Consider the following 72,089-nt stretch of genomic DNA (forward strand, 5'->3'; position numbering starts at 1 on the left):
GATTTCCTAACACTGTGATCCAGGAGAGATGATCCAATCGGGACATTGCAATGTGACCAAGAGCCACGGGACCAAATTGCATGTGAGAAGAAAAGGGAAGATTATCTGGACAGTTTTGATAGACGACCACTTTATAGCCTTGAGAGAGGTCATTTGTCTACTTGTGCTGGGAAAGTATTTGAGATTTGCATCCTTATTACTTTTCTTTTTTTACTGCATCAGCAGCAGACTGATTTATGGCTGCAGCTGACATCCACAAAACACTTTTTCTTGAATGAAAACGGATTGCGGTGGCCTCACCTTGGCAGACAAGAAAGCGTTAAGATGTGGATTGAAGGAGAGGACCGGGTGGTCTGCAACCCGTTTGAGGAACTTATCCAGCGCTTTCATGCGCGTTTCCACAAACTCTTCCGAAAAACGATCCACCACGCCCTTCATCACAAACTTCTCTGGCAAAGGCTGGAAGAGGAGGAGAGGAAGGATAAATGATGCTTTTATATGTCAGCCAGGAGAACGCTGTGGATGAGGTCACCTACGGGGATGAGGTGGGTGGGCTGGCTGTCCTCCAGCTTCATCCTCAGCCAGTCGAAGTCTTGATACCGTCGCCGCACGCAATAATCGGGCAGGTCAAATTCCATCCGTGTCGTCTTGAGGGAAAATACACATGTTGCACCATTAGCCACTTAAAATACACATGTTGCACCATTAGCCACTTAAAATACACATGTTGCACCATTAGCCACTTAAAATACACATGTTGCACCATTAGCCACTTAAAATACACATGTTGCACCATTAGCCACTTAAAATACACATGTTGAACCATTAGCCACTTAAAATACACATGTTGCACCATTAGCCACTTAAAATACACATGTTGCACCATTAGCCACTTAAAATACACATGTTGCACCATTAGCCACTTAAAATACACATGTTGCACCATTAGCCACTTGCTGTTAAAATACACATGTTCTTGCATTCAGCACACCTTACAACAGTGGTAATAAAAGATGCAACCTATGCTTAAAAGAGAAACTGTTTATTATATACCGCCCAGACCTGTCATCCCTCAACAAGCGCAGCGAGATTGTATCAGCATGTCGTCACAGAAGGAAACACCTCCTAGGTAACACATGAGCCAATCACCACGCCCCTACGCCTGCCTGTACCTACCCGTTCTGAGCCCTATATAAACCATGGTATGTGAATGCTTCTATTAAAATCTCCTGATGATTGAGGGAACCCCTCATGAAACAGGCCTGTAGAGATGAAGTAGTCTTGTGATTTTTTCCCCACACATACATATATACAGGTATACACTACCGTTCAAAAGTTTGGGGTCACCCAAACAATTTTGTGGAATAGCCTTCATTTCTAAGAACAAGAATAGACTGTCGAGTTTCAGATGAAAGTTTTCTTTTTCTGGCCATTTTGAGCGTTTAATTGACCCCACAAATGTGATGCTCCAGAAACTCAATCTGCTCAAAGGAAGGTCAGTTTTGTAGCTTCTGTAACGAGCTAAAGTGTTTTCAGATGTGTGAACATGATTGCACAAGGGTTTTCTAATCATCAATTAGCCTTCTGAGCCAATGAGCAAACACATTGTACCATTAGAACACTGGAGTGATAGTCGCTGGAAATGGGCCTCTATACACCTATGTAGATATTGCACCAAAAACCAGACATTTGCAGCTAGAATAGTCATTTACCACATTAGCAATGTATAGAGTGTATTTCTTTCAAGTTAAGACTAGTTTAAAGTTATCTTCATTGAAAAGTACAGTGCTTTTCCTTCAAAAATAAGGACATTTACATGTGACCACAAACTTTTGAACGGTAGTGTGTGTATATATATATATATATATATATATATATATACATATACATATATATATATACAAACCCTGTTTCCATATGAGTTGGGAAATGGTGTTATATGTAAATATAAACGGAATACAATGATTTGCAAATAATTTTCAAGCCATATTCAGTTGAATATGCTACAAAGACAACATATTTGATGTTCAAACTGATAAACATTTTTTTTTGTGCAAATAATCATTAACTTTAGAATTTGATGCCAGCAACACGTGACAAAGAAGTTGGGAAAGGTGGCAATAAATACTGATAAAGTTGAGGAATGCTCATCAAACACTTATTTGGAACATCCCACAGGTGTGCAGGCTAATTGGGAACAGGTGGGTGCCATGATTGGGTATAAAAGTAGATTCCATGAAATGCTCAGTCATTCACAAACAAGGATGGGGCGAGGGTCACCACTTTGTCAACAAATGCCTGAGCAAATTGTTGAACAGTTTAAGAAAAACCTTTCTCAAGCAGCTATTGCAAGGAATTTAGGGATTTCACCATCTACGCTCCGTAATATCATCAAAGGGTTCAGAGAATGTGGAGAAATCACTGCACGTAAGCAGCTAAGCCCGTGACCTTCCATCCCTCAGGCTGTACTGCATCAACAAGCGACATCAGTGTGTAAAGGATATCACCACATGGGCTCAGGAACACTTCAGAAACCCACTGTCAGTAACTACAGTTGGTCGCTACATCTGTAAGTGCAAGTTAAAACTCTCCTATGCAAGGCGAAAACCGTTTATCAACAACACCCAGAAACGCCGTCGGCTTCGCTGGGCCTGAGCTCATCTAAGAAGGACTGATACAAAGTGGAAAAGTGTTCTGTGGTCTGACGAGTCCACATTTCAAATTGTTTTTGGAAACTGTGGACGTCGTGTCCTCCGGACCAAAGAGGAAAAGAACCATCCGGATTGTTCTAGGCGCAAAGTGTAAAAGGCAGCATGTGTGATGGTATGGGGGTGTATTAGTGGCCAAGACATGGGTAACTTACACATCTGTGAAGGCACCATTAATGCTGAAAGGTACATACAGCTTTTGGAGCAACATATGTTTGCCATCCAAAAAGTTTATGAGTTTGAACATCAAATATGTTGTCTTTGTAGTGCATTCAATTGAATATGGGTTGAAAATGATTTGCAAATCATTGTATTCCGTTTATATTTACATCTAACACAATTTCCCAACTCATATGGAAACGGGGTTTGTGTATTTGTGTATATATATATATATATATATATATATATATATATATATATATATATATATCAACTATAGTACATTATTAACCAGGGTGTGTTCACATCCTGTATAGTACATTATTAACCAGGGTGTGTTTACATCAACTATAGTACATTATTAACCAGGGTGTGTTCACATCCTATATCAACTATAGCACATTATTAACCTGGGTGTGTTCACATCCTATATCAACTATAGTACATTATTAACTTGGGTGTGTTCACATCCTATATCAACTATAGTACATTATTAACTTGGGTGTGTTCACATCCTATATAGTACATTATTAACCTGGGTGTGTTTACATCATATATAGTACATTATTAACCTGGGTGTGTTCACATCCTATATAGTACATTATTAACCAGGGTGTGTTCACATCTTATATAGTACATTATTAACCAGGGTGTGTTCACATCTTATATAGTACATTATTAACCAGGGTGTGTTCACATCCTATATAGTACATTATTAACCAGGGTGTGTTCACATCTTATATAGTACATTATTAACCAGGGTGTGTTCACATCCTATATAGTACATGATTAACCAGGGTGTGTTCACATCTTATATCGTACATTATTAACCAGGGTGTGTTCACATCCTATGTATATGAACTAGAGTCCACAGTGCACGTGTGCAAATAGAGCACTGTTAAAAACCCTCACTTAATGCACACTATGTCTTCATATTTGCCTGGGATGTTTGTTTAAAGCCTTTCACCCTCAACACCCTAGTCACATAGCAACGGTCGCCATGACGCCAACAGGCCTGGACCTACAGTAAAGGAGGCGAGGCGATCAAGCTGGTAAATAGAAGCTATTGAATTTACCATTGAATCATTTTTCATAGGAGGGATTGAAAGAAGAAGCTGTGCCCAAAATGGAATGAATGTGTTTCTTCAGCCGAGAGAATGACTTGAGTTTATTACCACAGGATGATGTCATCATTTGTCAATAACTGATAGTCTGCTACTGTATTTGACCTCTGGAACAGATGACTGTTCTAGAAGTATGGCTTTATTTCATGGTAGAGAGAACTAAGATATTAATTAGGGAGAAGACTTTATAGACATTGTTTCCTATAAAATATATTTTAATAATATTTTTCAAAAATAAGTAACGGTCAAGGTAACTGTTCTTTAAAACTTAATAAAAAAGACTGTTTAAAATATAATTTTGGGTGTTAAATTGTGCTCAGCATCAGCAGTGAACTCCTAATAACTGTCTAAATAGTGCCTAATAACTGAGATTAATTCAATCAATCAAAGTTGACTTATATAGCCCTAAATCACGAGTGTCTCAAAGGGCTGCACAAGCCACAACCACATCCTGGGCTCAGATCCCACATCAGGGCAAGGAAAAACTCAATGTCCCGATGGAATGACAATGAGAACCTTGGAGGGGACCGCAGATGTTCACTTTAACACACATTTTTCTCTTGGAAGAGAAAAAGGAGGCCACCATTTGGGAAAGAGATTTAGTGAAACACGCAACTATCAGGCTTGTGCAAAATTCAGATTTCGGAATTTGAATTGAAATGACTGCACACCACGGGATCATTTACAAGTGGAATTGAATTCATTGCAATTCAGAGAAATGTCTTATAGTCGTGTTACAAGAGGAATTTGTCTAACAAAGGTTTTTGTTAGACAATACTTACAAAGACTAAAATTAGACATAAAAATGTGAAATTATTTCCCATCATTTTAGGTCACAAATTCCATGACTTTTAGTTTTAGATCTACAAAATTGGCTAAAATGCAGATAGTTAGCATGCTAACTGTTACTTATCTCTTTTATAGAAGACACTTCTATTCTTAAAGGGGCTGTTTGCAACTTTCTCAGAGTTAAAACCACAAACATCTTAGTGGTTTATTGGAAAATATGTGTTTATATTTTTACAATTACAAATTATGTTGGATAAAAATAGCCTAAGGAATTTGCGTGTCACTCACTTCATACGTGCACTCACTGCACGCGTACACTCACTGCACGCGTACACTCACTTCACACATGCACTCACTGCACGCATACACTCACTGCACACTCACTGCACGTGTGCACTCACTGCACACGTACACTCACTGCACGCGTACACTCACTGCACGCGTACACTCACTGCACGCGTACACTCACTGCACGCGTACTCACTGCACGCGTACACTCACTGCACACGTACACTCACTGCACACTCACTGCATGCACACACTCACTGCACACGTACACTCACTGCACACGTACACTCACTGCACACGTACATTCACTGCACACTCACTGCATGCACACACTCACTGCACACGTACACTCACTGCACACGTACATTCACTGCACACTCACTGCATGCACACACTCACTGCACACGTACACTCACTGCACACGTACGCTCACTGCACACGTACGCTCACTGCACACGTACGCTCACTGCACACGTACGCTCACTGCACACGTACGCTCACTGCACACTCACTGCACACGTACGCTCACTGCACACGTGCGCTCACTGCACACGTACACTCACTGCACACTCACTGCACACGTACGCTCACTGCACACGTGCAGCTCACTGCACGCGTGCGCTCACTGCACGCGTGCGCTCACTGCACACATACGCTCACTGCACACGTACGCTCACTGCACACCAACATTATCAATTGGAATTTCATTGAATTTGACTTCCCTCATTTCAAATTGGAATTGCAAATCTAACTCCTGTTTGCAACCTCAATTCAATTTCCAGTGAAAACTTTGAATTTGAGAGACATTCTCAACTACTTTGGGAGTTTTGCACAAGCCTGCGGTCACTGAAATACGGGAATTCCGTTTCTTAAAGAAAAAATGAATGATTGGTAGGTTGGCCGAACATAAGCAGTTCCTAGGGCTTGACCATGTCACCAAGACGGAAGTAAACAACAGACCATTGTGGACACTCTGTAGGTGATGTAGGTCTCCATGGTAGAGACGTGCTTCTTTGGGTCGTCCACCGTGACAAACAGATCACGGGTTTCAGTGGAAACGTAGTGGTCTCGTGGGTCGGATTCCAGGTCGTCGTCCAGCTGCAGCCTGTTGAACAGTGAGGACGTAGAGGCGGGACTCGGCGTGTCCACTGGCGTGCCATTGGACAGCCCTGCCTCCTGAGAAGACAGATGTATATATCTTTAAAAAAGGCTGAGGAAGAGGAAGGGCAAACAAAGGGGTGATAGAATGATGCTGATTCAGTTGTTTGTTGCTGTGAATGAAGCTATTGTTGGCGTCCCGCTTATGTGCTCGCCTTGCACCATGCATCATGTGACCCAACATCTGCAGTCACCCTAACTGAGTGATGGCTGAGGCAAGAGAAATGGAGCAAACATTGCACTGTAATTATAGCAAAAGTGAACACAACTTAGTTTTCCCACTCAAAGACTAAAGAAATGAACGCCCCAAGTCTTTGCTTTGTAGTGTCAACACTTAAAAGGAGGCTGCGCTGGCAAATACAAAAAATATAAGAGATTATTTTGAGGTCAACCAGCATCCTGGAATTCAGATTTTACTGCATTAGTCCCACGTTTGTTTTGAAGCCAACAGAAAGTGTTGAGAATCTCTTGGTCTTCCCTCCTTTCCTCCTCCCTCGGGTTCAGAGTGTTTTTTCCCTTTTACACTGCGGCACAAACCCCTAAACTTGTAATCACAGCCCACGTAATTGCAGTGGCTTGCATCATTGTATCACAAGGAGGAACAGCCAGGCCACTCACTCACAGAAAATAACACATTGAGAGTCCAGAAATGTATTTGTTTCTTTAAAAAGAAAATCTGGCAGATGTGTTGGTGTCATTTTAGTGCTGCCTCATTGGAATTACATTTGTTGCACATTTTTTGGCCACGAGTGTTACCCAGAAGGTTAGCAACTAACTATGGCAAACCTGGTATTTGAACACATTTCCTAATTATCCAAAGAGAAAAAACATAATTGTGTGGTACCTCAACTTAAGAGTGTTTAAGATAAGAGCTGTTTCTTGGCTAATTGTTATGCTTTAAGTTGGAAGCAAACATTTGAGTTACAAGCACCCTTGCCATTAGTTGGCGTAGAAAATGCCACAGTGAACCCCGTAAGTCCGCCCAAAACAGCTGGTCTTAATTAGCATTAGCTTGCCATCTCCACTCAGGCATTAAAGGCCTACTGAAAGCCACTACTAGCGACCACGCAGTCTGATAGTTTATATATCAATGATGAAATCTTAACATTGCAACACATGCCAATACGGCCGGGTTAACTTATAAAGTGACATTTTAAATTTCCCGGGAAATATCCGGCTGAAACGTCGCGGTATGATGACGTATGCGCGTGACGTAGTCAGTTAAACGGAAGTTATGGTACCCCGTAGAATCCTATACAAAAAGCTCTGTTTTCATTTCATAATTCCACAGTATTCTGGACATCTTTTGCAATTTGTTTAATGAACAATGAAGGCTGCAAAGAAGAAAGTTGTAGGTGGGATCGGTGTATTAGCAGCGGACTACAGCAACACAACCAGGAGGACTTTGTTGGAGAGCAGACGCGCTAGCCGGCGACCTCACCTTGACTTCCTACGTCTCCGGGCCGCCAAACGCATCGGGTGAAGTCCTTCGTCCTTCCGTCGATCGCTGGAACGCAGGGGAGCACGGGTGTTGATGAGCAGATGAAGGCTGGCTGGCGTAGGTGGAGAGCTAATGTTTTTAGCATAGCTCTGTGAGGTCCGGTTGCTAAGTAGGCTTCAATGGCGTCGTTAGCACAGCATTGTTAACCTTCGCCAGCCTGGAAAGCATTAACCGTGTATTTACATGTCCACGGTTTAATAGTATTGTTGATTTTCTATCTATCCTTCCAGTCAGGGGTTTCTTTTTTTTGTTTCTATATGCAGTTAAAGCACGATGCTATCACGTTAGCTCATAGCTAAAGCGTTTCGCCGATGTATTGTCGTGGAGATAAAAGGCACTGAATGTCCATTTCGCGTTCTCGACTCTCATTTTCAAGAGGATATAGTATCCCAGGTGGTTTAAAATACAAATCCGTGATCCACAATAGAAAAAGGAGAGAGTGTGGAATCCAATGAGCCAGCTTGTACCTAAGTTACGGTCAGAGCGAAAAAAAATATGTATTTCACTGCATTCTAGTCCGTCACTCTAACGTTCCTCGTCCACGAATCTTTCATCCTCGCTCAAATTAATGGGGTAATGGTCCGAATAGCTCTAGCTGCGTTGAAAACAATAGGAAAATATGAGGGAGTGAACAACTGACAACGTCACGCTACTTCCGGTAGGGGCAAGGTTTTTTTTAATCAGAGACCAAAAGTTGCGAACTTTTTGACTTTAATTGATTTGATTTCTATACTAAATCCTTTCAGCAAAAATATGGCAATATCGCAAAATGATCAAGTATGACACATAGAATGGATCTGCTATCCCCGTTTAAATTAAAAAATTTCATTTCAGTAGGCCTTTAAAAAAAGAATAGACCTAAAAATGAGCGATCATCAATCTTCACTATGACGTCCCTTTTGTTACTTGAGTGACATTCACGGCACCCGAGGGTCTAGTGAGATGATGCTGCCAGATCATTGTTAAGAAAAAACGACCGGCAGGAAGGCGAGAAACACTTTTTATTACAACAGACTCTCGCGTCGTACCTGCTGTCAAAACCCTAAAGACCGACCGCACAGTTCATGTCTTCACAATAAAAGTACTGCTCCATCCTGCCTGCACTAACAAAATAAGAACAAGCTAGCAAGCTACAGAGTTTGCTGTGAATGTATTTCTTACGAAGTGTATAAAAACAAATATTGAAGATGGACAAAGAGGAAGCTAAAAAGCAACCACCGATAGAAAATGGATGGATATTTATTCAATTAATGAATTATTGAAAATGATGAATTGACTTAGAATCGGGATGAATAACAATCGCGATTTGGATTTGAATCGATCTTTTGTGCACTTCGAGCAAAAATTATCAATTATTGCATACTAACAAAGCACTACCACTTTTTTTGTCAAACTATCCCACACATACAAGATACACTGAGTTGTTTAAATAATAACCCTTGCTATCACATTGATATTAATAATAATAATAATGATAATAATAACCCTTGCTATCACAATGATATTAATAATAATAACAACCCTTGCTATCACAATGATATTAATAATAATAATAATAACAACCCTTGCTATCACAATGATATTAATAATAATAATAATAATAAAACCCTAGCTATCACAATGGGTGGCGTGGCGAAGTTGGTAGAGTGGCAGTGCCAGCAATCGGAGTGTTGCTGGTTACTGGGGTTCAATTCCCACCTTCTACCATCCTAGTCACGTCCGTTGTGTCCTTGGGCAAGACACTTCACCCTTGCTCCTGATGGCTGCTGGTTAGCGCCTTGCATGGCAGCTCCCGCCATCAGTGTGTGAATGTGTGTGTGAATGGGTGAATGTGGAAATAGTGCCAAAGCGCTTTGAGTACCTTGAAGGTAGAAAAGCGCTATACAAGTATAACCCATTTATTATTTATCATTTAATGATATTATTAATAATAATAATAATAATAATAACCCTTGCTATCACAATGATATTAACAATAATAATAACAACCCTTGCTATCACAATGATATTAACAATAATAATAACAACCCTTGCTATCACAATTATATTAATAATAACAACCCTTGCTATCACAATGATATTAATAATAACAACCCTTGCTATCACAATGGTATTAACAATAATAATAATAACAACCCTTGCTATCACAATTATATTAATAATAACAACCCTTGCTATCACAATGATATTTGTATTTCAAAATGGTTAAGTTTGAAATTTAGCACCAACAGGTTAGTAAACATGAATGAATGAAAGCACCATCACTGCTCTTTTCCCTCACTTCTGTCCAGCGACGTGGAGCCTACCTTGTGGCCCCCAGGGGTGACGCTGCCATGTGGCCCCGGGGACAGAGGCTCCTCGGCGGCGGACAGCGGGTGGACAATGTCTGCGAGGTGCTTCTGCCCCGAGCTGGCCAGGCCTCGCGGGGCGCCGACACTCATGGCGCGGCAGGCGGGGAGCGGAGGCCAAATTTACCGCGACTATTAGTTGTTTGTCCGCTCCTCGGCTCCTCGGCTCCTAAGCTCCGTGTGTCTTCCTGCAGCTTGGAGCCGCTATTTGCTCTGGTAGTCAGCACAGCTCTACTGCGCAGCTGCGGAAGTTAAACGCTGAGAGACCGGAAGTAAACACCGTGACTGTCTGTGACAACGAGACGCGCACAATTACTTTGAATAACGTATGTATTTTCTCCCGTTAAATGGAGTTTGTAGTATCACAATGAGTTTGATAACAGTATGTATTTTATGTTTTTGAATTTGAAGGTTTGTCATATTTGTAATCAGGCATCCGCACGGACACCTTAGTACGGCGCCCGAGAGAATCACCGCGCGAGGACACAAGAAAGCAGACACGTGGTAGGCGACACGTTGCAGGCAAATAAAGCAAAGACTTACTTTATTATCTCCAAAGACTTACTTTATTATCTCCACTTAATCTGTCTTTTCCCTCGTCGATATGACCGCTAATCCTCCAGGACCAGGTAAACTTACTCCCTGTGCGAGTATGACGGCAGCGTCTTCTTGTGCTTTGTCCTTATCAAGCCTGCCGAACTATTTCACTCTTTTGCTGTCCGTGCTCTTTAAACTCAGTACCATTTAAAGCTGACACCAAAACTCTGCTTAATTCTATGGAGATTGTACTCATGTATGTATTTATGATATTACACCAATTTGTTGGCTTCTACAACTGTTAGTTAACCATAGGACTGGTTGTACAACTGTTAGTTAACCATAGGACTGGTTGTACAACTGTTAATTAACCATAGGACTGGTTGTACCACTGTTAATTAACCATAGGACTGGTTGTACCACTGTTAATTAACCATAGGACTGGTTGTACAACTGTTAGTTAACCATAGGACTGGTTGTACAACTGTTAATTAACCATAGGACTGGTTGTACCACTGTTAATTAACCATAGGACTGGTTGTACAACTGTTAATTAACCATAGGACTGGTTGTACAACTGTTAGTTAACCATAGGACTGGTTGTACCACTGTTAATTAACCATAGGACTGGTTGTACAACTGTTAGTTAACCATAGGGCTGGTTGTACCACTGTTAGTTAACCATAGGACTGGTTGTACCACTGTTAGTTAACCATAGGACTGGTTCTACAACTGTTAGTTAACCATAGGACTGGCTCTACAACTGTTAGTTAACCATAGGGCTGGTTGTACAACAGTTAGTTAACCATAGAACTGGTTGTACCACTGTTAGTTAACCATAGGACTGGTTCTACAACTGTTAGTTAACCGTAGGGCTGGGTCCAACACATTGTTGTGACGTCAGAAATATGTTTTTGTCAGCTGTGGTCCCTATGGCTGCAGCGGTACTCAGTTGTAATACACTTTTCCACCACTTGTGGCAGTAATCACAATATCAGACAAACAGAAGAAGTCTAGAGCTAAAGTCTTGATAAGTTTCATAAGCGCACAAATTATGACTAAAGGGGTGAAAGCTGTATTTTTATTTGCACTTATATTTTGCTGACAGTATATTTTAGAAACATACATGTTATTTGGAATGTAGTTTTTTAGCACTGCATAATCAGTTTTAATGAGTTACTTCTTGTGCAGTATATTTGATTAGTATTTATTTTTGTAATCAGCCTGACCTAAGCCTTGATGGATTAGTCTACATTTTAGTTTCCTTTTTCATGACCCTAGAAAACATATTTGCCTGGGAAGCCTTATCGAAGCGATGATAAGGTCATATCTGCTTTTTAAAGGGCTGCCACACCAATAGAAGTGTGTGGACAACAAGGGAGACTATGTCAGGGAAAAAAACCCACACATGGTCAAATTGGAGCATTGTAGTCAGCCTATGAGCTTCTCAGCTCACCCTCGTACATACACAATCTGCTTATGGGTGTATTCAGAGTTGCATGTGTATTAAATACCACTGTACTAGTAATTATGTTCTTTTACTAACTGCAGTCTTCCAGAATAAGGCCCGAGTACAAATCCTGGCTGAGCTGGAGAAAGAGAGAAAACGCTTGATGCAGAATCCGTCCATGACCACTCCAGGAGCCAGGTAGCTGAGTATCACAATGTCCATTAAAGTCACACTAACCAGGTAGTTGAGTATCACAATGTCCATTAAAGTCACACTAACCAGGTAGTTGAGTATCACAATGTCCATTAAAGTCACACTAACCAGGTAGCTGAGTATCACAATGTCCATTAAAGTCACACTAACCAGGTAGTTGAGTATCACAATGTCCATTAAAGTCACACTAACCAGGTAGCTGAGTATCACAATGTCCGTTAAAGTCACACTAACCAGGTAGCTGAGTATCACAATGTCCATTAAAGTCACACTAACCAGGTAGCTGAGTATCACAATGTCCATTAAAGTCACACTAACCAGGTAGCTGAGTATCACAATGTCCATTAAAGTCACACTAACCAGGTAGTTGAGTATCACAATGTCCATTAAAGTCACACTAACCAGGTAGCTGAGTATCACAATGTCCATTAAAGTCACACTAACCAGGTAGTTGAGTATCACAATGTCCATTAAAGTCACACTAACCAGGTAGCTGAGTGTCACAATGTCCATTAACCTGTCCCTCCAGAAATATGCAATGTCGCAATTCAACCGTTCCCCGTGAATTATGCCCGCACATTTAGGCCAATCTACGTTGCGTAGCTCAGACCGATATTCCGATATTGTCCAACTCTTAATTACCGATTCCGATATCAACCGATTTATACAGTCGTGGAATTAACACATTAGTATGCCGAATTTTGTTGTGATGCCCCGCTGGATGCATTAAACAATGTAACTTTACCATGAATTAATTAACGTGGACCCCGACTTAAACAAGTTGAAAAACTTATTGGGGTGTTACCATTTAGTGGTCAATTGTACGGAATATGTACTGCACTGTGCAATCTACTAATACGAGTTTCAATCAGTCAATCAAAAACAAGGTTTTCCAAAATAAGAGAGCAACTTCAAATCAAGTTATGGAAAAAAGTGCCAACATGGCACTGCAATATTTATTATTGAAGTCACAAAGTGCATTATTTTTTTTAACATGCCTCAAAACAGCTTGGAATTTGGGACATACTCTCCCTGAGATAATCCTGATACCCACTACAACTATGGGAAATACTATACTTTGACTTTCACAAAGTGCATTATTTTTTATTTTTTTTAAACATGCCTTAAAACAGCAGCTACAAAAACAATGAATGCACACAGCTTCAGTCCAGAGTATACTAGAGCATACTTGCCAACCTTGAGACCTCCGAATTCGGGAGATGGTGGTAGCGGGGGGGGGGTGTATATTGTAGCGTCCCGGAAGAGTTAGTGCTGCAAGGGGTTGTGGGTATTTGTTCTGTTGTGTTTATGTTGTGTTACGGTGCGGATATTCTCCCGAAATGTGTTTTGTCATTCTTGTTTGGTGTGGGTTCACAGTGTGGCGCATATTTGTAACAGTGTTAAAGTTGTTTATACGACAACAATCAGTGTGGCCTGTATGGCTGTTGATCAAGTATGCCTTGCATTCACTTGTGTGTGTGTAAAAGCCGCATATATTATGTGACTGGGCCGGCACACTGTTTGTATGGACCTGACGACAGGTTGTAGAGGACGCTAAAGGCAGTGCCTTTAAGGCACACCCCCATTATTGTTGTCCGGGTGGAAATCGGGAGAAATTCGGGTGAATGGTTGCCCCGGGAGAATTTCGGGAGGGGCACTGAAATTCGGGAGTCTCCCGGGAAAATCGTGAGGGTTGGCAAGTATGCCCTACGTTCGTGTTTTACCGGATATGTACCGCTACGTACAGCGGCGTTTTAAAAAGTCATTAATTTTACTTTTTGAAACCGATACCGATAATTTCTGATATTACATTTTAAAGCATCTATCGGCCGATAATATCGGCAGGCTGATATTATCGGACATCTCTACTGTCAACAGTTCACAAATGCTCTTAACTTGCAGGCGTAAATGTGTTGGAACATAAGTGAAGGGTTAAGTTGAACAAACACTTCAAGCATACACAGAAAATGCAATGATGGCAGACAGCATACAATAAGGAAGCCATTGGTGGTGTTTGTTTTTATAATGACCGTATAATTATTATATATATATATATATATATTATATAACTATTTCAAATAAACCTCTATAAAAAAAAAAAGTAGGTCTGGGTTAGTTTTTTCCTCACTTCAAGTGACAAATGTGTGAAGAATGTACTACCAACCTGATAAGTCCGAAAGAGATTCTATCTCCTCACAGGAATGAGACAAAAATACAACCTTACCTACAGTCTGATTAATTATTACTATTATTGGTAATAATGAATGAATACATTTGACACCGCGTAGATGGACTTGAACTCTGCTTTAAGAGGAGTAAACCTCAACGCAGTATTTGTTTTCCTTTAAAACCTGTGACATTTGAGGTCACCAGGATCACTTCAACCACGGATAATCAATTCATAGGTCGATTCAATGTTGTTGGACAAAGAAAATTAGCCTCAAAACATTGCAACCTTCTTGATTTAAACATGGCAAGAGTATGTAGAACAGTCCTTAGGTCAGGAAGTTAAAAAGACCACGACTTCTTTTGTGAGGAGGTAACTCCTTTAAGGTAATTATTGACCTAATGTACACCCTCAGAAATGTCATTTAAAAGTGATTGATTGTCATTTCTCATCTAAGAGCCCCTGCTCTGTTTGTCCTCATATTCATCTTACAGCAGCCCGATTTCTCGGCCCAGCATGAAGGAGTTCCGGGACAGTGCAGAGCAGCAGCACATTGTTGTCCAGCAGAAAGCAGCCCTGCAGGTGATGCACCTTCTTTAATGACGCCATAATCCATCATCTAAGACACAGGTGAAACTAGTGTGCGCTCTTTCCTTGCAGCATGCACACGCACACTCGTCAGGCTTCTTCATCACTCAGGACTCCTCATTCGGTAACCTCATCCTCCCTGTGATTCCACGCCTGGACCCTGAGTCGTGACGCACACTCCCAGGTTTCTTATCATGTGACCACATACAACATACCAAGACTGTACACCAGTCTTCCATGCCATCACTACCAAACATAGGGCTCATTATTTTCTACACATTGAATTGTTTGGAATGCTGTCTAGGTAATAAAATTCTAATATTCAATTTGATGTTTTTTTCCATCAGTATATCTTAAAGCGTACTGTTTATTTCGGAGCCTTTTGAAGAACTCACAGGACACTACATTAGGTCCCCTACTCACAGCTAATACAAAACGAGCTCTGTAATAATGTTTGGGTAATTATTACTTATCAGTGTTGTTAAGTTTGTAATGATACGTTTTTGGATAAAACCGATACGCCTGATGGTATTTCTTCTATACCAGAGAAAATAATCTTGCATCAAAGAATGCACTGCTCCTTTTGGCCATAAGATGCCAGCAGTTGGCGTTCAGGTTGTCCTGAACTACAGTAGAACCTGCTTCAGGCCTGACTGTGCTCAATTAATTTTCGAGGAGAAGGAATGATTCAACATAAATGGAATATTTTCATAGCTGGTACATAAGTCTTCTAAATATGTTTGATACCATTATGAGAGCCCTCTCTTTCCACCCAATATAGTGATGTCACCCAATCAGTGGACCTGATACTGATGTCTTTGCTCTCATCTCGTGTCCAATTATGCTGCAATATTAATACTTACAGTTCATTTAGCCATTTTCATGCTTTAAAAATGGTAATGTAGGCCAAAAATACATAGATTATGCTTTTTAAAAGTGTGATAGGAGTAAAGTCGCAAACTTGGTTGTGCATTGTAGCAACTGTACTTTCTTCCTAAATGATTGGCAACACTAAATGGTCCCTAGTGTGGGAATGTTGTCTGTCTGTGTCGATGAGGTGGCCATTTGTCCAGGGTGTACTCTGCCTTCTTCCCGGATGCAGCTGGGATAGGCTCCAGCGACCCCAAAAGGGACAAGCGGTAGAAAATGGATGGATGGATAAAAAAAAAGAGGGTTTACAATCACAATTGGTGGTCAACTTTTTTTTAAATGATTAAGTACAAAACCCAAAAGCAGTGAAGTTGTCATGTTGTGTAAATGGTAAATAAAAACAGAATACAATGATTTGCAAATCCTTTTCAACTTATATTTTTTGCAAATAATCATGAAGTTAGAATTTAATGGCAGCAACACATTGCAAAAAAGGCACTTTTACCACTGTTACATGGTCTTTCCTTTTAACAACACTCAGTAAAGGCTTGGAAAGTGAGGAGACACATTTTTGTATTTTAACACGTGGCTTGGCATTGTCTTGCTGAAATAAGCAGGGGCGTCCATGGTAACGTTGCTTGGGTGGCAACATATGTTGCTCCAAAAGCTGTATGTACCTTTCAGCATTAATGGTGCCTTCACAGATGTGTAAGTTACCCATGTCTTGGGCACTAATACACCCCCATACCATCACACATGCTGCCTTTTACACTTTTGAGATGTAAATTCTAAAAGAACCAAAATGGAAAACTGAGCTTTGTCAACGAGATAGATTCATGTATTGTCATGGTAAATAAACACACCGTTGGATTTAAAGCACAAAGTGAAACTCATGGAATATACAACAACTAAAAAGATCAATAATGTTCCATTCATACTTCTCATGCATGCAAGCCAATAGTGCCTAAAGATGTACTGTGATGATAAAAGAAGCTTTTTCTGTATTTAAAATGTATGGGAATGGCCTCCTGTTTTTAAGGACTTGATGTAGTTTGGTGATGGTTTGAGAATAACAACTATGTCTTGTACAACCAGGGCTGCCTTATTGTGAAGAAACATCATTTTACTCAACACAACAACAATGAAAAAATATCAATTAAAACAATAATTGTATTTATGAAAACATCTCCTTAGTGATGTGTAACAGAACCCAGTCCACTTCAAGAACTGTACTGATGATCTGGGAGATCCCCTGTGCTTTTAGCTCAGTAGTCAGCAGGCATCTCACACCGGTGACATGGCTTTGTGCCCCGCCCACAGCAGTATGAAGAAAACAGAGGAGTTGACTATCGCTCTGTGATTGACAGCTATGAACACCAATCCTTGCATTCCCTCTGATGGGATGAGGGCCTCAAGGGCTTCAGCCCAGGTAAGTCTCTGCATTAAGGCAATGTAACGTGTCTTATATGTCTACTACAAACCTGTATGTATTCTGTCTTATATGTCTACTAGAACCCTGTATGTAACCTGTCTTATATGTCTACTACAACCCTGTATGTATCCTGTCTTATGTCTACTACAACCCTGTATGTAACCTGTTATATGTCTACTACAACCCTGTATGTAACCTGTCTTATGTCTACTACAACCCTGTATGTTACCTGTCTTATGTCTACTACAACCCTGTATGTTACCTGTCTTATATGTCTACTACAACCCTGTATGTAACCTGTCTTATATGTCTACTACAACCCTGTATGTAACCTGTCTTATATGTCTACTACAACCCTGTATGTAACCTGTCTTATATGTCTACTACAACCTTGTATGTAACCTGTCTTATGTCTACTACAACCCTGTATGTTACCTGTCTTATGTCTACTACAACCCTGTATGTTACCTGTCTTATATGTCTACTACAACCCTGTATGTAACCTGTCTTATATGTCTACTACAACCCTGTATGTAACCTGTCTTATGTCTACTACAACCCTGTATGTTACCTGTCTTATGTCTACTACAACCCTGTATGTAACCTGTCTTATATGTCTACTACAACCCTGTATGTAACCTGTCTTATGTCTACTACAACCCTGTATGTAACCTGTCTTATGTCTACTACAACCCTGTATGTTACCTGTCTTATGTCTACTACAACCCTGTATGTTACCTGTCTTATATGTCTACTACAACCCTGTATGTAACCTGTCTTATATGTCTACTACAACCCTGTATGTAACCTGTCTTATATGTCTACTACAACCCTGTATGTAACCTGTCTTATATGTCTACTACAACCCTGTATGTAACCTGTCTTATATGTCTACTACAACCTTGTATGTAACCTGTCTTATATGTCTACTACAACCTTGTATGTAACCTGTCTTATGTCTACTACAACCCTGTATGTTACCTGTCTTATGTCTACTACAACCCTGTATGTTACCTGTCTTATGTCTACTACAACTCTGTATGTTACCTGTCTTATATGTCTACTACAACCCTGTATGTAACCTGTCTTATATGTCTACTACAACCCTGTATGTAACCTGTCTTATATGTCTACTACAACCCTGTATGTAACCTGTCTTATGTCTACTACAACCCTGTATGTTACCTGTCTTATATGTCTACTACAACACACCCATGTTTTTTTTTTCAAAGATATATTTTGAAGCTAGGTGTACATTGGTTGCTGCACATAATGTAAATATTGATATTGTATGTTTCAATGTGCAGGGGGTATACCCACTGCTAAATGACTCTTTAAAAGGCCACTTTAAAACATGTTATTCATTGATTTATTTGCCTGCTTTTAAAGAATGCATGTTGACATGCTGAATTGTTTTGTTTTGAAAACATAATGTATGTGAATGTGAGAAAGACATTACAACTGTCCGCCAAACTATTCACTAGGTTTTAGTACATTTGATATAAATCCTGAAATTTCACCCGAAAGCTGAACATCCTGAACGTTTTGTGAGTTGTATTAATGAAAGAAACGTTGATAAAAGTTCTTCAAAACCATACTCCTCCAAGCAATGTGTGCATTGTTGGAGGTCATTGCTCCATGTGACCACTAGATGGCAGTATTGTGGGAGGTCATTGCTCCATGTGACCACTAGATGGCAGCATTGTTGCAGGTCATTGCTCCATGTGACCACTAGATGGCAGCATTTTGGGAGGTCATTGCTCCATGTGACCACTAGATGGCAGCATTGTTGCAGGTCATTGCTCCATGTGACCACTAGATGGCAGCATTGTGGGAGGTCATTAGATGGCAGCATTGTGGGAGGTCATTGCTCCATGTGACCACTAGATGGCAGCATTGTTGGGGGTCATTAGATGGCAGCATTGTTGGAGGTCATTGCTCCATGTGACCACTAGATGGCAGCATTGTTGGGGGTCATTAGATGGCAGCATTGTTGGAGGTCATTAGATGGCAGCATTGTGGGAGGTCATTGCTCCATGTGACCACTAGATGACAGCATTGTGGGAGGTCATTAGATGGCAGCATTGTGGGAGGTCATTGCTCCATGTGACCACTAGATGACAGCATTGTGGGAGGTCATTAAATGGCAGCATTGTGGGAGGTCATTGCTCCATGTGACCACTAGATGACAGCATTGTCGGAGGTCATTAGATGGCAGCATTGTTGGAGGTCATTGCTCCATGTGACCACTAGATGGCAGCATTGTGGGAGGTCATTAGATGGCAGCATTGTTGGAGGTCATTGCTCCATGTGACCACTAGATGGCACCATTGTGGGAGGTCATTAGATGGCAGCATTGTTGGAGGTCATTGCTCCATGTGACCACTAGATGACAGCATTGTCGGAGGTCATTAGATGGCAGCATTGTTGGAGGTCATTGCTCCATGTGACCACTAGATGGCAGCATTGTGGGAGGTCATTAGATGGCAGCATTGTTGGAGGTCATTGCTCCATGTGACCACTAGATGGCACCATTGTGGGAGGTCATTAGATGGCAGCATTGTTGGAGGTCATTGCTCCATGTGACCACTAGATGACAGCATTGTCGGAGGTCATTAGATGGCAGCATTGTTGGAGGTCATTGCTCCATGTGACCACTAGATGGCAGCATTGTGGGAGGTCATTAGATGGCAGCATTGTTGGAGGTCATTGCTCCATGTGACCACTAGATGGCACCATTGTGGGAGGTCATTAGATGGCAGCATTGTTGGAGGTCATTGCTCCATGTGACCACTAGATGACAGCATTGTCGGAGGTCATTAGATGGCAGCATTGTTGGAGGTCATTGCTCCATGTGACCACTAGATGGCAGCATTGTGGGAGGTCATTAGATGGCAGCATTGTTGGAGGTCATTGCTCCATGTGACCACCAGATGGCACCATTGTGGGAGGTCATTAGATGGCAGCATTGTTGGAGGTCATTGCTCCATGTGACCACTAGATGGCAGCATTGTGGGAGGTCATTAGATGGCAGCATTGTTGGAGGTCATTGCTCCATGTGACCACTAGATGGCAGCATTGTGGGAGGTCATTAGATGGCAGCATTGTGGGAGGTCATTAGATGGCAGCATTGTGGGAGGTCATTGCTCCATGTGACCACTAGATGGCAGCATTGGTCCCCACACTGCCTCTCGCTCTATTTTCACTCTCTCTCTCTCTCTGCTCTCTATTTCCCGGCAGGAAGCAGTCTTCTATTGGAGAGTCCTGCTGGAGTATGAGAGCATCTCAGCACACCTGAACAGGAGGAACGGAGGCGAGGAGCCGGTCGCAGGTGAGCAAACTCACGTGGGCTATTTGGAGAAGTTCCCCAGGTAAAATTGTGTTACAGTAGGAAGGAAGGAATTGGATGTTAATGTGACGTAGAATCCAACATATTGTTTAGGAGGACCTTCCTACAGGTGTGACATTGGCTCTACATGTTCAGCAATGCACACATTTGACAGTAAAAGTCACTATTTTCTCCACAATTTGAGTTCATTAAGGTATCATTTGCATCTCAATAAATTAGAATATGGTGCAAATGTTTTCTGATTTCAGTCATTTCTAAGCGAGTGATGAAAAATACATCTCCATTAGAGCTGTTGACAATATTTCTATTGTTATAAGATAGTGGATTTTGATTTGAATGATGCAGCATATTCATTACAATGATGAAGAAATACAGTCTTGAATATTTGACAGTGTGTGTAGTGATGAAAAAATACAGTCTTGTATATTTGACAGTGTGTGTAGTGATGAAAAAATACAGTCTTGTATATTTGACAGTGTGTGTAGTGATGAAGAAATACATTCTTGTATATTTGACAGTGTGTGTAGTGATGAAGAAAAGTCCCACTTTGAAATGAACTGTGGAAATAACGTATGTGGGCTCTGTACCGAGGATGTCGTTGTGGCTTGTACAGCCCTTTGAGACACTTGTGATTTAGGGCTATATAAATAAACATTGATTGATTGATTGAATGAGATAACTACAGCAGTTGTAATGTGTTTTGAATGACAGGAGGGTTCACTCTCTTTATTTCAAAAAACGTGCCCAGGTGCTGAGATCAATGCAAAGAGTGAACCCTCTTGCAGCCTGTTTGGAAGACGTACATTTCATTTGTCCTTGGATTTAGTACTCCTGCCATCCGGTTACGTAATGACTGCCATGTGTTTGTTTCTATCTTAGTTGGGAACAAAAGTTATGGCAGCATTTTGATTCAACTTGAAGGAAATGTCAGGGATAATTAAGGAGTAGATCTTGAAGATGATCCGGATCACCATTTGCATTCAGAATTAAAAAAACAGATTATTTACTATTGGTAGATAGAGCTTGGCTGAGGTCGGTGCGCTGTGTGAGGTCTTTGTTGTGATTAACTTAAACCTGAGCTCAACTTCTGTTGCTCTACTGCTGCCCTAACATTCTAGTAGCTTCTCTGGATAAGGACCAAGAGAACAGCTAATCATCAGGCCTAACATTCTAGCAGCTTCTCTGGATAAGGACCAAGAGAACAGCTAATCATCAGGCCTAACATTCTAGCAGCTTCTCTGGATAGGGACCAAGAGAACAGCTAATCATCAGGCCTAACATTCTAGTAGCTTCTCTGGATAGGGACCAAGAGAACAGCTAATCATCAGGCCTAACATTCTAGTAGCTTCTCTGGATAGGGACCAAGAGAACAGCTAATCATCAGGCCTAACATTCTAGTAGCTTCTCTGATAAGGACCAAGAGAACAGCTAATCATCAGGCCTAACATTCTAGTAGCTTCTCTGGATAGGGACCAAGAGAACAGCTAATCATCAGGCCTAACATTCTAGTAGCTTCTCTGGATAGGGACCAAGAGAACAGCTAATCATCAGGCCTAACATTCTAGCAGCTTCTCTGGATAGGGACCAAGAGAACAGCTAATCAAAAGGCCTAACATTCTAGTAGCTTCTCTGGATAGGGACCAAGAGAACAGCTAATCATCAGGCCTGACATTCTAGCAGCTTCTCTGGATAGGGACCAAGAGAACAGCTAATCATCAGGCCTAACATTCTAGTAGCTTCTCTGGATAGGGACCAAGAGAACAGCTAATCATCAGGCCTAACATTCTAGTAGCTTCTCTGGATAGGGACCAAGAGAACAGCTAATCATCAGGCCTAACATTCTAGCAGCTACTCTGGATAGGGACCAAGAGAACAGGACAATTTGACCCGTTTTGTGGTCCTTAACAATATTTTGCTTTTGCCCCAATTTAGTTTTTGTAATATTACTTTGGTTTGATTTGATAACTTGCAACATAAGTTTCTATGCCCTGTTCTGCACCAAGAGAGTCCCCAATGTGGTTCTTTCTCCTAATGGTTCTGTTTTTCTGACAAACCAACTTCATTATTCGACCGATTTTTTGTTCTTGTCTAATAAAAGTCATGAAGAGGAAGTCTTCTGTGCGTCTGATGGCTGACATGATGTCGTCAGCTCTGCAAACAACATTTACTGTAGGGCCACACCCGGCTGCAGGCTTCAAAAAAGCAACTGTGGTTGTAAAGATTTTTGAAGGCAGTAAAACGGCTGATCAAACAAAACAGGAAAGTCATTGATGTCTTTATTCATCCTTTATGAGATGAATGAGATTTTATTTTTGTTTTATTAAAGGAGTCATATGTAATAATGTGGCCATGCACGGTACTGCAATCACCGTCAAAATTATGTAATCTAGTGAAAATAAGTAGAGCATGTTTAGCAGACTAATGTACGCCCAACACTGAAGAGGAGACATTTGACCAAGGTATGCCTATAGGCTACTGTTTCAAACCTTTCACATTGCCATATAACTTGGTACATGTAGTCCACAATATGCAAACACCAATGAGGAATTTTTTGATCATGTGATTTGTCTCCATACCTTTCACATTGTCATGATGACTAATGTTGGAAGCATTTCCTCAGCGTATTGAGAAGCAAATAGGCACTGACACTACACATATCCACATAGCTTTTATTTGTACTAAATACATGTTGTCCTGTCAGTTGGATGACACATGGACATACATGCTAACTAGCATATGTTAGCATGTATGTCCATGTGTCATTGACCGGGCTAGCATGCTAACATTGGATGCAGGAACATACAAACCCTGTTTCCATATGAGTTGGGAAATTGTGTTATATGTAAATATAAACGGAATACAATGATTTGCAAATCATTTTCAAGCCATATTCAGTTGAATATGCTACAAAGACAACATATTTCATGTACGAACTGATAAACTTTTTTTTTTTTTGCAAATAATCATTAACTTTAGAATTTGATGGCAGCAACACGTGACAAAGAAGTTGGGAAAGGTGGCAATAAATACTGATAAAGTTGAGGAATGCTCATCAAACACTTATTTGGAACATCCCACAGGTGAACAGGCAAATTGGGAACAGGTGGGTGCCATGATTGGCTATAAAAGTAGATTCCATGAAATGCTCAGTCATTCACAAACAAGGATGGGGCGAGGGTCACCACTTTGTCAACAAATGCCTGAGCAAATTGTTGAACAGTTTAAGAAAAACCTTTCTCAAGCAGTTATTGCAAGGAATTTAGGGATTTCACCATCTACGCTCCGTAATATCATCAAAGGGTTCAGAGAATGTGGAGAAATCACTGCACGTAAGCAGCTAAGCCCGTGACCTTCCATCCCTCAGGCTGTACTGCATCAACAAGCCACATCAGTGTGTAAAGGATATCACCACAAGGAACACTTCAGAAACCCACTGTCAGTAACTACAGTTGGTCGCTACATCTGTAAGTGCAAGTTAAAACTCTCCTATGCAAGGCGAAAACCGTTTATCAACAACACCCAGAAACGCCGTGGGCTTCGCTGGGCCTGAGCTCATCTAAGATGGACTGATACAAAGTGGAAAAGTGTTCTGTGGTCTGACGAGTCCACATTTCAAATTGTTTTTGGAAACTGTGGACGTCGTGTCCTCCGGACCAAAGAGGAAAAGAACCATCCGGATTGTTCTAGGCGCAAAGTGTAAAAGGCAGCATGTGTGATGGTATGGGGGTGTATTAGTGGTCAAGACATGTTCTAGGGTGAAAGTGTAAAAGGCAGCATGTGTGATGGTATGGGGGTGTATTAGTGGTCAAGACATGTTCTAGGGTGAAAGTGTAAAAGGCAGCATGTGTGATGGTATGGGGGTGTATTAGTGGTCAAGACATGTTCTAGGGTGAAAGTGTAAAAGGCAGCATGTGTGATGGTATGGGGGTGTATTAGTGCCCAAGACATGGGTAACTTACACATCTGTGAAGGCACCATTAATGCTGAAAGGTACATACAGCTTTTGGACCAACATATGTTGCCATCCAAGCAACGTTACCATGGACGCCCCTGCTTATTTCAGCAAGACAATGCCAAGCCACGTGTTACATCAACGTGGCTTCATAGTAAAAGAGTGCGGGTACTAGACTGGCCTGCCTGTAGTGCAGACCTGTCTCCCATTGAAAATGTGTGGCACCTAAAATAGCAGAAGGGAGACCCCCGGACTGTTGAACAACTTAAGCTGTACATCAAGCAAGAATGGGAAAGAATTCCACTTCAAAAATGTGTCTCCTCACTTCCCAAACCTTTACTGAGTGTTGTTAAAAGGAAAGGCCATGTAACACAGTGGTGAACATGCCCTTTCCCAACTACTTTGTCACGTGTTGCAGCCATGAAATTCTAAGTTAATTATTATTTGCAAAAAAAAACCTAAAGTTTATGAGTTTGAACATCAAATATGTTGTCTTTGTAGCATATTCAACTGAATATGGCTTGAAAAGTATTTGCAAATTGTTGTATTCTGTTTATATTTACATCTAACACCATTTCCCAACTCATATGGAAACAGGGTTTGTACTTTAATGGCTAAGTTCAGGCCATTTAGATATTTGAAGGTCGACTAATTTCACTTCAGTACACGAGCAGTTGTACGCTCAAACTGCTTTGCCAAGTCAGCGCCACGCTCGGTCAGGTTTTTGATGATTTATTTCTTGAATTCAATAAATATCATCCACTCCTTCACTCACACTTTCTCCATCCCAATAGTTGGAAAAACAAAGTTGTAATCATTGCTAGCAAGAAAGACTGAATGTTTGGCTGGGATATTTCAGGTGTGACATTTGCTTTGCCAGCGAGCACAAATGTTTGCTGGCAGCAAAAACAACAAACAAGTAAAAGAGTAAACAAGTAAAATAATGTAAAACAAGTAAAAGAGTAAACAAGAAAGACTGAATGTTTGGCTTGGATATTTCAGGTGTGACATTTGCTTTGCCAGCGAGCAGAAATGTTTGCTGGCAGCCTCAATAAATGACAAATAAGGCCAGAGACAGAAAGACTAGAATTGTATTCCCATTCCCAGGCACAGCCACCGCTGCTGCTCACTGCTCCCCTCACCTCCCAGGGGGTGAACAAGGGGATGGGTCAAATGCAGAGGACACATTTCACCACACCTTGTGTGTGTGTGTGTGTGTGTGTGTGTGTGTGTGTGTGTGTGTGTGTGTGTGTGTGTGTGTGTGTGTGTGTGTGTGTGTGTGTGTGTGTGTGTGTGTGTGTGTGCGTGCGTACATCATTCATGCTATTAGTTGTCTTTACCAAGTACATCATTCATGTTATTAGTTGTCTTTACCAAGTACATCATTCATGTTATTAGTTGTCTTTACTAAGTACATCATTCATGCTATTAGTTGTCTTTACCAAGTACATCATTCATGCTATTAGTTGTCTTTACCAAGTACATCATTCATGCAATTAGTTGTCTTTACCAAGTACATCATTCATGCTATTAGTTGTCTTTACCAAGTACATCATTCATGTTATTAGTTGTCTTTACCAAGTACATCATGCTATTAGTTGTCTTTACCAAGTACATCATTCATGCTATTAGTTGTCTTTACTAAGTACATCATTCATGCTATTAGTTGTCTTTACCAAGTACATCATTCATGCTATTAGTTGTCTTTACCAAGTACATCATTCATGCTATTAGTTGTCTTTACCAAGTACATCATTCATGTTATTAGTTGTCTTTACCAAGTACATCATTCATGCTATTAGTTGTCTTTACCAAGTACATCATTCATGTTATTAGTTGTCTTTACCAAGTACATCATTCATGCTATTAGTTGTCTTTACCAAGTACATCATTCATGTTATTAGTTGTCTTTACCAAGTACATCATTCATGCTATTAGTTGTCTTTACCAAGTACATCATTCATGCTATTAGTTGTCTTTACCAAGTACATCATTCATGCTATTAGTTGTCTTTACCAAGTACATCATTCATGCTATTAGTATGGTCATCGATCATCAACATAGTAAACATAGAATAAATCATACATCACAAAGTCTGTAAGTTTATTCTAGATCATAAATCATACATCACAAAGTCTGTAAGTTTATTCTAGATCATAAATCATACATCACAAAGTCTGTAAGTTTATTCTAGATCATTAATCATACATCACAAAGTCTGTAAGTTTATTCTAGATCATACAAGATAGCTCCAAATCTATTTGTGGCTGTCCAAATGTATTAGTGGCGTACTTTGACTTTGAGCCCTCACTGCTTGCCTCACTATCTGACTATGGTCACACTCACTATATTCTACATTTAGACAAATATTTGTTTTTAATGTGTACATAAATGTGTGAGTGTACATTAAAGCACAGCTCCATTTTTAACTTACAGTATCACTTTTTAATTTGTTTTATCTGGGAGATTCAGCTTCCTCTTGTCCAAATATTACAGATTACAGAGTGATACCATGTTCAAATATTACAGAGTGATACCATGCTCAAATATTACAGAGTGATAACATGCTCAAATAAAACAGAGTGATACCATGCTCAAATATTACAGAGTGATACCATGTTCAAATATTACAGAGTGATACCATGCTCAAATATTACAGAGTGATACCATGCTCAAATATTACAGAGTGATAACATGCTCAAATAAAACAGAGTGATACCATGCTCAAATATTACAGAGTGATAACATGCTCAGCACAGTTTCCTTAGCAACTAGATCTGAATATCCTCCACATTGCAAAAGTGTTGGTGCGTGCACACGCACACACACACGCACACACACACACACACACACACACACACACACACGCACACACTCGGTTCACATCTCAAAGCTGTGAGAAGATGATGTGTCCAGTTCAGTCCTGTCAGGACTCAGGAGGCTTTTTGTTTACATGTTGTCATGTTTACATGTTGTCATGTTTACATGTTGTCATGTTTATAAGAATTAGATCTAATATTGACATTTATGCTACAACCTGAAAACATGCTAAATATTCTTCTAACTTCTTGAGACTTCATGATGCTGTCAGTGTACAGATGAGGGGTTTTTGGCTGAGAGAGCCATGAAAGCCAAATATTTTAAAAAGTATTTCCGTGAAAGCCGTATAATATTTTTTAACAATGAATACAACTAAGTGCGTGCATTTTTAAGTAAGACCAACATTTTTAGAGTATAATAAGTCTCTTATCTTACCATTAATGCGACTTCTGGTGCTGCATGGTTTTGCTGATGGCTTTGTAGTCTGGTTGATACGTGGTTGTTTTTAACACTGTGATTACCAGCGCAATTATTCATTACTTAAGTGTTAAGCAGTGTTAGCTAACATTTATCTGAGAGCCAGCTGCAGTCATCAAAAGAGCCACATCTGGCTCTAGAGCCATAGGTTCCCTACCCCTGGTATAGATGAAAGATATAGATGGAAGTATTTCACATATAGATGAAAGTTATAGATATATATGTAAGTATTTCTGATATAGATGAAAGAAAATGCTAACACTCAAATGTATTAGTTAGTCTGTTTATTGAGACACACAATCAGTTGCTAGCTTGACTCAGTGTCAGCCAATTAGTGATTGGCATTAAGAGACATTATTCTGCAATGGTGATCACAAATTTGTGAATGAAACTCATTCAATACTGATTGGTGGCACATCTACAGTTTGCACACACTATTTAGCACGCAGTACTTGGGATCTTATAGATAGTGTAGTAAAAAAATGTTTGTATAAAAACATCTAACACCTCAATCAATGTCAGACTTTCAATGCAGTTAAGATCTAATCTAAGAAATGTAGTGAGGAAGGACAAAGATGAAAAGTGGAAGCTCCGGTGTACGTCATCCAGTGGAGAGAAGGATTATATAACCATACCACTGATATAACCATACCAGTAATGTAACCATACCAGTAATATAACCATACCAGTAATATAACCATACCAGTAATGTAACCATACCAGTAATATAACCATACCAGTAATATAACTATACCAGTAATGTAACCATACCAGTAATATAACCATACCAGTAATATATGAGTAATATAACCATATGAGTAAGTATTGACAGTATCACTTTGAGAGTACTGTGTTGACGTTTGAGTGCGACAACACCTCCCAGTGGTCATACAAAGACAAGATATGAAGTCATGATAGGTGTTCAAAGATATGAAGTCGTGATAGGTGTTCAAAGATATGAAGTCATGATAGGTGTTCAAAGATATGAAGTCCTGATAGGTGTTCAAATATATGAAGTCGTGATAGGTGTTCAAAGATATGAAGTCGTGATAGGTGTTCAAAGATATGAAGTCATGATAGGTGTTCAAAGATATGAAGTCGTGATAGGTGTTTAAAGATATGAAGTCATGATAGGTGTTCAAAGATATGAAGTCATGATAGGTGTTCAAAGATATGAAGTCATGATAGGTGTTCAAAGATATGAAGTCATGATAGGTGTTCAAAGATATGAAGTCATGATAGGTGTTCAAAGATATGAAGTCATGATAGGTGTTCAAAGATATGAAGTCGTGATAGGTGTTCAAAGATATGAAGTCGTGATAGGTGTTCAAAGATATGAAGTCATGATAGGTGTTCAAAGATATGAAGTCGTGATAGGTGTTTAAAGATATGAAGTCATGATAGGTGTTCAAAGATATGAAGTCATGATAGGTGTTCAAAGATATGAAGTCATGATAGGTGTTCAAAGATATGAAGTCATGATAGGTGTTCAAAGATATGAAGTCATGATAGGTGTTCAAAGATATGAAGTCGTGATAGGTGTTCAAAGATATGAAGTCCTGATAGGTGTTCAAAGATATGAAGTCATGATAGGTGTTCAAAGATATGAAGTCATGATAGGTGTTCAAAGCCAATTAGACCCCCTGCTGATACAAAAGATTGTGTAAAGTGGCTTCAAATACAGTAAGGACATAAAAAGGTAGTTATTAACGTATACTCGTCTACCTTTCTGCTTACAAAGCACATTCGCATTATTTCCGTAATTTTAACATCTGTTTGTTCAAAGTGAATTGTTTAGAAGTTGTGGAATTGAAGCTCACACCTCCAAAGCATCCTGGTGTACTTTCTGCAAATGTTCCACCAGGGCAGGAACATGGGGTGACCTGGGCCGACCTCAAGGCAGATGACCAGTGATGGCCACAGCATCACCTGGACTGTAAGTGCTTCACTCATCACTGCGCTACACAATCAACCGTTTTGATTTCATTCTTTCTAGATTTCAGCATGACGTCATTAAGGCAGAACGGGAAGAAGAACTGCTGAAGTCACTGGAGAGCATCCTTCTCACCGCCGGGCTGTCCATCATCATCGTCATGACGGTGTTTGGAAACCTACTGGTCATGGTGGCGCTCTGCAAGGATCGAAATCTACGGTCGGTCTTTTGAAACTCTCTAAAATGCTTGTTGGACTCATTGTGTAAGTCACAACAATGTAGCATTAGCATCATAGTACTCAAATCACAACAATGTAGCATTAGCATCATATTACTCGAGTCACAACAATGTAGCATTAGCATCATAGTACTCAAGTCACAACAATGTAGCATTAGCATCATAGTACTCAAGTCACAACAATGTAGCATTAGCATCATAGTACTCAAGTCACAACAATGGAGCGTTAGCATCATAGTACTCAAGTCACAACAAGGCCAGCTGTTCCTTCCAATCATGCCTCTCCAGGTCTCACCGTTGTTGCCAACGTGAGCAATGAAGTCATCCAGTAGAACAACGGAATCCCCTGAGGGAGCACTCTCCAGTACTTCCTTTAGGGACTCAAAAAAAGTCGGGTACTCTGAACTACTGTCAGGACCTGTCCCCCCACCCAGAGGCGGAAGGAAGCTACCCTTTCATCCAGCGAGTTAAACTCCAATGTACAGGCTCTGAGCTGCGGGCCAACAAGTATTGCCACCCCTGTCTGTCGCCTCTCACTGCTTGGAACGCCAGAGTGGAAAAGAGTCCAGCCCCTCTCAAGAGAACTGTTTCCAGAGCCCTTGCTGTGCATCCAAGTGAGACCGACTATATCAAGCTGCAATTTCTTCACTTCGTGCACCAGATCAGGCTCCTTACCCCCCAGAGAAGTGACACTCCACGTCTCCAGAGCTATCTTCAGTAGCTGAGGATCAGACCGCCAAGGGCCCTTCCTTTGACTGCCGCCCAGCTCACAAAGCACCCAACCCTCTATGGCCCCTCAGATGGGTGGTGAGGCTTTTGGAGCCCCACCTCTAGGCCTGGCTCCAGAGGGGGGCCCCGGTGACCCGCAACCGGGTGAGGGCAAACTGAGTTCCCGTTCTTGTCTATTCATAGAAGTCTTTGAGATGCTCTTTGTCTGGTCCCTCACTGAGGACCCGTTTCTCCTGGGAGACCCTACCAGGGGCTTAGGAGCCCCAGACAACATAGGCCCTAGGATCTTGGGACATGTCCTGGGAGACCCTACTAGGGGCTTAGGAGCCCCAGACAACATAGGTCCTAGGATCTTGGGACATGTCCTGGGAGACCCTACCAGGGGCTTAGGAGCCCCAGACAACATAGGTCCTAGGATCTTGGGACATGTCCTGGGAGACCCTACTAGGGGCTTAGGAGCCCCAGACAACATAGGTCCTAGGATCTTGGGACATGTCCTGGGAGACCCTACTAGGGGCTTAGGAGCCCCAGACAACATAGGTCCTAAGATCTTGGGACATGTCCTGGGAGACCCTACCAGGGGCTTAGGAGCCCCAGACAACATAGGTCCTAGGATCTTGGGACATGTCCTGGGAGACCCTACCAGGGGCTTAGGAGCCCCAGACAACATAGGTCCTAGGATCATTGGGACATGTCCTGGGAGACCCTACCAGGGGCTTAGGAGCCCCAGACAACATAGGTCCTAGGATCATTGGAACATGTCCTGGGAGACCCTACCAGGGGCTTAGGAGCCCCAGACAACATAGGTCCTAGGATCTTGGGACATGTCCTGGGAGACCCTACCAGGGGCTTAGGAGCCCCATTGAGATTGATTGATTGAGACTTTTATTAGTAGGTTGCACAGTGAAGTACATATTCCGTACAATTGACCACTAAATGGTAACACCCGAATAAGTTTTTCAACTTGTTTAAGTCGGGGTCCACTTAAATTGATTCATGATACAGATATATACTATCATATATACTATCATCATAATACAGTCATCACACAAGATAATCACATTGAATTATTTACATTATTTACAATCAGGAGTGTGGAGGGGGGGTGGGGTGGGGGGGTGGGGATATGGACATCAAGTAGTGGACATAGAGAGAGAGAGAGAGAGAGATCAGAAGGCATAAGAAAAATAATCTGCATTTGATTGTTTACATTTGATTATTAGCAATCCGGGGAGGGTGTTAGTTTAGGGTTGTAGCTGCCTGGAGGTGAACTTTTATAGCGGTTTTGACAACATAGGTCCTAGGATCTTGGGACATGTCCTGGGAGACCCTACCAGGGGCTTAGGAGCCCCAGACAACATAGGTCCTAGGATCATTGGGACACGCAATCTGCGATAAGGTAGAAGCTCAGAGAGGAGTGAAATGATCATGAAACATAGCAATTGGTCATAGAATAAATACATTGGTCATGAATTATTTTTATTAGTTTGAAATACTGTAATATTATTTTGCAAATAAATGAATGTACTTTTCAATAAATTGTTTTAGTTGTGTTAGTTTCTTTAATTGTCTTTTTATAAAACACTATTCAACACTTGCTTATCTCAGGAAGAAAAAGACCAACTACTTCATCGTCTCGCTGGCCTTTGCCGACCTGCTGGTGGCGCTGGTGGTGATGCCCTTCGCCGCCATCGAGCTGACCACCGGCGTGTGGAAGTACGGCCAGCTCTTCTGTCTGGTGCGGACCTCGCTGGACGTCCTGTTGACCACCGCCTCCATTCTGCATCTCTGCTGCATTGCACTGGACAGGTGTGTGTGTGTGTGTGTGTGTGTGTGTGTGTGTGTGTGTGTGTGTGTGTGTGTGTGTGTGTGTGTGTGTGTGTGTGTGTGTGTGTGTGTGTGTGTGTGTGTGTGTGTGTGTGTGTGTGTGTGTGTGTGTGTGTGTGTGTGTGTGTGTGTGTGTGTGTGTGTGTGTGTGTGTGTGTGTGTGTGTGTGTGTGTGTGTGTGTGCAATGGGAGGCTAACATTGTAAGTGTGTTCCAGGTACTACGCCATCTGCTGCCAGCCTCTGGTGTACAGACACAAGATGACCCACCTCAGAGTGGCGGTGATGCTCGGTGGCTGCTGGCTCATCCCCACCTTCATTTCCTTCTTACCCATCATGCAAAGCTGGCACGCCATTGGCATCGAGGATATTGTAAGTCCTAGAACGCTGCACCCAGGACAAGAGAATCAAGTCTTACACACCAAGGTCAACCAACTGTCCTGAAGAGTTGGTATACCTCCTTAAAGAGGAAGAGGTTGTTTGGAGAAGGCCTCACATGGTGTCTTCCTAATAACATTCTAATAACATTCCCAATCCCTCCAACACACTAAACTCAACTATTTCATCCTCAGCGGAGGCTCAGTGGCTGCGAGCGACTTCAGCAGACATTTTCTGCTGCTTTGTGGCCAGGTTATTTTACAACTACCTCAACATGAGCTGCAGAAATCCCAGCCAGCAGGACAGAGCCTACTTTAATGAAATACACATCTGCCTCTAAGCCAGGCTGCTTGCAGACAACATGCTGGATGTGTCAGAGATGTTTACACACATCATGATATTATAGGAACATACTGGATGTGTCAGAGATGTAGTCCATGTTTACACACATCATGATATTATAGGAACATACTGGATGTGTCAGAGATGTAGTCCATGTTTACACACATCATGATATTATAGGAACATACTGGATGTGTCAGAGATGTAGTCCATGTTTACACACATCATGATATTATAGGAACATACTGGATGTGTCAGAGATGTTTACACACATCATGATATTATAGGAACATGCTGGATGTGTCAGAGATGTAGTCCATGTTTACACACATCATGATATTATAGGAACATACTGGATGTGTCAGAGATGTAGTCCATGTTTACACACATCATGATATTATGGGAAGAAGTCAATGGAGCTACTGATTCATGGTGACAACATATCACACCTCTGCATTGTTTTTAATGAATACTTAGGCCTACTACACTACTGTATTTAATCATGTCATTATGGTGGTACTTAATGAATACTTAGGTCTACTACATTACTGTATTTAATGTTGTCATTATGGTGGTACTTAATGAATACTTAAGTAAGTAAGGTATTTGAGAAAGACCTCCCTCTCGAGCGGAGTTATGAGTGACAATCAAGCCTGTTCTCCTATATATATATATATATATATATATATATATATATATATATATATATATATATATATATATATATATATATATATATATATATATATATATATATATATATGTATATATATATATGTATATATATGTATATATATATATATATATATATATATATATATATATATATATATATATATATATATATATATATATATATATATTGTTTAGGTTGTCTGTTGAAGACGATGGTCTGATGGCTAACATACTGTAGTTCCTGGTATGCTTGTTAGGTAGGTAGGTCTGATCACTAACATACTGCAGTTCCTGGTATGCTTGTTAAGTATGTAGGTAGGTAGGTAGGTAGGTAGGTAGGTAGGTAGGTCTGATCACTAACATACTGCAGTTCCTGGTTATTTTCACCTTTCTTGCAGATCGAGGAGAGGCGTTCCTCACCAGGAGGCTCCAACGACACAAGTTGCGTGTTTGTGGTCAACCGTCCATACGCTCTGATCTGCTCCACGGTGGCCTTCTACGTGCCGCTGGCCCTCATGGTCCTGGCCTACCAGCGCATCTACGTCACCGCCATGAGCCATGTGCGGCAGATTGAGACGCTACAACGCGCTGGCTCCGCCCCAGTTACCCCCGCCATCATCATGAGGTCATCGACCTGCTCGGACCACTACCACCTGAGGACGGAGCAGACTCCACTTGCCAACAGTCGCATGCACATTGAGACCAAAGCGGCAAAGACCCTGGCCATCATAATGGGCTGCTTCTGCCTGTGCTGGGCACCCTTCTTCATCACCAACGTGGTGGACCCCTTCATCCACTACTCCGTGCCCTGGCAGCTATGGACTACATGGCTTTGGCTCGGCTACATCAACTCGGGCCTGAACCCCTTCCTCTACGCCTTCCTCAACCGGGCTTTTCGAAGGGCCTTTCTGGTGATTCTTTGCTGTGGGGATGAGCGCTTCGTACGCCAGGCTAGCTCCTCCTATGGACCCGCCCACAGAGTGTGCTCGCCATCCGTCAACGGGACTTCCATGGCACTAAGGTAAAGATACCACTTTCTGTGTTCCCACTTTGGTATAGTGGCAAATAAGATATTCCTTCTGGGTGGTAATGGTAAACTTGCATTGTTCAACCAATAAAGACAAAGTCCAAAGCTAAAAACACCAAGCTAGTTATGTGCTAAAGAAAATGTCTTGTGTTTACAACATGATCCAGAACAGTAACACAAACTCTGCAGCTAACTCAACTTTATACGCCACTAAAGTCATCTGGGCCAATGTAATAACGTTCTTCTTGTAAGCAATGATTTCATCTACTTGTCCTCTCAACATTAAAAATAGCCTCACTTTTCATCACAATAATGACTCGTAACGCTGGATGTTAGCCACGGCTCAGTTGACAGCTGTGTTTGGGTTCAAGTGGAGAGGATGATGGAGGCGGCGACCCACTCGGGTCTGCTTTGTTTCCCTTGTCACACAACGTGCAGAGACTAAAGAAAAGGCATGAACATTCTTGAAAAATGGACACACACACACACACACACACACACACACACACACACACACACACACACACACACACACACACACACACACACACACACACAAAAGATGTATGAACTTAGGCAACATTAACAGAATAAAACAAATGTCTGCTAGAACAAACGACTACCAGGTCTTACTTAGTCCACAACATAACTAGCTTGGATTGGAACACTAGACTCCGTTTGGATTTTTTATTTGTCTTACTTTTCTTCCTTTTGCCGTGTGGAGGCAGACTCACTCTTATCACACATCTGACTGCAGATTGGTCAGCTGTTGCGTGCTGTCAATCATGGTCATACTGGCAAGAAGGCAGCCCCACAAAGCCAATCAATGCACTTTTGAACGGTGCAAAGGCGACAAGCTTCAGCCTGAACAACCGTTTTCCGCCTGGAGCTAGTGTTGGACTGGCCTCTGTTGAATAGCGCTACATTAGCTTCGGACCTTAAAAAGTGCACAGGACAAAACTGCTTGTTGAAAAAGTGCAAGGCACATGTCGTCCCCTCCCACCCCACAATTACGTCCATGGCTCAGTGCAGAGGAGGCTAGAGTTCCTGGTATGCTTGTTATTATTTATTGATGAGTTTCCACACCAGAGAGCTCTGTCTCTCAAGTTGTGGTATGAAAATGCACGGAACTTTTTCTCTGGTGTAGACACTTCAACGTTTTGTGTAATTCATGTCAAATTGTAAATATTTAGCTCTTTGGTGTTTGTCCTCTGGAGGTTACACGGAATCCTAAACAATTGGAGAATTTACAGTAGTGGTGTTTGTGGGATGCAACATTTTTTTCAGGGTTCAAGAAATCCCTTTTGTAAGGCGAATTAACTTTTGTAAAGTGAATTGTGTTTTCTGGTGTGCGCTCGCACGTGATTGTGTTCCGAGAACAGTCAGGCAGACACTCTTGCAGCAAATCTAAGAACTTCTCTCTTAAAATGAGACAATCCTAGAAAAGTCTATGCTGAAGTTATAGAGGAGTCTTAACTACAAACCCCAAAAGCAGTGAAGTTGTGTAAATGGTAAATAAAAAGAGAATACAACAAATCCTTTTCAACTTATATTCAATTGAATAGACTGCAAAAACAAGATATTTAACGTTCGAACTGGTAAACTTTGTTATTTTTTGCAAATATTAGCTCATTTGGAATTTGATGGCTGCAACATGTTTCAAAAAAGCTGGCACAAGTGGCAAAAAAGAGTGAGAAAGTTGAGGAATGCTCATCAAAGACTTATTTGGAACATCCCACAGGTGAACAGGCTAATTGGGAACAGGTGGGTGCCATGATTGGGTATAAAAGCAGCTTCCATGAAATGCTCAGTCATTCACAAACAAGGACGGGGCGAGGGTCACCACTTTGTCAACAAATTGTTTAAGAACAACATTTCTCAAGCAGCTATTGCAAGGAATTGAGGGATTTCACCATCTACGCTCCGTAATATCATCAAAAGGTTCAGACAATCTGGAGAAATCACTGCACGTAAGCAGCAAGGCTGAAAACCAGCATTGAATGTCCGTGACCTTCCATCCCTCAGGCTGTACTGCATCAACAAGCGGCATCAGTGTGTAAAGGATATCACCACATGGGCTCAGGAACACTTCAGAAAGCCACTGTCAGTAACTACAGTTGGTCGCTACATCTGTAAGTGCAAGTTAAAACTCTACTATGCAAAGCCAAAGCCATTTATCAACAACACCCAGAAACGTTTCACTGGGCCTGAGCTCATCTAAGATGGACTGATGTAAAGTGGAAAATTGTTTTGTGGTCTGATGAGTCCACATTTCAAATTGTTTTTAGAAACTGTGGACATTGTCACCAAAGAGGAAAAGAACCATCCGGATTTTGCTTGTTTTCTGTCTAATGATAAAAGTTGCTTCTTTTAAATGATATTCCTGTGACTGATTGATTGATTGATTGATTGAGACTTTTATTAGTAGGTTGCACAGTGAAGTACATATTCCGTACAATTGACCACTAAATGGTAACACCCGAATAAGTTTTTCAACTTGTTTAAGTCGGGGTCCACTTAAATTGATTCATGATACAGATATATACTATCAGATATACTATCATCATAATACAGTCATCACACAAGATAATCACATTGAATTATTTACATTATTTACAATCAGGAGTGTGGAGTGGGGGTGGGGTGGGGGGGTGGGGGGGTAGTGGACATAGAGAGAGAGAGAGAGAGAGAGAGAGAGAGATCAGAAGGCATAAGAAAAAGAATCTGCATTTGATTGTTTACATTTGATTATTAGCAATCCGGGCACAGAAATGGAATTGTGTAGAAAGAACTCCCGACGAGATATGATATCCTCGTGGCAACAATATCTGTCATCATTTAAATCCTCAGATCCCCGAATAACATTCAAATAATACAGTTAGACTAAATTAATGACATCATTGATCATCATTTGACATGAAGCATACTTATCTTGTTCAGTTGCTTCAATGTGGCGTTAAAGGTGAATAAACAAATAGTCATGGCTTTAGCTTGTTGACATGTAGCATGTTGCTAACCCACTTAAATCTATGATTATCTTTATCAGCTTCTTTCTGCCATGAGAACCTCAAAGAGGCTGAACTCCAGAATGAAAGTCAAGCAATAAAGTGGTATGAAAAAAAAGGTGAAGTCAACAAAGCATCCCATGTAAAGGTAAGCCAAAAGGCTATTCTGCAAGCTGCTGCATAACAAACTACAACTCAGCATGTCAAGGTCTTCCTGGACACTAAATCTAGTTCAGTACCTCCATCCTGAATTTACCTTATCTCCTAACCATGACATCATCACCGCTCTCATGGATCTTGTCCACGCCGTGTTTGCTGCAGAATAACATTTGTCTTGGAATTAGAGAATGATCACGATAAGGAAGTTGGAAAATTACTCTTTCTGAATTTGACAGAAATGAGGAAAAGGTGTTGAGATCTTAAGTATAGTTGGAAACAGAAAGAAGCGTGACTACAACTCTAATGTATCACATCTTATGATAAATCAACTTGGATATGTAGCTTGGCCACAAAGGCTTTTTATATATATATATCTTACTTTTATGTTTTGGGTATCAAACCAATGTCACCTTTATTATGTCGCAGCCTTTTAATGTCCAAAGAAGCTCAATGGAGTTTGAACATCTCCGAAAGGGACAAGCGGTAGAAAATGGATGGATGGATGGATGGATGGCTGGATGGATATTTGAGCAGGTCGTTGTCAACTTGAGCAGTGAGAAGCATTTCTCAATCAATATTTGGTGGAGCACAAAGCTGATTGATCATTTATTGTTGTTTGATTGAAACCCAAATCCTACTTTCACTCTTCCTACGTCCTGTTTACATGTCATTAACATTTCAATTGTCCTTTCTCATCTGGATTCCTACTTTATGTGCACATTAATGATAGTTTCTCATCTGGATTCCTTCTTTATGTGCACATTAATGATTCTTTCTCATCTGGATTCCTTCTTTATGTGCACATTAATTATTGTTTCTCATCTGGATTCCTTCTTTATGTGCACATTAATTATTCTTTCTCATCTGGATTCCTTCTTTATGTGCACATTAATTATTGTTTCTCATCTGGATTCCTTCTTTATGTGCACATTAATTATTGTTTCTCATACATACACTGAAGTTGTCATGCTACTCCAATGTAAGCTAAGCTAGAAACATCCATGTATTTGCTTTTCCATATAGGTGACAAAGCACATCTGCATCCACATCAGCATCCACATCTGCATGAACATCTGCATCCACATCTGCATCCACATCTGCATCCACATCAGCATCCACATCTGCATCCACATCTGCATCCACATCTGCATCCACATCCACATCAACATCCACATCTGCATCCACATCTGCATCCACATCTGCATCCACATCAGCATCCACATCTGCATCCACATCTGCATCCACATCTGCATCCACATCAGCATCCACATCAGCATCCACATCTGCATCCACATCTGCATTCACATCAGCATCCACATCTGCATCCACATCTGCATCCACATCTGCATCCGCATCTACATCCACATCTGCATCCACATCTGCATCCACATCAGCATCCACATCTGCATCCACATCTGCATCCACATCTGCATCCACATCAGCATCCACATCTGCATCCACATCTGCATCCACATGTTTTAAACAACAAAAGTTATTGTATCTTGAGAAAAGGGGTCAAGGTCAAACCTTTTGGAGGGCCAAATGGAAAAAACAACAAATCAATATTTAAAACATTATTGTTTAAATGTGTCATTAATAATTATAAGTATAATTTAAATATTTATCATTTAATCAATTAATGATTTAATTATTTTATTTTAATTATATATTTCACAATTTAATTTATTTATTCAATGTTAATTTATTAATTTAATTGATTAATGACACATTTAAGTCATTATTTTCTAAATGATTTATTTATTGAATTGTGTCTCATTGGACCCTCCATGAAGCCCTTTGGTGGTCTCTGGAGTGATGAGTGGATGATGTCATCCTCTTGAGGCACCCTGGTGAGCTCATATACAGGAGGGACAGAGACAATAGAGAATGTTGCTACAGAATTAGAGACTGCACTTGGTGGGTGTTTGTGAAAGTAGCAAAGAGTGTGAATGAATGTTGCTTGTTCTTTAAGTTGATGTAGTTTCGCTGTGGATAGCAGCACACTTACAATTAGTACTCAGTCACATTTCCTTGTTTCCACAGAGATGGTTCTTTGTTTTTGATAACAGACATATAAATAATAAACAGTAAATATAATGATATATTTGTACAAGTATGTTGGTGATCAACTATTTACCCTGAGTAGCCTTTTGGGAATTGTTTAAATCCAGCTCTTATTTAGGAGCTTAGCCAAAAGAACCGACTCACTTAAACGATCTGAAAAGCCCATTGCTATTATTTACGATAGGTTTTAAGTCAAGTTTAGTAAAACATTCGACACAATTCATTGGTCATAAATAGTTTTAGCCAATTAAAAAGAAGATGAAATGTAATGTGTAAAAAACAGATGAGTCATTGGAATAAAAATGCTAAATATGAAAGTTTCTAATGAACATGTGGGCCTTACGTCACTTTTCCACAAGCAAGATATTTTCTTCTGAGAAGATGTTGACTCCCTGGAGTCTGAGGATCCAGCAAAGACCTTCTGAACGCCGCCTGGGGACTTTAGCCTCAGCTGAGGATCCAGCAAAGACCTTCTGAACGCGCCTCAGCTGAGCGATCCACGCTGGAATAAATCCTAACTTCATTAGGAACATGACATCTCTCGCCAGCCTAAAGGGCCTCAAAGGGTTTGAGCGGCTAGCATGACCCGCTTCTTTTCCCGCTAATCTCATGAAGGACAAAAGCAGGACGGGCAGACAAATGTGTGACGGCTTTCGGCACTTTTGTCATCCTTTGGATTGTTCTGGTACCAAGAGGTACAGTGGAACCTCCATTTAGGAACTTGATTGCTTTCCTGCTTCTATCACATTTGGGGATGAGCTCTCCACTTTTGCTGGATTATTTGCTGTGTTTTTATGTTGTTGTTGTTTTGAAGTCAACCCCACAGTTCAACTGTAAGGAAGCATCTAATTGTTCATGTTTCTCCTTCCATGCTCATCATGAACTGGACTTCCAGCTGTTGTTTGATGAGCTATAAACTCTCCTGGTGGTGTTTCACTGCCTTCTAACATGTGCTGTCAATCATGTGCATCCATCACATGAGCGTCACAGACTCTGGCAGTCAGGAGGACTCCAAATCTTTTTTTGTTGTCGTTTTTGTTCATGTTTGCAAACTCCATGAATAAGACCCTGAACACAACACATGGGGAAATTACACAAAGACTGTAGAGTTACTTATATACTGTATATATCATTATATTATTTTGAACAGTTTCAATGTGTGACATCACAAATGTTACAATAGTAGACTATAGAGTTACTTATATACTGTATATATAATTATATTATTTTGAACAGTTTCAATGTGTGACATCACAAATGTTACATTAGTAGACTATAGAGTTACTTATATACTGTATATATAATTATATTATTTTGAACAGTTTCAATGTGTTACATCACAGATGTTACATTAGTAGACTAAAGAGTTACTTATATACTGTATATATAATTATATTATTTTGAACAGTTTCAATGTGTGACATCACAAATGTTACAATAGTAGACTATAGAGTTACTTATATACTGTATATATAATTATATTATTTTGAACAGTTTCAATGTGTGACATCACAAATGTTACATTAGTAGACTGTAGAGTTACTTATATACTGTATATATAATTATATTATTTTGAACAGTTTCAATGTGTTACATCACAAATGTTACATTAGTAGACTGTAGAGTTACTTATATACTGTATATATAATTATATTATTTTGAACAGTTTCAATGTGTGACATCACAAATGTTACATTAGTAGACTGTAGAGTTACTTATATATACTGTTGGTTGTTTGATGTTTATTTTGAACAGTTTCAATGTGTTACATCACAAATGTTACATTAGTAGACTATAGAGTTACTTATATATACTGTTGGTTGTTTGATGTTTATTTTGAACAGTTTCAATGTGTTACATCACAAATGTTACATTAGTAGACTGTAGAGTTACTTATATACTGTATATATAACTATATTATTTTGAACAGTTTCAATGTGTTACATCACAAATGTTACATTAGTTCTTTGTTTGACTTCTTTGCTTAATCCATTCCATCATTCAATTCCACATAATGATACAGTATTGATCCCTGGGGTACGCCACAAGATACATTTAGCACTGTTGAAATATTTCCACCTATCTTCACGTATTGCTTCCTGTTGGTTAAGTAGCTTCTTACCCAGCTCAAGACCAACCCTCTGATTCTAAACCAGTCTAATGTATTAATGAAGCATTTAGGATTAATTGTGTCACATGATCCATAAATACTGCCGCTGCACACTGTTTGATATCTACTGTGCATCTCCTGCAATGTTTGGTATCTACTGTGCATCTCCTGCAATGTTTGATATCTACTGTGCATCTCCTGCAATGTTTGATATCTACTGTGCATCTCCTGCAATGTTTGATATCTACTGTGCATCTCCTGTAATGTTTGATATCTACTGTGCATCTCCTGCAATGTTTGATATCTACTGTGCATCTCCTGCAATGTTTGGTATCTACTGTGCATCTCCTGTAATGTTTGATATCTACTGTGCATCTCCTGTAATGTTTGATATCTACTGTGCATCTCCTGCAATGTTTGATATCTACTGTGCATCTCCTGCAATGTTTGATATCTACTGTGCATCTCCTGCAATGTTTGGTATCTACCTTGCATCTCCTGTAATGTTTGATATCTACTGTGCATCTCCTGCAATGTTTGATATCTACTGTGCATCTCCTGCAATGTTTGATATCTACTGTGCATCTCCTGCAATGTTTGGTATCTACCTTGCATCTCCTGTAATGTTTGATATCTACTGTGCATCTCCTGCAATGTTTGATATCTACTGTGCATCTCCTGCAATGTTTGATATCTACTGTGCATCTCCTGTAATGTTTGATATCTACTGTGCATCTCCTGCAATGTTTGATATCTACTGTGCATCTCCTGCAATGTTTGGTATCTACTGTGCATCTCCTGCAATGTTTGATATCTACTGTGCATCTCCTGCAATGTTTGATATCTACTGTGCATCTCCTGCAATGTTTGATATCTACTGTGCATCTCCTGTAATGTTTGATATCTGCTGTGCATCTCCTGCAATGTTTGATATCTACTGTGCATCTCCTGCAATGTTTGATATCTACTGTGCATCTCCTGTAATGTTTGATATCTACTGTGCATCTCCTGCAATGTTTGATATCTACTGTGCATCTCCTGCAATGTTTGATATCTACTATGCATCTCCTGCAATGTTTGATATCTACTATGCATCTCCTGCAATGTTTGATATCTACTATGCATCTCCTGCAATGTTTGATATCTACAGTGCATCTCCTGCAATGTTTGATATCTACAGTGCATCTCCTGCAACAGTTGATGCACTGAGACTGCAGCAGAGGCCAAACAGGCTTAAGTCACATCCAGGATGTGATTAGCAGGTGTCACACATCCAGGATGTGATTAGCAGGTGTCACACATCCAGGATGTGATTAGCAGGTGTCACACATCCAGGATGTGATTAGCAGGTGTCACACATCCAGGATGTGATTAGCAGGTGTCACACATCCAGGATGTGATTAGCAGGTGTCACACATCCTTCATTATACCACACCCTGTCTTTTTTTATATGGAAGGATAGACGTAACTCTTGTTGCACAAACTACCGAGTGTCTTCTCACAAAAATTGAATAGAATTTGTGATAAGTCTTTGATGAGCATTCCTCAACTTTCTCACTCTTTTTTGCCACTTGTGCCAGCTTTTTTGAAACATGTTGCAGCCATCAAATTCCACATGAGCTAATATTTGCAAAAAAAAAAGGAAGTTTCTCAGTGTGAACATGAAATATCTTGTCTTTGCAGTCTATTCAATTTAATATAAGTTGAAAAGTATTTGTTGTATTCTCTTTTTATTGAGCATTTACACAACTTGACTGCTTTTGTACTTAGTATTATTATCCCCGCACTCTGCTACTACGAGGACTAACTGACAAAGTTGCAAAGTGGAAGTGCAGCAGGCGTCCAACATCATCGCAGAAGCCAAATAAAACTTCACTGTAATCCAAGTTGATGAAATACAAACAGTCTTCTTTATTGGATATAAGATCTAGCAAATAGCTTTCAGGATTTAAGGAGAAATGAACACATGATGTAAATCTATTATAAATACCAAAGAATCTCTTTAGATTCCGAAAGGACTACATGGACTAAAACCACACGGCCAATGAATGAAATTCAAGTTTGTGGACACGCAATTCTTTTTGTTTTTGACAATTGCTGAGTCTTGCTTTTTTCTGCAAGCGGGAGTTTGTAAAAGTCTCCATCCATCATCTTGTGCAACTCCATAACAGCCAAGGATGGATGAAGTATTTGTATTTGACAGCCTTACAACGTTAAACGATGTGGGATCTGAACCGAGGATGTGGTTGTGGCTTGTGCAGCCCTTTGAGACACTTGTGATTTAGGGCTATATAAATAAACATTGATTGATTGATCATGTAGCACTATAGCTAACACTTCAAATAAGAACATACAACTGTGACTTACAATGCACGCGTTCACTGGGACTGATGGGATGCTTGTATCTTTCAGCACTTGTTACATTCAGAATGATCCTCACTCCCCAGGTATAAAACGTGTCTTAGCAATGTTGCGATGGCCTAATGCTGCACTTTCTTTGTTGACAGCCAACATTACAGCCGTATTGTATCAACTTGCTAGCGTATGGATTTTATAAGTTGACCAACTTCTCAGCTTGGTGCCACAACTTCCTGTATAGTAATACAGGTGACCTCCTACTATATAGGTGACCTCCTACTATACAGGTGACCTCCTACTATACAGGTGACCTCCTACTATACAGGTGACCTCCTACTATACAGGTGACCTCCTACTATATAGGTGACCTCCTACTATATAGGTGACCTCCTACTATATAGGTGACCTCCTACTATACAGGTGACCTCCTACTATACAGGTGACCTCCTACTATATAGGTGACCTCCTACTATATAGGTGACCTCCTACTATACAGGTGACCTCCTACTATATAGGTGACCTCCTACTATACAGGTGACCTCCTACTATACAGGTGACCTCCTACTATATAGGTGACCTCCTACTATACAGGTGACCTCCTACTATACAGGTGACCTCCTACTATATAGGTGACCTCCTACTATATAGGTGACCTCCTACTATACAGGTGACCTCCTACTATACAGGTGACCTCCTACTATATAGGTTACCTCCTACTATACAGGTAACCTCCTACTATACAGGTGACCTCCTACTATACAGGTGACCTCCTACTATACAGGTAACCTCCTACTATATAGGTGACCTCCTACTATACAGGTAACCTCCTACTATACAGGTGACCTCCTACTATACAGGTAACCTCCTACTATATAGGTGCCCTCCTACTATACAGGTGACCTCCTACTATATAGGTGACCTCCTACTATACAGGTAACCTCCTACTATACAGGTGACCTCCTACTATACAGGTAACCTCCTACTATATAGGTGCCCTCCTACTATACAGGTAACCTCCTACTATACAGGTGACCTCCTACTATACAGGTAACCTCCTACTATACAGGTGACCTCCTACTATACAGGTGACCTCCTACTATACAGGTGATAGTCATGATTTATAACTGGCATGAACTCAAAAGCAATACAGCAGAAGCAGCTCAAGCTCCTCCTTCTTTATTTTAATCAATCTTATTGACACAATTGGCAAATTTGCATAATTGGCAGTGAGACTTTTGCAAAAATGTAATTTTAAAAAGTCTTATGCTTATAACTACAAGTTGACTTTTGTCGATTTTTAATGTCACCTTGCACTGTGGGGTCTCTGTTGGCGACTTGATGTGGTGGCGGCGCGGCGCCCGTGTCTGGTCTGGATACTGTGTCTCGGTTGTTTGGGCGGTGGTGTGTTTGTGCGGGTTTGGGTTGGGGTGGTGGGGTCTTTTGGCGGGGGGGGGGGTGTTGGTGTCTCTTGTTTGCGTGTTGGCGTTTGGGCTTGCTGGCGGGCTGGCGCTGGCTGGTATCTGTGATCCTGTTGGCGTGTGGTTGCCGGTCGCGGTTTATTTTTTGATCGCTTTGATTTGATTGGGTGGTGCTGGCTGTCTGTGGGTGTTGTGGCTGCTGTTTCTGCTGCCGTTTGTTTGTGGTGTGGGCGCCCGTGGCTGCTGGGTCTGGTGCAGGGGGGTGGCTGATGTTGTGACTGGTGGCAGCGCGCGCGCGTGGTGGTTGTCGGGGCTGACAAACTGTGTATATGTATGTGTATGTGTGTGTGTGTATGTATGTATGTATGTATGTATGTATGTATATATATGTGTATGTGTATGTGTGTGTATGTGTACATGTGTATGTTTATGTGTATGTATATATATATGTATGTATATTTCTGGGGGTACGTTCTGGGCCTGCCTGTCGGGTGGGGGTCGGCGCCTCGGGCTACTGCATCCGGACTGCGTGTCTGGAGCTCCTGGGTCCCGCCGTCCATCCCTTCCGGGTGGCCGTCTTGGTTGGGGCCTGCTGGGTCTGGTCCCTGCGTCTACTGTGGTGGCTTGGTGCTGCAGGGTATTCCGAGGTGCTGCGAGTCGGCCAGTTGTTGGGGTAGCGACCTTGTGTGTCAGCATGTCTGTGATCTTCTTTTAATTCTTTTTTTATTTATTTATTTTTTTTTATTTTTTATAAATAGATTTAATTATTTATTTATTTATTTTTTTCCCCTTTTTTTTTTTTTTTTTTTTTAAATATATTTTATTAATATTATTATTATTATTATTATGTATTTATTTATTTTATTTATTTATTCCCTTACCTCAGGGGGGAGGACTCGGCGGGGCGGTTGCTGGTTGTTCCATCTCCATCGTTGGGGTCCCTGCGGGTGGGGTGGGTGGTTCCTGTGGCCCCGTGCTGGGTGGTCCTGTGGCGGCCGGCTTGGGTGGGGTGGCCGTGGGCTGGCCTTGCCGCGCTCTCCGGGGGTGGGGGGGGCGGCTCGTGGGGGCCCTGTTGCCGGTGGGGCGGGGGCGGTCTTCCCGTCCGGTTGCGGGGGGTCTCCGGGCCCCTCGGGCGGGGCGTCCCGCCTTTCTGTCCGTGTGGGGTGTGTTCTCTCGCTGGCTTGGGGTCTGGCTTCCCCCTGTTTTTCTCGTGCCTTGTCCTCTGCCAGGTGCGTCTGTCTGCGGCCTGCTGCTGGCCCTTGTGGGCGGCACGGTGGGCCAGGCTCTGGGGTTCCTGTCGCTGTCCGGCTTGGCTGCGTGGGGGCGGTGGCCCCTGGTTCCCTGGGCACCACACCTACTGTTTGTGGGATGGGTTCTCGGGGAGGCTGGGGCCGTACTCTGGCTCCCGCACACACTGGGAGTCAAATGTATTGTACATGCAAATTCACATATACTCACACACATACATACAGACATACATAGGTACCTACGCTCCCACATACATATACAAATAAATACAGTACATATTTACACACTCAAAGTTCGTACATCCACACGCACATTCATTATACAAACATACTGTATACACATACTGTACATATACATTCACTGTACAAACATACATATACACATACTGTACATATACATTCACTGTACAAACATACATATACACATACTGTACATATACATTCACTGTACAAACATACTGTATACACATACTGTACATATACATTCACTGTACAAACATACATATACACATACTGTACATATACATTCACTGTACACACACACACATACTACATATACATTCACTGTACAAACACACACATACATATACTGTACATATACATTCACTGTACAAACACACACATACATATACTGTACATATACATTCACTGTACAAACACACACATTTACACATACTGTACATATACATTCACTGTTCAAACACACATACTGTATACACATACTGTACATATACATTCGCTGTACACACATATACACATACTGTACATATACATTCACTGTACAAGCACACATACACATACTGTACATATACAAGTACATATGCACACATACACTCATGCACATAATCACGTTTCATCAAACATATATTAACGTTGTTGCCCTAGGGTAAACTGGGTATAACACATGGCACACTGACAAAGCTTAACCTATTGTTACTATAACAATCTACAAGGTTAAGGTTGCTTCTCTTTCTTCCCCTCCATTTTTCTGCATTCTTTCGTATCTCAAGTTATCATTACGTATATGTATTGTTGCATTTGAACAATTGTATTGTTGATAATAAAGGTAAAGTACTGGTATTGTTTATTATCAATAGCACTATTTCTATTGGTATTCATATTGCTCCATTTTTAGTGTAATAATGCTCATTGTCATTTCTGTATTTTTTTTTTAAAATTTTCGCTAACTGCTTATTTGCTATTACTTTTACCATCATATTTGTACATGTCGTATTTGCTGATGTTGCTCTGTTGTTGTTGTTGTTGTGTTTGCTGTTGTTGTTTTTGTCTCTCTGTCTAATCCCCCTCTTGTCCCCACAATTCCCCCCTCTGTCTTCCTTTTTCTCTCTTTCTATCCCCTCCTGCTCCGGCCCGGCTGCACCAAATGATAATATAAATACATTTAATAAAGTCAAAATACAAGTAAGGCAACAAGAGAAGAATCCTACACTTCTCTTTTGTAAAGTAAATCTGAACAGCCGATATGGGCATCTACATCTGCTGTATGATTTGCCCGAGAAGCTGGGCAGGACATTATAAAAAAAAAATGTCACAAATAAAACTGAGCCCCTGTGAGGGTTTTTACAGATGGGGGAGGGTCCGATGTGCTTTAATGTCTGAATCCCCAAAGGTTTCTACATGAAAATGTTGCTCCTAGTCGCCCTTAGAAAAAAATATATATACAAGTATCTGGAGGTGTCTTATTACTGGCTAAAAATAGCTGATAAGTTGGCAACACCTTCTTGCTCTTTTATTTGTGGGTGTTAATGAGCGACAAATCCATTTGTGGCGGTCTGCAGGACCACTCCACATGCTTGGACCCTAACCCTAATCCTAACCCTAACCCAACACTCTGTCTGAGGAATCATTGCAAAGTAGGACCATTTCTTTTTCAAGCCAATTTCAACAAAACCATTTTACTATCCTAATGATTTTAGAAGATAGATAGATAGATAGATAGATAGATAGATAGATAGATAGATAGATAGATAGATAGATAGATAGATAGATAGATAGATAGATGTATAGATAGTACTTTATTGATTCCTTCAGGAGAGTTCCCTCAGGAAAATTAAAATTCCAGCAGCAGTGTACAGAATTGAGATCGAATTTAAAAAAGTAAATAATGGGGGTATAAATGGAAACAAAATATAAAAATATTACAATAGAATAGAAACAAAAAGCATCAATGAGAATACAAATATAACAGTAAAATAAGAATATAACAAGAGAAACTAGGCATTAGTGACCATGTTATGAAAACGTATTACACTGTTATTGTTTTGCATCCCCCGTCATTCTAGTACCCCCCCTTGCCCCCCAGAGAGGAGTTGTACAGTCTAATGGCGTGTGGGACAAAGGAGTTTTTTAGTCTATTAGTCCTGCACTTGGGATGAAGCAGTCTAGCACTGAACAGGCTCCTCTGGCTACTGACAATGGTATGCAGAGGGTGACGGGCATCATCCAGGATGCTCACTAGTTTTTCCACAGTCCTCTTCTCTGCCACCGTCACCAGTCAGTCCAGTTTTAGTCCGATCGTAGAACCGGCCCGCCTGATCAGTTTCTCCAGTCTGGAGCTGTCCTTCTTAGATATACTGCCCCCCCAGCACACTACCATGTAGTACAGAACACTGGCAACCACAGACTGGTAGTACATCCACAATAGTTTTTTTACAGACGTTGAAGGAGTGCAGCCTCCTCAGGAAGTACAGCCTGCTCTGTCCTTTCCTGTACAAGTGGTCCGTGTTAACAGTCCAGTCCAGCTTGTTGTCCACCCACACCCCGAGGTACTTGAATGAGTCCACGGTCTGTACCTCGACTCCCTCGATCACAATAGGTTGTGACCTTGGACTCGACCTCCCAAAGTCAATGACCAGCTCCTTGGTCTTTGAAGGGTTGAGCTGCAAGAGGTTCCTGTGGCACCAGACAACAAAGTCCCTCACCAGCCTCCGAAACTCCTCCTCTCTGCCGTCCCTGATGCACCCAACGATGGCTGTGTCATCCGCGTACTTGTGGATGTGACACAGCTCTGAGTTGTAGCAGAAGTCAGCGGTGTACAGGGTGAAGAGAAGAGGGGCCAGCACCGTTCCCTGGGGTGCTCCGGTGCTGCTGATCACAGTGTCAGATGTGATGTCCTTCAGTCTGACGTACTGTGGCCTATCGGTGAGGTAGTCTGAAATCCAGGCAACCAGGCAGGGATCCACTCGCATTCTGTCCAGCTTGTCCTGGAGTAGGCGGGGCTGGATAGTATTAAAGGCACTTGAGAAGTCCAGGAACAGGATCCTCACAGCGCCATTTCCCTTATCCAGGTGTGAGTGGGCTCGGTGCAGCAGGTAAAGGATAGCATCCTCCACACCAACGCCTGCCTGGTACGCAAACTGCAGGCTGTCCTGGGCATGTTGCACCTGTGGTCTGAGGAGGCTGAGAAAGAGCCGCTCCATTGTCTTCATTATATGAGAGGTGAGCGCCACTGGTCTGTAGTCGTTCAGCTCACTGGGGTAGTTCTTTTTGGGAACTGGAACGATGCACGACATCTTCCAGAGGGTGGGCACTCTCCCCAGCTGCAGGCTGAGGTTGAAGATCCGCTGGAGTGGTTCACCCAGTTCTGCAGCACAGGTCTTCAGGAGTCAGCGCACACCTTGTCTGGGCCTGCTGCTTTCCTAGGCTGTAGCTTCCTCAGTTGACCTCTGACCTGGTCTGCAGAGATGACTAATGTCTGCGTAGAGGTGGTGGAGGGGGGTGTTGCCATGGCTGGGGGGGAGGTGCGTTGAGGGGAAAGGGGGTGGCTGCGATGGGGATTGAGGGGTGGAGAGGACATGGGCTGGTTGAACCGGTTGAAGAAGTTATTCATCTCATTGGCCCTCTCTATTGTCCCCCCAACAGCTCTGGTCTTTGCCTTGTGGCCTGTGATGGTTTTCACACCTTCCCAGACCTCCCTCATGTTGTTCTGCTGCAGCTTCTGCTCCAGCTTCTTCCTGTAGCTGTCCTTAGCTTCCCTCACGCGTTGTTTCACCTCCCGCTGTGCTGCTCTCATTGTCTCCCTGTCTCCACTCCTGAAGGCAGCTTTCTTCTTGTTGAGGACAGCTTTAACCTCTTGTGTTACCCAGGGTTTGTTATTAGGGTAGCACCGAACAGTCTTAGCAGGGCAGATCACGTCCACACAGAAGTTGAGGTAATCCGTGAGACAGTGAGTCAGCCCATCAATGTCCTCACCCTGTGGAAGAAGCACGTCCCAGTCTGTGGTGTTGTAGCTTCCATTTCAGGGGACCATCTCCTCACAGAGCAAGTGTTAACAGGCTGCCTTTGGACCAGGGGGGTGTATTTTGGCTGCAAATGGACAAGATTGTGGTCAGACTTACCTAGTGGGGGGAGGGGTGTGACCTTGTATGCATCCTTGGCATTAGCATACAGTAGGTCAATTGTCCGACATTTATGAGGTAGCCACGGTCCAAATATCTCCAGTACATCATTTGCATGCAGCATCATGTGTTCCTCCAAGTGGACCCCTACACTAATGCAGCATCATGTGTTCCTCCAAGTGGACCCCTACACTAATGCAGCATCATGTGTTCCTCCAAGTGGACCCCTACACTAATGCAGCATCATGTGTTCCTCCAAGTGGACCCCTACACTAATGCAGCATCATGTGTTCCTCCAAGTGGACCCCTACACTAATGCAGCATCATGTGTTCCTCCAAGTGGACCCCTACACTAATGCAGCATCATGTGTTCCTCCAAGTAGACCCCTACACTAATGCAGCATCATGTGTTCCTCCAAGTGGACCCCTACACTAATGCAGCATCATGTGTTCCTCCAAGTAGACCCCTACACTAATGCAGCATCATGTGTTCCTCCAAGTAGACCCCTACACTAATGCAGCATCATGTGTTCCTCCAAGTAGACCCCTACACTAATGCAGCATCATGTGTTCCTCCAAGTAGACCCCTACACTAATGCAGCATCATGTGTTCCTCCAAGTAGACCCCTACACTAATGCAGCATCATGCGTTCCTCCAAGTGGACCCCTACACTAATGCAGCATCATGTGTTCCTCCAAGTAGACCCCTACACTAATGCAGCATCATGTGTTCCTCCAAGTAGACCCCTACACTAATGCAGCATCATGTGTTCCTCCAAGTAGACCCCTACACTAATGCAACATCATGTGTTCCTCCAAGTAGACCCCTACACTAATGCAGCATCATGTGTTCCTCCAAGTAGACCCCTACACTAATGCAGCATCATGTGTTCCTCCAAGTAGACCCCTACACTAATGCAGCATCATGTGTTCCTCCAAGTAGACCCCTACACTAATGCAGCATCATGTGTTCCTCCAAGTAGACCCCTACACTAATGCAGCATCATGTGTTCCTCCAAGTGGACCCCTACACTAATGCAGCATCATGTGTTCCTCCAAGTAGACCCCTACACTAATGCAGCATCATGTGTTCCTCCAAGTGGACCCCTACACTAATGCAGCATCATGTGTTCCTCCAAGTAGACCCCTACACTAATGCAGCATCATGTGTTCCTCCAAGTAGACCCCTACACTAATGCAGCATCATGTGTTCCTCCAAGTAGACCCCTACACTAATGCAGCATCATGTGTTCCTCCAAGTAGACCCCTACACTAATGCAGCATCATGTGTTCCTCCAAGTGGACCCCTACACTAATGCAGCATCATGTGTTCCTCCAAGTAGACCCCTACACTAATGCAGCATCATGTGTTCCTCCAAGTGGACCCCTACACTAATGCAGCATCATGTGTTCCTCCAAGTGGACCCCTACACTAATGCAGCATCATGTGTTCCTCCAAGTGGACCCCTACACTAATGCAGCATCATGTGTTCCTCCAAGTGGACCCCTACACTAATGCAGCATCATGTGTTCCTCCAAGTAGACCCCTACACTAATGCAGCATCATGTGTTCCTCCAAGTGGACCCCTACACTAATGCAGCATCATGTGTTCCTCCAAGTAGACCCCTACACTAATGCAGCATCATGTGTTCCTCCAAGTGGACCCCTACACTAATGCAGCATCATGTGTTCCTCCAAGTAGACCCCTACACTAATGCAGCATCATGTGTTCCTCCAAGTGGACCCCTACACTAATGCAGCATCATGTGTTCCTCCAAGTGGACCCCTACACTAATGCAGCATCATGTGTTCCTCCAAGTAGACCCCTACACTAATGCAGCATCATGTGTTCCTCCAAGTGGACCCCTACACTAATGCAGCATCATGTGTTCCTCCAAGTAGACCCCTACACTAATGCAGCATCATGTGTTCCTCCAAGTGGACCCCTACACTAATGCAGCATCATGTGTTCCTCCAAGTGGACCCCTACACTAATGCAGCATCATGTGTTCCTCCAAGTGGACCCCTACACTAATGCAGCATCATGTGTTCCTCCAAGTAGACCCCTACACTAATGCAGCATCATGTGTTCCTCCAAGTGGACCCCTACACTAATGCAGCATCATGTGTTCCTCCAAGTAGACCCCTACACTAATGCAGCATCATGTGTTCCTCCAAGTAGACCCCTACACTAATGCAGCATCATGTGTTCCTCCAAGTAGACCCCTACACTAATGCAGCATCATGTGTTCCTCCAAGTAGACCCCTACACTAATGCAGCATCATGTGTTCCTCCAAGTAGACCCCTACACTAATGCAGCATCATGTGTTCCTCCAAGTAGACCCCTACACTAATGCAACATCATGTGTTCCTCCAAGTAGACCCCTACACTAATGCAGCATCATGTGTTCCTCCAAGTAGACCCCTACACTAATGCAGCATCATGTGTTCCTCCAAGTAGACCCCTACACTAATGCAGCATCATGTGTTCCTCCAAGTAGACCCCTACACTAATGCAGCATCATGTGTTCCTCCAAGTAGACCCCTACACTAATGCAGCATCATGTGTTCCTCCAAGTGGACCCCTACACTAATGCAGCATCATGTGTTCCTCCAAGTAGACCCCTACACTAATGCAGCATCATGTGTTCCTCCAAGTGGACCCCTACACTAATGCAGCATCATGTGTTCCTCCAAGTAGACCCCTACACTAATGCAGCATCATGTGTTCCTCCAAGTAGACCCCTACACTAATGCAGCATCATGTGTTCCTCCAAGTAGACCCCTACACTAATGCAGCATCATGTGTTCCTCCAAGTAGACCCCTACACTAATGCAGCATCATGTGTTCCTCCAAGTGGACCCCTACACTAATGCAGCATCATGTGTTCCTCCAAGTAGACCCCTACACTAATGCAGCATCATGTGTTCCTCCAAGTGGACCCCTACACTAATGCAGCATCATGTGTTCCTCCAAGTGGACCCCTACACTAATGCAGCATCATGTGTTCCTCCAAGTGGACCCCTACACTAATGCAGCATCATGTGTTCCTCCAAGTGGACCCCTACACTAATGCAGCATCATGTGTTCCTCCAAGTAGACCCCTACACTAATGCAGCATCATGTGTTCCTCCAAGTGGACCCCTACACTAATGCAGCATCATGTGTTCCTCCAAGTAGACCCCTACACTAATGCAGCATCATGTGTTCCTCCAAGTGGACCCCTACACTAATGCAGCATCATGTGTTCCTCCAAGTAGACCCCTACACTAATGCAGCATCATGTGTTCCTCCAAGTGGACCCCTACACTAATGCAGCATCATGTGTTCCTCCAAGTGGACCCCTACACTAATGCAGCATCATGTGTTCCTCCAAGTAGACCCCTACACTAATGCAGCATCATGTGTTCCTCCAAGTGGACCCCTACACTAATGCAGCATCATGTGTTCCTCCAAGTAGACCCCTACACTAATGCAGCATCATGTGTTCCTCCAAGTGGACCCCTACACTAATGCAGCATCATGTGTTCCTCCAAGTGGACCCCTACACTAATGCAGCATCATGTGTTCCTCCAAGTGGACCCCTACACTAATGCAGCATCATGTGTTCCTCCAAGTAGACCCCTACACTAATGCAGCATCATGTGTTCCTCCAAGTGGACCCCTACACTAATGCAGCATCATGTGTTCCTCCAAGTAGACCCCTACACTAATGCAGCATCATGTGTTCCTCCAAGTGGACCCCTACACTAATGCAGCATCATGTGTTCCTCCAAGTGGACCCCTACACTAATGCAGCATCATGTGTTCCTCCAAGTGGACCCCTACACTAATGCAGCATCATGTGTTCCTCCAAGTGGACCCCTACACTAATGCAGCATCATGTGTTCCTCCAAGTGGACCCCTACACTAATGCAGCATCATGTGTTCCTCCAAGTGGACCCCTACACTAATGCAGCATCATGTGTTCCTCCAAGTGGACCCCTACACTAATGCAGCATCATGTGTTCCTCCAAGTAGACCCCTACACTAATGCAGCATCATGTGTTCCTCCAAGTGGACCCCTACACTAATGCAGCATCATGTGTTCCTCCAAGTGGACCCCTACACTAATGCAGCATCATGTGTTCCTCCAAGTAGACCCCTACACTAATGCAGCATCATGTGTTCCTCCAAGTGGACCCCTACACTAATGCAGCATCATGTGTTCCTCCAAGTGGACCCCTACACTAATGCAGCATCATGTGTTCCTCCAAGTAGACCCCTACACTAATGCAGCATCATGTGTTCCTCCAAGTGGACCCCTACACTAATGCAGCATCATGTGTTCCTCCAAGTAGACCCCTACACTAATGCAGCATCATGTGTTCCTCCAAGTAGACCCCTACACTAATGCAGCATCATGTGTTCCTCCAAGTGGACCCCTACACTAATGCAGCATCATGTGTTCCTCCAAGTGGACCCCTACACTAATGCAGCATCATGTGTTCCTCCAAGTAGACCCCTACACTAATGCAGCATCATGTGTTCCTCCAAGTAGACCCCTACACTAATGCAGCATCATGTGTTCCTCCAAGTAGACCCCTACACTAATGCAGCATCATGTGTTCCTCCAAGTAGACCCCTACACTAATGCAGCATCATGTGTTCCTCCAAGTGGACCCCTACACTAATGCAGCATCATGTGTTCCTCCAAGTAGACCCCTACACTAATGCAGCATCATGTGTTCCTCCAAGTAGACCCCTACACTAATGCAGCATCATGTGTTCCTCCAAGTAGACCCCTACACTAATGCAGCATCATGTGTTCCTCCAAGTAGACCCCTACACTAATACAGCATCATGTGTTCCTCCAAGTAGACCCCTACACTAATGCAGCATCATGTGTTCCTCCAAGTGGACCCCTACACTAATGCAGCATCATGTGTTCCTCCAAGTAGACCCCTACACTAATGCAGCATCATGTGTTCCTCCAAGTAGACCCCTACACTAATGCAGCATCATGTGTTCCTCCAAGTAGACCCCTACACTAATGCAGCATCATGTGTTCCTCCAAGTAGACCCCTACACTAATGCAGCATCATGTGTTCCTCCAAGTAGACCCCTACACTAATGCAGCATCATGTGTTCCTCCAAGTAGACCCCTACACTAATGCAACATCATGTGTTCCTCCAAGTGGACCCCTACACTAATGCAGCATCATGTGTTCCTCCAAGTGGACCCCTACACTAATGCAGCATCATGTGTTCCTCCAAGTGGACCCCTACACTAATGCAGCATCATGTGTTCCTCCAAGTGGACCCCTACACTAATGCAGCATCATGTGTTCCTCCAAGTAGACCCCTACACTAATGCAGCATCATGTGTTCCTCCAAGTAGACCCCTACACTAATGCAGCATCATGTGTTCCTCCAAGTAGACCCCTACACTAATGCAGCATCATGTGTTCCTCCAAGTAGACCCCTACACTAATGCAGCATCATGTGTTCCTCCAAGTAGACCCCTACACTAATGCAGCATCATGTGTTCCTCCAAGTAGACCCCTACACTAATGCAGCATCATGTGTTCCTCCAAGTAGACCCCTACACTAATGCAGCATCATGTGTTCCTCCAAGTAGACCCCTACACTAATGCAGCATCATGTGTTCCTCCAAGTGGACCCCTACACTAATGCAACATCATGTGTTCCTCCAAGTAGACCCCTACACTAATGCAGCATCATGTGTTCCTCCAAGTGGACCCCTACACTAATGCAGCATCATGTGTTCCTCCAAGTGGACCCCTACACTAATGCAGCATCATGTGTTCCTCCAAGTGGACCCCTACACTAATGCAACATCATGTGTTCCTCCAAGTAGACCCCTACACTAATGCAGCATCATGTGTTCCTCCAAGTGGACCCCTACACTAATGCAGCATCATGTGTTCCTCCAAGTGGACCCCTACACTAATGCAACATCATGTGTTCCTCCAAGTAGACCCCTACACTAATGCAGCATCATGTGTTCCTCCAAGTGGACCCCTACACTAATGCAACATCATGTGTTCCTCCAAGTAGACCCCTACACTAATGCAGCATCATGTGTTCCTCCAAGTGGACCCCTACACTAATGCAGCATCATGTGTTCCTCCAAGTGGACCCCTACACTAATGCAGCATCATGTGTTCCTCCAAGTGGACCCCTACACTAATGCAACATCATGTGTTCCTCCAAGTAGACCCCTACACTAATGCAGCATCATGTGTTCCTCCAAGTGGACCCCTACACTAATGCAGCATCATGTGTTCCTCCAAGTGGACCCCTACACTAATGCAGCATCATGTGTTCCTCCAAGTAGACCCCTACACAAATCTCCACAATAAATCACAAAGTAGTTTCACAGTTTGTAATTAACCTGCTTTTAAACCTTTCAAATAAAAACTCTTCTGATCGTGATCACCATCAATGCTGCAGCTTTTCCTCACTTTTGCAGCTCCAAAGGCAAAGAGAGACGAGTGTTTCATGTTCTCTGAGGATATTAGAAGCAAATGAAAGGAACACAAAGGTCTCCTATCTCTGGTGTTCATCTCTCTCGGGTGCACAGCTCTCAGTCAAGTGCCTTGCAGCAGTTGAAACGCCTCCAAAATAAATATGTTTTTCCACTGTGAAGACAAGTTTTTGTTTCCCCGCTGTGACCATCCAAGTACAAAAAGCTGGAAATGGTTGCTGTCATTTGAATGTAGGGACTAAAAGGAGACATAAAGTTCCTGCAAGTGGAAACTAGAAGTATGGAGTGGAACTAGGAAGCCTTGCAGGACCTTGACATGAAAATGAGCTGAAAGAAGAGAAGCTGTTTTGACAACACACTCATGGCTCTAAGCAGGAGAAGAGGAGAACATGATATGGCTCACTTTTAGCTGGAGGTAACACCAAAAACAACCAACATTTATTTGAAAAAGTGCAAAAGATTGTTTTTGATAGTTTTAAAAAAAAAGTATGAAAATTACACAATTCTAACGAGAAAAGCACTCAGAGAGCGCAGACCTGCACCAAGTTAAAACAAGTCAACAATCCAGACTGTGATCCAGTTAAAACAAGTCAACAATCCAGACTGTGATCCAGTTAAAACAAGTCAACAATCCAGACTGTGATCCAGTTAAAACAAGTCAACAATCCAGACTGTGATCCAGTTAAAACAAGTCAACAATCCAGACTGTGATCCAGTTAAAACAAGTCAACAATCCAGACTGTGATCCAGTTAAAACAAGTCAACAATCCAGACTGTGATCCAGTTAAAACAAGTCAACAATCCAGACTGTGATCCAGTTAAAACAAGTCAACAATCCAGACTGTGATCCAGTTAAAACAAGTCAACAATCCAGACTGTGATCCAGTTAAAACAAGTCAACAATCCAGACTGTGATCCAGTTAAAACAAGTCAACAATCCAGACTGTGATCCAGTTAAAACAAGTCAACAATCCGGACTGTGATCCAGTTAAAACAAGTCAACAATCCAGACTGTGATCCAGTTAAAACAAGTCAACAATCCAGACTGTGATCCAGTTAAAACAAGTCAACAATCCAGACTGTGATCCAGTTAAAACAAGTCAACAATCCAGACTGTGATCCAGTTAAAACAAGTCAACAATCCAGACTGTGATCCAGTTAAAACAAGTCAACAATCCAGACTGTGATCCAGTTAAAACAAGTCAACAATCCGGACTGTGATCCAGTTAAAACAAGTCAACAATCCAGACTGTGATCCAGTTAAAACAAGTCAACAATCCAGACTGTGATCCAGTTAAAACAAGTCAACAATCCAGACTGTGATCCAGTTAAAACAAGTCAACAATCCAGACTGTGATCCAGTTAAAACAAGTCGACAATCCAGACTGTGATCCAGTTAAAACAAGTCAACAATCCAGACTGTGATCCAGTTAAAACAAGTCGACAATCCAGACTGTGATCCAGTTAAAACAAGTCGACAATCCAGACTGTGATCCAGTTAAAACAAGTCGACAATCCAGACTGTGATCCAGTTAAAACAAGTCAACAATCCAGACTGTGATCCAGTTGAAACAAGTCAACAATCCAGACTGTGATCCAGTTAAAACAAGTCAACAATCCAGACTGTGATCCAGTTAAAACAAGTCAACTATCCAGACTGTGATCCAGTTAAAACAAGTCAACAATCCAGACTGTGATCCAGTTAAAACAAGTCAACAATCCAGACTGTGATCCAGTTAAAACAAGTCAACTATCCAGACTGTGATCCAGTTAAAACAAGTCAACAATCCAGACTGTGATCCAGTTAAAACAAGTCAACAATCCAGACTGTGATCCAGTTAAAACAAGTCAACAATCCAGACTGTGATCCAGTTAAAACAAGTCAACAATCCAGACTGTGTTCCAGTTAAAACAAGTCAACAATCCAGACTGTGATCCAGTTAAAACAAGTCAACAATCCAGACTGTGATCCAGTTAAAACAAGTCAACAATCCAGACTGTGATCAGTTAAAACAGTCAACAATCCAGACTGTGATCCAGTTAAAACAAGTCAACAATCAGACTGTGATCCAGTTAAAACAAGTCAACAATCCGGACTGTGATCCAGTTAAAACAAGTCAACAATCCAGACTGTGATCCAGTTAAAACAAGTCAACAATCCAGACTGTGATCCAGTTAAAACATGTCAACAATCCAGACTGTGATCCAGTTAAAACATGTCAACAATCCAGACTGTGATCCAGTTAAAACAAGTCAACAATCCAGACTGTGATCCAGTTAAAACAAGTCAACAATCCAGACTGTGATCCAGTTAAAACAAGTCAACAATCCGGACTGTGATCCAGTTAAAACAAGTCAACAATCCAGACTGTGATCCAGTTAAAACAAGTCAACAATCCAGACTGTGATCCAGTTAAAACAAGTCAACAATCCAGACTGTGATCCAGTTAAAACAAGTCAACAATCCAGACTGTGATCCAGTTAAAACAAGTCAACAATCCAGACTGTGATCCAGTTAAAACAAGTCAACAATCCAGACTGTGATCCAGTTAAAACAAGTCGACAATCCAGACTGTGATCCAGTTAAAACAAGTCAACAATCCAGACTGTGATCCAGTTAAAACAAGTCGACAATCCAGACTGTGATCCAGTTAAAACAAGTCGACAATCCAGACTGTGATCCAGTTAAAACAAGTCGACAATCCAGACTGTGATCCAGTTAAAACAAGTCAACAATCCAGACTGTGATCCAGTTGAAACAAGTCAACAATCCAGACTGTGATCCAGTTAAAACAAGTCAACAATCCAGACTGTGATCCAGTTAAAACAAGTCAACTATCAGACTGTGATCCAGTTAAAACAAGTCAACAATCCAGACTGTGATCCAGTTAAAACAAGTCAACAATCCAGACTGTGATCCAGTTAAAACAAGTCAACTATCCAGACTGTGATCCAGTTAAAACAAGTCAACAATCCAGACTGTGATCCAGTTAAAACAAGTCAACAATCCAGACTGTGATCCAGTTAAAACAAGTCAACAATCCAGACTGTGATCCAGTTAAAACAAGTCAACAATCCAGACTGTGTTCCAGTTAAAACAAGTCAACAATCCAGACTGTGATCCAGTTAAAACAAGTCAACAATCCAGACTGTGATCCAGTTAAAACAAGTCAACAATCCAGACTGTGATCCAGTTAAAACAAGTCAACAATCCAGACTGTGATCCAGTTAAAACAAGTCAACAATCCAGACTGTGATCCAGTTAAAACAAGTCAACAATCCAGACTGTGATCCAGTTAAAACAAGTCAACAATCCGGACTGTGATCCAGTTAAAACAAGTCAACAATCCAGACTGTGATCCAGTTAAAACAAGTCAACAATCCAGACTGTGATCCAGTTAAAACATGTCAACAATCCAGACTGTGATCCAGTTAAAACAAGTCAACAATCCAGACTGTGATCCAGTTAAAACAAGTCAACAATCCAGACTGTGATCCAGTTAAAACAAGTCAACAATCCAGACTGTGATCCAGTTAAAACAAGTCAACAATCCGGACTGTGATCCAGTTAAAACAAGTCAACAATCCAGACTGTGATCCAGTTAAAACAAGTCAACAATCCAGACTGTGATCCAGTTAAAACAAGTCAACAATCCAGACTGTGATCCAGTTAAAACAAGTCAACAATCCAGACTGTGATCCAGTTAAAACAAGTCGACAATCCAGACTGTGATCCAGTTAAAACAAGTCAACAATCCAGACTGTGATCCAGTTAAAACAAGTCAACAATCCAGACTGTGATCCAGTTAAAACAAGTCAACAATCCAGACTGTGATCCAGTTAAAACAAGTCAACAATCCAGACTGTGATCCAGTTAAAACAAGTCAACAATCCAGACTGTGATCCAGTTAAAACAAGTCAACAATCCAGACTGTGATCCAGTTAAAACAAGTCAACAATCCAGACTGTGATCCAGTTAAAACAAGTCAACAATCCAGACTGTGATCCAGTTAAAACAAGTCAACAATCCATACTGTGATCCAGTTAAAACAAGTCAACAATCCAGACTGTGATCCAGTTAAAACAAGTCAACAATCCAGACTGTGATCCAGTTAAAACAAGTCAACAATCCAGACTGTGATCCAGTTAAAACAAGTCAACAATCCAGACTGTGATCCAGTTAAAACAAGTCAACAATCCAGACTGTGATCCAGTTAAAACAAGTCAACAATCCAGACTGTGATCCAGTTAAAACAAGTCAACAATCCAGACTGTGATCCAGTTAAAACAAGTCAACAATCCAGACTGTGATCCAGTTAAAACAAGTCAACAATCCAGACTGTGATCCAGTTAAAACAAGTCAACAATCCAGACTGTGATCCAGTTAAAACAAGTCAACAATCCAGACTGTGATCCAGTTAAAACAAGTCAACAATCCAGACTGTGATCCAGTTAAAACAAGTCAACAATCCAGACTGTGATCCAGTTAACAAGTCAACAATCCAGACTGTGATCCAGTTAAACAAGTCGACAATCCAGACTGTGATCCAGTTAAAACAAGTCGACAATCCAGACTGTGATCCAGTTAAAACAAGTCGACAATCCAGACTGTGATCCAGTTAAAACAAGTCGATCCAGTTAACAAGTCGACAATCAGACTGTGATCCAGTTAAAACAAGTCGACAATCCAGACTGTGATCCAGTTAAACAAGTCGACAATCCAGACTGTGATCCAGTTAAACAAGTCAACAATCCAGACTGTGATCCAGTTAAAACAAGTCAACAATCCAGACTGTGATCCAGTTAAAACAAGTCAACAATCCAGACTGTGATCCAGTTTAAAACAAGTCAACAATCCAGACTGTGATCCAGTTACAAGTCAACAATCCAGACTGTGATCCAGTAAAACAAGTCAACAATCCAGACTGTGATCCAGTTAAAACAAGTCAACAATCCAGACTGTGATCCAGTTAAAACAAGTCAACAATCAGACTGTGATCCAGTTAAACAAGTCAACAATCCAGACTGTGATCCAGTTAAAACAAGTCAACAATCCAGACTGTGATCCAGTTAAAACAAGTCAACAATCCAGACTGTGATCCAGTTAAAACAAGTCAACAATCCAGACTGTGATCCAGTTAAAACAAGTCAACAATCCAGACTGTGATCCAGTTAAAACAAGTCAACAATCCAGACTGTGATCCAGTTAAAACAAGTCAACATCCAGACTGTGATCCAGTTAAAACAAGTCAACAATCCAGACTGTGATCCAGTTAAAACAAGTCAACAATCCAGACTGTGATCCAGTTAAAACATGTCAACAATCCAGACTGTGATCCAGTTAAAACAAGTCAACAATCCAGACTGTGATCCAGTTAAAACAAGTCAACAATCCAGACTGTGATCCAGTTAAAACAAGTCAACAATCCAGACTGTGATCCAGTTAAAACAAGTCAACAATCCGGACTGTGATCCAGTTAAAACAAGTCAACAATCCAGACTGTGATCCAGTTAAAACAAGTCAACAATCCAGACTGTGATCCAGTTAAAACAAGTCAACAATCCAGACTGTGATCCAGTTAAAACAAGTCAACAATCCAGACTGTGATCCAGTTAAAACAAGTCGACAATCCAGACTGTGATCCAGTTAAAACAAGTCAACAATCCAGACTGTGATCCAGTTAAAACAAGTCAACAATCCAGACTGTGATCCAGTTAAAACAAGTCAACAATCCAGACTGTGATCCAGTTAAAACAAGTCAACAATCCAGACTGTGATCCAGTAAAACAAGTCAACAATCCAGACTGTGATCCAGTTAAAACAAGTCAACAATCCAGACTGTGATCCAGTTAAAACAAGTCAACAATCCAGACTGTGATCCAGTTAAAACAAGTCAACAATCCAGACTGTGATCCAGTTAAAACAAGTCAACAATCCATACTGTGATCCAGTTAAAACAAGTCAACAATCCAGACTGTGATCCAGTTAAAACAAGTCAACAATCCAGACTGTGATCCAGTTAAAACAAGTCAACAATCCAGACTGTGATCCAGTTAAAACAAGTCAACAATCCAGACTGTGATCCAGTTAAAACAAGTCAACAATCCAGACTGTGATCCAGTTAAAACAAGTCAACAATCCAGACTGTGATCCAGTTAAAACAAGTCAACAATCCAGACTGTGATCCAGTTAAAACAAGTCAACAATCCAGACTGTGATCCAGTTAAAACAAGTCAACAATCCAGACTGTGATCCAGTTAAAACAAGTCGACAATCCAGACTGTGATCCAGTTAAAACAAGTCGACAATCCAGACTGTGATCCAGTTAAAACAAGTCGACAATCCAGACTGTGATCCAGTTAAAACAAGTCGACAATCCAGACTGTGATCCAGTTAAAACAAGTCGACAATCCAGACTGTGATCCAGTTAAAAACAAGTCGACAATCCAGACTGTGATCCAGTTAAAACAAGTCGACAATCCAGACTGTGATCCAGTTGAAACAAGTCAACAATCCAGACTGTGATCCAGTTAAAACAAGTCAACAATCCAGACTGTGATCCAGTTAAAACAAGTCAACAATCCAGACTGTGATCCAGTTAAAACAAGTCAACAATCCAGACTGTGATCCAGTTAAAAACAAGTCAACAATCCAGACTGTGATCCAGTTAAAACAAGTCAACTATCCAGACTGTGATCCAGTTAAAACAAGTCAACAATCCAGACTGTGATCCAGTTAAAACAAGTCAACAATCCAGACTGTGATCCAGTTAAAACAAGTCAACAATCCAGACTGTGATCCAGTTAAAACAAGTCAACAATCCAGACTGTGTTCCAGTTAAAACAAGTCAACAATCCAGACTGTGATCCAGTTAAAACAAGTCAAACAATCCAGACTGTGATCCAGTTAAAACAAGTCAACAATCCAGACTGTGATCCAGTTAAAACAAGTCAACAATCCAGACTGTGATCCAGTTAAAACAAGTCAACAATCCAGACTGTGATCCAGTTAAAACAAGTCAACAATCCAGACTGTGATCCAGTTAAAACAAGTCAACAATCCGGACTGTGATCCAGTTAAAACAAGTCAACAATCCAGACTGTGATCCAGTTAAAACAAGTCAACAATCCAGACTGTGATCCAGTTAAAACATGTCAACAATCCAGACTGTGATCCAGTTAAAACAAGTCAACAATCCAGACTGTGATCCAGTTAAAACAAGTCAACAATCCAGACTGTGATCCAGTTAAAACAAGTCAACAATCCAGACTGTGATCCAGTTAAAACAAGTCAACAATCCGGACTGTGATCCAGTTAAAACAAGTCAACAATCCAGACTGTGATCCAGTTAAAACAAGTCAACAATCCAGACTGTGATCCAGTTAAAACAAGTCAACAATCCAGACTGTGATCCAGTTAAAACAAGTCAACAATCCAGACTGTGATCCAGTTAAAACAAGTCAACAATCCAGACTGTGATCCAGTTAAAACAAGTCGACAATCCAGACTGTGATCCAGTTAAAACAAGTCAACAATCCAGACTGTGATCCAGTTAAAACAAGTCAACAATCCAGACTGTGATCCAGTTAAAACAAGTCAACAATCCAGACTGTGATCCAGTTAAAACAAGTCAACAATCCAGACTGTGATCCAGTTAAAACAAGTCAACAATCCAGACTGTGATCCAGTTAAAACAAGTCAACAATCCAGACTGTGATCCAGTTAAAACAAGTCAACAATCCAGACTGTGATCCAGTTAAAACAAGTCAACAATCCAGACTGTGATCCAGTTAAAACAAGTCAACAATCCAGACTGTGATCCAGTTAAAACAAGTCAACAATCCATACTGTGATCCAGTTAAAACAAGTCAACAATCCAGACTGTGATCCAGTTAAAACAAGTCAACAATCCAGACTGTGATCCAGTTAAAACAAGTCAACAATCCAGACTGTGATCCAGTTAAAACAAGTCAACAATCCAGACTGTGATCCAGTTAAAACAAGTCAACAATCCAGACTGTGATCCAGTTAAAACAAGTCAACAATCCAGACTGTGATCCAGTTAAAACAAGTCAACAATCCAGACTGTGATCCAGTTAAAACAAGTCAACAATCCAGACTGTGATCCAGTTAAAACAAGTCAACAATCCAGACTGTGATCCAGTTAAAACAAGTCAACAATCCAGACTGTGATCCAGTTAAAACAAGTCAACAATCCAGACTGTGATCCAGTTAAAACAAGTCAACAATCCAGACTGTGATCCAGTTAAAACAAGTCAACAATCCAGACTGTGATCCAGAGCGCCCCCAACATGGAATCACTTGTTTCTTATCCCATTTCTGACATTTCCTGAAAGTTTCATCAAAACTTTACCAGCTATCTGCAGTGCATCCAGAAAGTGTTCACAGCTCTTCACTTTTTACACATTTCTTAATCCAAAGTGGAATAAATTCATTTTTGTTCTCCAAATTCTGCAGATAATAACCCGTAATGACAATGTGAAACTTTTTTTTAAACATTTTGCAAATGTAATCCAAATAAAACACTAAAAGATCCAACACACCATTACAGTGACGCATGGTGGTGGCAGCATCATGATGTGGTGGCAGCATCATGATGTGGTGGCAGCATCATGATGTGGTGGCTGCATCATGATGTGGTGGCAGCATCATGATGTGGTGGCAGCATCATGATGTGGTGGCAGCATCATGATGTGGTGGCAGCATCATGATGTGGTGGCAGCATCATGATGTGGTGGCAGCATCATGATGTGGTGGCAGCATCATGATGTGGTGGCAGCATCATGTGATGTGGGGGGTGGCAGCATCATGATGTGGTGGCTGCATCATGATGTGGTGGCAGCATCATGATGTGGTGGCAGCATCATGATGTGGTGGCAGCATCATGATGTGGGGATGCTTTTCAGTGACAAGAACTAGGACACGTGTCTGTATGGAGAAGAAGATGAATGTAATGTACATCCTGGATGAAAAGCAACCTGATGTAGTTTGAGAGGTGCTGCAAAGAGGAAAGTACACAAAGAGGTGTGCCAAGTTTGTATTCAACAAGACTTGAGGCTGTAACTGTTAATAATGACTTCTGTGTGAAGAAGCACTAATAGTGACTTCTGTGTGAAGAAGCACTAATAATGACTTCTGTGTGAAGAAGCACTAATAATGACTTCTGTGTGAAGAAGCACTAATAATGACTTCTGTGTGAAGAAGCACTAATAATGACTTCTGTGTGAAGACGCACTAATAATGACTTCTGTGTGAAGAAGCACTAATAATGACTTCTGTGTGAAGAAGCACTAATAATGACTTCTGTGTGAAGAAGCACTAATAATGACTTCTGTGTGAAGAAGCACTAATAATGACTTCTGTGTGAAGAAGCACTAATAATGACTTCTGTGTGAAGAAGCACTAATAATGACTTCTGTGTGAAGAAGCACTAATAATGACTTCTGTGTGAAGAAGCACTAATAATGACTTCTGTGTGAAGAAGCACTAATAATGACTTCTGTGTGAAGAAGCACTAATAATGACTTCTGTGTGAAGAAGCACTAATAATGACTTCTGTGTGAAGAAGCACTAATAATGACTTCTGTGTGAAGAAGCACTAATAATGACTTCTGTGTGAAGAAGCACTAATAATGACTTCTGTGTGAAGAAGCACTAATAGTGACTTCTGTGTGAAGAAGCACTAATAGTGACTTCTGTGTGAAGAAGCACTAATAATGACTTCTGTGTGAAGAAGCACTAATAATGACTTCTGTGTGAAGAAGCACTAATAATGACTTCTGTGTGAAGAAGCACTAATAATGACTTCTGTGTGAAGAAGCACTAATAATGACTTCTGTGTGAAGAAGCACTAATAGTGACTTCTGTGTGAAGAAGCACTAATAGTGACTTATGTGTGAAGAAGCACTAATAATGACTTCTGTGTGAAGAAGCACTAATAATGACTTCTGTGTGAAGAAGCACTAATAATGACTTCTGTGTGAAGAAGCACTAATAATGACTTCTGTGTGAAGAAGCACTAATAATGACTTCTGTGTGAAGAAGCACTAATAATGACTTCTGTGTGAAGAAGCACTAATAATGACTTCTGTGTGAAGAAGCACTAATAATGACTTCTGTGTGAAGAAGCACTAATAATGACTTCTGTGTGAAGAAGCACTAATAATGACTTCTGTGTGAAGAAGCACTAATAATGACTTCTGTGTGAAGAAGCACTAATAGTGACTTCTGTGTGAAGAGCACTAATAGTGACTTCTGTGTGAAGAAGCACTAATAATGACTTCTGTGTGAAGAAGCACTAATAATGACTTCTGTGTGAAGAAGCACTAATAATGACTTCTGTGTGAAGAAGCACTAATAATGACTTCTGTGTGAAGAAGCACTAATAATGACTTCTGTGTGAAGAAGCACTAATAGTGACTTCTGTGTGAAGAAGCACTAATAATGACTTCTGTGTGAAGAAGCACTAATAATGACTTCTGTGTGAAGAAGCACTAATAATGACTTCTGTGTGAAGAAGCACTAATAATGACTTCTGTGTGAAGAAGCACTAATAATGACTTCTGTGTGAAGAAGCACTAATAATGACTTCTGTGTGAAGAAGCACTAATAATGACTTCTGTGTGAAGAAGCACTAATAATGACTTCTGTGTGAAGAAGCACTAATAATGACTTCTGTGTGAAGAAGCACTAATAATGACTTCTGTGTGAAGAAGCACTAATAATGACTTCTGTGTGAAGAAGCACTAATAGTGACTTCTGTGTGAAGAAGCACTAATAGTGACTTCTGTGTGAAGAAGCACTAATAATGACTTCTGTGTGAAGAAGCACTAATAATGACTTCTGTGTGAAGAAGCACTAATAATGACTTCTGTGTGAAGAAGCACTAATAATGACTTCTGTGTGAAGAAGCACTAATAATGACTTCTGTGTGAAGAAGCACTAATAGTGACTTCTGTGTGAAGAAGCACTAATAGTGACTTCTGTGTGAAGAAGCACTAATAATGACTTCTGTGTGAAGAAGCACTAATAATGACTTCTGTGTGAAGAAGCACTAATAATGACTTCTGTGTGAAGAAGCACTAATAATGACTTCTGTGTGAAGAAGCACTAATAATGACTTCTGTGTGAAGAAGCACTAATAATGACTTCTGTGTGAAGAAGCACTAATAATGACTTCTGTGTGAAGAAGCACTAATAATGACTTCTGTGTGAAGAAGCACTAATAATGACTTCTGTGTGAAGAAGCACTAATAATGACTTCTGTGTGAAGAAGCACTAATAATGACTTCTGTGTGAAGAAGCACTAATAATGACTTCTGTGTGAAGAAGCACTAATAATGACTTCTGTGTGAAGAAGCACTAATAATGACTTCTGTGTGAAGAAGCACTAATAATGACTTCTGTGTGAAGAAGCACTAATAATGACTTCTGTGTGAAGAAGCACTAATAATGACTTCTGTGTGAAGAAGCACTAATAATGACTTCTGTGTGAAGAAGCACTAATAATGACTTCTGTGTGAAGAAGCACTAATAATGACTTCTGTGTGAAGAAGCACTAATAATGACTTCTGTGTGAAGAAGCACTAATAGTGACTTCTGTGTGAAGAAGCACTAATAGTGACTTCTGTGTGAAGAAGCACTAATAATGACTTCTGTGTGAAGAAGCACTAATAATGACTTCTGTGTGAAGAAGCACTAATAATGACTTCTGTGTGAAGAAGCACTAATAATGACTTCTGTGTGAAGAAGCACTAATAGTGACTTCTGTGTGAAGAAGCACTAATAGTGACTTCTGTGTGAAGAAGCACTAATAATGACTTCTGTGTGAAGAAGCACTAATAATGACTTCTGTGTGAAGAAGCACTAATAATGACTTCTGTGTGAAGAAGCACTAATAATGACTTCTGTGTGAAGAAGCACTAATAATGACTTCTGTGTGAAGAAGCACTAATAGTGACTTCTGTGTGAAGAAGCACTAATAATGACTTCTGTGTGAAGAAGCACTAATAATGACTTCTGTGTGAAGAAGCACTAATAATGACTTCTGTGTGAAGAAGCACTAATAATGACTTCTGTGTGAAGAAGCACTAATAATGACTTCTGTGTGAAGAAGCACTAATAATGACTTCTGTGTGAAGAAGCACTAATAATGACTTCTGTGTGAAGAAGCACTAATAATGACTTCTGTGTGAAGAAGCACTAATAATGACTTCTGTGTGAAGAAGCACTAATAATGACTTCTGTGTGAAGAAGCACTAATAATGACTTCTGTGTGAAGAAGCACTAATAATGACTTCTGTGTGAAGAAGCACTAATAATGACTTCTGTGTGAAGAAGCACTAATAATGACTTCTGTGTGAAGAAGCACTAATAGTGACTTCTGTGTGAAGAAGCACTAATAATGACTTCTGTGTGAAGAAGCACTAATAATGACTTCTGTGTGAAGAAGCACTAATAATGACTTCTGTGTGAAGAAGCACTAATAATGACTTCTGTGTGAAGAAGCACTAATAATGACTTCTGTGTGAAGAAGCACTAATAGTGACTTCTGTGTGAAGAAGCACTAATAGTGACTTCTGTGTGAAGAAGCACTAATAATGACTTCTGTGTGAAGAAGCACTAATAATGACTTCTGTGTGAAGAAGCACTAATAATGACTTCTGTGTGAAGAAGCACTAATAATGACTTCTGTGTGAAGAAGCACTAATAATGACTTCTGTGTGAAGAAGCACTAATAATGACTTCTGTGTGAAGAAGCACTAATAATGACTTCTGTGTGAAGAAGCACTAATAATGACTTCTGTGTGAAGAAGCACTAATAATGACTTCTGTGTGAAGAAGCACTAATAATGACTTCTGTGTGAAGAAGCACTAATAGTGACTTCTGTGTGAAGAAGCACTAATAATGACTTCTGTGTGAAGAAGCACTAATAATGACTTCTGTGTGAAGAAGCACTAATAATGACTTCTGTGTGAAGAAGCACTAATATTGACTTCTGTGTGAAGAAGCACTAATAATGACTTCTGTGTGAAGAAGCACTAATAATGACTTCTGTGTGAAGAAGCACTAATAATGACTTCTGTGTGAAGAAGCACTAATAATGACTTCTGTGTGAAGAAGCACTAATAATGACTTCTGTGTGAAGAAGCACTAATAGATGACTTCTGTGTGAAGAAGCACTAATAGTGACTTCTGTGTGAAGAAGCACTAATAATGACTTCTGTGTGAAGAAGCACTAATAATGACTTCTGTGTGAAGAAGCACTAATAATGACTTCTGTGTGAAGAAGCACTAATAATGACTTCTGTGTGAAGAAACTAAGTGGAAGAGCACTAATAGTGACTTCTGTGTGAAGAAGCACTAATAATGACTTCTGTGTGAAGAAGCACTAATAATGACTTCTGTGTGAAGAAGCACTAATAATGACTTCTGTGTGAAGAAGCACTAATAATGACTTCTGTGTGAAGAAGCACTAATAATGACTTCTGTGTGAAGAAGCACTAATAATGACTTCTGTGTGAAGAAGCACTAATAATGACTTCTGTGTGAAGAAGCACTAATAATGACTTCTGTGTGAAGAAGCACTAATAATGACTTCTGTGTGAAGAAGCACTAATAATGACTTCTGTGTGAAGAAGCACTAATAATGACTTCTGTGTGAAGAAGCACAAATAATGACTTCTGTGTGAAGAAGCACTAATAATGACTTCTGTGTGAAGAAGCACTAATAATGACTCTGTGTGAAGAAGCACTATAATGACTTCTGTGTGAAGAG

The 72,089-nt window shown here is 41.3% G+C and overlaps 3 protein-coding genes across 4 annotated transcripts in view; 2 read left to right on the forward strand and 1 right to left on the reverse strand.

Moving 5' to 3' along the window:
• LOC133638797 (sorting nexin-30-like) overlaps positions 1-10,316 on the reverse strand; it is a 25,017-nt gene extending 14,701 nt beyond the window's left edge. The window contains exons 1-4 of the mRNA XM_062031756.1: positions 10,034-10,316; positions 6,029-6,244; positions 537-647; positions 301-459 (exon numbers count right to left, since the gene is read on the reverse strand). Coding sequence (XP_061887740.1) covers positions 301-459; positions 537-647; positions 6,029-6,244; positions 10,034-10,168 — 621 coding nt within the window. The 5' untranslated portion in view covers positions 10,169-10,316. The remainder of the gene's footprint in view (positions 1-300; positions 460-536; positions 648-6,028; positions 6,245-10,033) is intronic.
• On the forward strand, positions 10,254-15,356 carry LOC133638798 (SOSS complex subunit C-like). Of its 2 annotated transcripts, none has more exons than XM_062031757.1 (5): positions 10,254-10,401; positions 10,487-10,704; positions 12,164-12,260; positions 14,937-15,024; positions 15,103-15,356. In XM_062031757.1, the coding sequence occupies exons 2-5, from the start codon at positions 10,680-10,682 to the stop codon at positions 15,199-15,201; spliced, it is 309 nt and encodes a 102-aa protein (XP_061887741.1). In that variant the 5' UTR covers positions 10,254-10,401; positions 10,487-10,679; the 3' UTR covers positions 15,202-15,356. The 2 variants fall into 2 exon arrangements, with proteins under 2 accessions (XP_061887741.1, XP_061887742.1); XM_062031758.1 differs by having other exon boundaries at positions 10,290-10,401; positions 10,508-10,704.
• A 1,866-nt stretch (positions 15,357-17,222) lies between these two features.
• On the forward strand, positions 17,223-38,189 carry LOC133639106 (5-hydroxytryptamine receptor 4-like). The gene is made up of 8 exons (XM_062032250.1): positions 17,223-17,329; positions 20,573-20,663; positions 29,795-29,866; positions 29,927-30,082; positions 32,439-32,639; positions 32,874-33,027; positions 34,449-35,071; positions 38,124-38,189. Exons 3-8 carry the CDS (start codon positions 29,844-29,846, stop codon positions 38,137-38,139), a joined length of 1,173 nt encoding a protein of 390 aa, XP_061888234.1. The 5' UTR covers positions 17,223-17,329; positions 20,573-20,663; positions 29,795-29,843; the 3' UTR covers positions 38,140-38,189.
• The last annotated feature ends 33,900 nt before the right edge of the window (positions 38,190-72,089 follow it).

This window comes from Entelurus aequoreus, linkage group LG21 (assembly GCF_033978785.1).
Source record: "Entelurus aequoreus isolate RoL-2023_Sb linkage group LG21, RoL_Eaeq_v1.1, whole genome shotgun sequence".
Classification (NCBI taxonomy): domain Eukaryota; kingdom Metazoa; phylum Chordata; class Actinopteri; order Syngnathiformes; family Syngnathidae; genus Entelurus; species Entelurus aequoreus.

Coding starts and splice junctions, on each gene's coding strand:
- LOC133638798 (XM_062031757.1), top strand. CDS start 10,680: ATGACCGCTAATCCTCCAGGACCAG. Junction 10,705..12,163: donor CGCTAATCCTCCAGGACCAG/GTAAACTTACTC, acceptor TACTAACTGCAG/TCTTCCAGAATAAGGCCCGA. Junction 15,025..15,102: donor AGCAGAAAGCAGCCCTGCAG/GTGATGCACCTT, acceptor CTTTCCTTGCAG/CATGCACACGCACACTCGTC.
- LOC133639106 (XM_062032250.1), top strand. CDS start 29,844: ATGGCCACAGCATCACCTGGACT. Junction 30,083..32,438: donor TGCAAGGATCGAAATCTACG/GTCGGTCTTTTG, acceptor TGCTTATCTCAG/GAAGAAAAAGACCAACTACT. Junction 33,028..34,448: donor CCATTGGCATCGAGGATATT/GTAAGTCCTAGA, acceptor CCTTTCTTGCAG/ATCGAGGAGAGGCGTTCCTC.